Source organism: Eschscholzia californica, unplaced genomic scaffold, assembly GCF_041429995.1.
Source record: "Eschscholzia californica isolate CP2 unplaced genomic scaffold, dmEscCali1.0.p SCAF_3, whole genome shotgun sequence".
In the NCBI taxonomy this organism is placed as follows: domain Eukaryota; kingdom Viridiplantae; phylum Streptophyta; class Magnoliopsida; order Ranunculales; family Papaveraceae; genus Eschscholzia; species Eschscholzia californica.
The window spans coordinates 13,570,242-13,641,095 of NW_028238420.1; the positions used below are offsets into that span (position 1 = coordinate 13,570,242).

Below are 70,854 nucleotides of genomic sequence, written 5' to 3' on the forward strand. Positions count from 1 at the left end.
CAATAAACCCAAAACAGTAAAAAGTATGCTAGCTGCGGGACTCGAACCCTTGTCACTTGGATGGGAATAAACACCCCTAACCAGCTGAGCTGCTCCACGTTTGATGGCAGAAGAAACATGATATATTTTATTAATAGAAATCCAGGTCTCTGGGAAGTAGGCCCCTTGATGTGGTGGGCCCAGTGCGGGCTGGGCGTCCGCACTGGGTCAAACATGGGCCTGTCTAAAACCTTCAAAAAATCATGGATGTTGATTATCTTCTTCCTCTCTCTCTCTCTCTAAACTAATCTTCCTCTCTCTCTAATTTTTTTTTTGAAAATTCTTCCTCCCTCTCTCAAATAATCTTCCGAAGTTGATTATCTTCTTCCGCTCTCTCTTTCTAAAATTTTATCAACTTCTAATCTCTCTCTATACAAATATTCTGAAATCAATTATATTCTTTCCCTCTCTATCTTTTAGAAAGATTATCGACTTATGAAAATCTATCTTTTTCATTAAAAATCTTTATAAAAATTTACCAACATATAAGACGAGAATGTTTGAGAAAAGGAAAGTAGTAAGATTAGAGAGAGAAAATATGTTTAAACAGAAATAAAAAGAATAAAAATAGGAAATATGGGGAGAGAAAAATCTGGAGAGAAAATATGAAAAATGAATAAAATTTAGAGAGAGGGAAAATAGAAAAAATCTAGAGAGAAATTCGAAAAGTGTCTAGTGCATAACCAAATGACTAGTACATAAAACAATTCCCGGTACACAAAAAAAATCTTGGTACAAAAGTGTCTAGTACATAACAAAATGAATAGTATATAAAACCATTCCCGGTACACAAGAAAATTCCCAATACAAAAGTGTCTAGTACATAAAACAATTCCCGGTACACAAGAAAATTCCCAGTACAAAAGCGTCTAATACATAACTAAAGGTTTGTACATGAAACAATTCCCGATACACAAGAAAATTCCCAATACAAAAGTGCCTAGTAAATAACCAAATGGTCAGTATATACAAAAGTTCCGAGTACATAAGAAAATGGAATTTGTTAAATAAACAAATCTGGAAAGTTGGAGAGGAGAGAGGAAAATTCGATATTAGTTAAAAGTTAGAAAAAAAAAATGGAAATTGGTTTAAATTTATTTTGAAAATGATAAAAATAAAATTTGGTGTGATAATGAATTGTAATTTGGCGAGACTTTTAGATTTTTATCTTTGGGTTCAACAATTTAAAAACACCAAAAATTTTTGGTGAAGATTCCTTTCTGATGTTTTATTTTGTGTGCTAACCATTGGAGATGCTCTTAGAGAAAGCTAATTTCTTCCTCTATAAGATTAATTTCGATAAATAAGAGGGAGATCTTCATTTAGAAGATTTGCACGAAAGCGCTACCAGTCCGCGACAGAATAGGTAAGTATATCAGAAACAATTACAATAGCCCAAACTGCTCGGAACCATTGAACATGCACTATTACATTGCCCCTTCGCGAAAATTATTTGGTTTTACTTTAATATCATTTCGACTAACATTGACTCTGTAGTAGATTGGATTTTCTCTTGACAGGATCAAAATCAAAGCAGTTGCACTTCAAACGATATCCACTTTGTCACCATACTATGGCACATTTGGAAAACCAGATGCGACCACTACTTCCAGCACTCAATAAATAATACTAGATCGGTGATAAATATGATTATGGCATTCCCAACAACTAATATAGCTCCTGCAAAACATATCTTTGATAATACTGAGAAATGACAACCCCCTATCACTCCTTTCTCGAAGATTAATGTTGATGCATCTTTTATTAATATTAACACCAATATAGGTACTAGTCTCATTGTACACAATACTCAATCTAAATTTATGGAGGCTAAAGTAACTTCATCCCGCGCGCGAATACCTCGGGGTGTGAATCACTTAAACTATTTATTCCCCCTACCTTTTTTGGAATAGAAGAATAGGATTTTTTACTTTGGCCTTGCGAGCACCCCCTCAAAATAGGGAGGGCCCGAAGAGCTCCTACCTTATATTTGAGACAGATGAAATAACTATAGATCTGAACCTAAGTACTCCTCCCGAGGCGCAGCCGAAGCTGATAGTTTAGTCTACATTCCGGCATCCATAACCTCACGATTCATTACTTATTCTTGTAGCAATCCTCAACGGAATCAAATGGGCAGAGGAAAACAACCACAAATGTATAGTGTTATAAAGCGACAATATCAATCTCATAAAGCACTTGAAGAACCCGAGACACAAAATTCAACGGCAATCGAAGATCCACATCCAAAGAATCAAAGACATCAAAAAGAGCTTGGATAACGTCAAATTCAACCACACGAAAAGATCACTAAATGTTCAACCTGACAAACTAGCGAAATGGGCTCGCAAGAAGAACAGATCGAAAAGCTGAAAAAATGTTCCTTACTTTTTAGTACATATGTATTGTAATAATACTCTTGTTTCTTAATGCAACTTCACCTTTCAACAAAAAAAAAAAAGATAAATGAGAGGGAGATACTAGTTCTTTAAAAAAAAAAAAAAAAAAGGAGGAGATACTATTTTAAATGAAAATTTTAGTGGAAAAAATATACTCCTACATAAACAAAATCTAAGCAAATAATTAGGTTTTAAAAGACAAGGTGTTACAGGCTATTAAAAAAAATGTATGTTAATCTAGCCATTGTCTTAAATAACACACACACACCATGCAAGTAAACAACAAGGGCAATTACATTGAGAGAGAGAGAAAGAGAAGGAGATTTGAATAGTAAACTTATGATTATGGAATCCATGATGCAAGGAGGGAGTAGTAGTGGTGAGAAATTCCAGCTAAGTTTAATGTGGATATTCCTTTCTCCTAATATTTTATATCTTCATGTACTGAACGTGCTCCTTAAATTATTGGTTATACATCACCATGACTCCATGAGAAACATTTCATTGTGCATGGAGCGCCAAGGTGAAAATTATTGGAAGTTCTGATGAAAGAGATTTTAGCTATCCGAGTCAAAATAATATTCAGACCAAGCAAAACAAAACAACAAACATTTTATAATAATTATTAAAGTCATATATATATATATATATATATATATATATATATATGAAGATTTAATTATTCTTTTTGCATAACTAATTCCTTAATATTTTTTAGATTTTAAATACATATAATTTTTTTAATTAGATTTTGCAGATCTTACAAGCCATGTTAACAAAATGCAAATTCGATTTGCAGATCTTACAAACTCCATTTACAGAATGCGAACTTAGTTTGCAAATCTTGAACAAAAAAGACTAAATCTTTTTTCTTATTCAAATATGACGAAGTTTCTTCTTCTTAAAATCTGACGAACGTTCTTCTTCTTTGTGGCCCAACGCTAATGAACAGTGAAAACAAATCGAAATCTCATCCTGATCAAACATACCAACTCCTCATTCAAAAGAACAATGAAAATAAATCAAAGTAAATTTTTTTGAAACCCTAATATCATTTCATTCATAATCAAAATTCAATCAGATCTACAAACTTCAATGCAATATACAAGTTAGAGAGGGAGAGGAGAAGAAGATCGACGAAGCTTCGTTTTTCTAGGTTTTGATGGAGCTTCGTCTTCCTCTTTGTTTCAAAAATAGTTCCGACCTTCTTCATCCTCTTCTTAGCTAAAACTAATCTGATCTACAAACTTGATTTGAAGTAGATGAGAAGAAGACGACGAGTTAATGAAGAAAAAGATGAGAAGAGGATAGATTGGTTGAGTTTAGAGAGAACATGAGAGAATCGTGCCTGGTGATGATGGTGATCGGAGATGATGAGTTGGTGAGGAAGAAGATGAGAAGAAGATGATTGTAAGCGATTTTTGTTGAAGATTTGTTAAAGATCCATTTTTTTTGTAAGTGATATTTTTTCTCGACGTTATAGTTCTATTAAAAATTAATCTTTACACTAAAATTGGACAAGAAAGTGACGATTCTTTGGTGAAATACTAATTATGTGAGGATTTTGTGAAATTTCATGTGTGTTGATATATTAGAAGATATAAACTAAAATAAAGAACACAATAGTTTACGTGATTCGGTCGGAGGATCACGACCTACATCCACGGAGAAAGCCATTAGTGGTTGTATTATATTATCTCCACAATCGTGGAATTGATTGGTCACAACTCGATAGACTTGATGACTCAATATAATTCAATGATCTAAAATACATAGAGGTCACTTCTATTTATAGAGTGACTTGGGTATCTTAGTTTCCTAGGATTCTATGTAGGATAAATACAAGATAACTAAATAGTATATGCTAATTTCAACAAAAATATATATATATATATATATATATATATATATATATATATATATATATATATATATATATATATATATATATGCTAAATCTTCATATATCTTGGACGCTTGATATTTCATATCTTTGGATCTCGATCCTTATAGTCTAATACACCCCCTCAAATTGGAATGCGGAACTTGTGAAGTATCCAACTTGAATCTTGTACTTGTGAAGTATCCTTAAAGCTTGAACTTGAAATAACTTTTTAATGTCAAACAATTGGCAATGGTCGGGAATACTTTGTTTGCAACTCAACTATATATATAAGTAACTTTTTGGTAATTTGAAGAGGCTTGAAAACTGAAATTCTTCAACTGAAATCATCTTGATCAGTAATGCTTGATAATATATATATTTTTCTTCTTGCCTTCTTGTCTTTCTTTCTTCATATCCACAAAGATTAGAAAATAATGGAAGTGAATATTACGCATAAAAGTCGGTGATTGAGAAGATCAAACTCGTATGAATGTTGACGAATTGACCAGAGCCGGATGGTTACGGTTCGTTAGGATACATCTTTCTGACATTGTTAACACAAGCAGAAGCCACAAGAGAAGATTATGATACGAATAAGTAAGTATATACTGATGAAGATATTGAAGAGGCGGAAGTAACAAGTAAAGTTGATGATAAAACCCTAGAAACGTTAATCTCGATTTTGAGATGATGATAATCACAAGATAGCTTGGAAAAGTAAAAAAAAATGACAAAGCGATTTGATTGATGATTAAATCATAACGATTTAAGAGACTTTGGAAAAAAATAGAGTTTGCCGAAAAACGGTGGTGGATACGCCAGAGAATAGAGCATATATTCTTGTTTTGACAAGTCGGGCACCAACCGAGGAAACACCCACACGCGCCGGTGGTGGTGGTGGAGTTGTTTGAGAGAGACAACTCGATTGAAGGCAGAGGATGGAAAATGACTTGAAGATGAATATCCCAAATATGATATGAGTAACTGAAAATTACATATAACAAAATCAATACCTCTCAAATTAGAGATCGAATATTAGCTTGGTGCCTCTCAAATTCACATGATGACAAATACCCCTCTGTGATAATAATTGTTCTCGACATGATTAGATGAATGAATTGAATACTGTAGTAATAGTAATTAAGACCCAACTAATGATGAGTGCCTTTTTTTGTGAGAGAACTATTCGACGGATAGTTGACTGTGATGCTGTCAGTAAGGAAGTCATAACATGATTAGTATTTTGAAAAGAAAACAAATCCACGACAGTGATGATTGAATCACAATAATGAGGGGAAAAACGAAAGCTAAAACAACACAGGATTAACAAAAATGCGTCGCAACTAGAAACAATTGGATATGAGGGACAGTTAAATTATGTTGCAAAATAATTTTCCAACAGTAAGAAACTGTGGCAGAAAATTGCCACACAAAACTGTGACAAAAAGTCTGTCACAAATATTAATTTACAAATGTCCAGCAAAATCTAAGGTTTTCCAAAACAAGGGTTCTCAATCTCGATGATTGGTATAGTCCATGTGTGTTGATATATTAGAAGATATAAACTAAAATAAAGAACACAGTAGTTTACGTGGTTCGATCGAAGGATCACGACCTACATCCACGGAGATAGTCATTAATGGTTGTATTATATTATCTCCACAATCGTGGATTTGATTGGTTACAACTCGATAGACTCGATGACTCAATGTAACTCAATGATCTAAAATACATAGATGTCACTTCTATTTATAGAGTGACTTGGGTATCTTAGTTTCCTAGGGCTCTATAGAATAAATACAAGATAACTAAATAATATATGTTAAATATTCATATATCTTGAACACTTGATATATCAATTTTTCGGATCTCGATCCATCTCGATCCTTTTAGTCTAATAGATTTTCACTCATAATGTGTGGCAGGGGCGTGGGAGAAGACGAGAGGAATTGTAAATGTCTTTTATTGAAAATTATGCCTGTAAGTGATCTTTTCTCGTGGCATTATAGTTCCTTTAAAAATTGTTTTTCACCTGAAAATTGGATAAAAAATTGATGATTCTTTGGTGAGATACTAATAATGTGAGGATTTCCTCATCTCATAATAGTTTGTGACACTACAAAAGGGATGAACTTTGGATAGGCCTTTTTGTTACGGATTACGAAAATGGTAGCTATTAGTGACCATTTGCTATGGATAATTTTTTGTCATAGCAAATGATGACCAACTGCTACAACCTTTGTTGTATGTCGCTACACATGGGTCCGTGTTAAATGTGTCTTACTACCACTTTTTCTGAAAATTGAAAAAGTCTCTTTTGGCTAAGACCCTCTTTCCCCTCAAACAACGACAAAAAAAAATTGAAGAATAAAGGACCCCTTTAGATTTTAGGTATAATTGTTTGAAAGTCATTCTAAGAACTTGTTTGTAGCTTAGTTGGTAAATATCTTGTTTGACAAGATATACAGAGGTAATGAGTTCAATGCTCTCTCCTTTAGTATCTTTTTCTTCAAATAATCGATTAAGAGTATATACTTCTACGCTAATGCTTTACAGAATGTGGAATTACTTACTTTTCTCATTCTCTTTTTTTGGATATTAATTTCTAAATGTAAATATATAGAACTAGAATTTAATACTTTTGGTAGGGTTAGTCATGACTTTTTTAAGGCCGAAGCGGACTTAGTAAATGTGGTCCTGAATTTCTTTTTATTATAAAAGTATAATTTTCCAAACTCCGTACGCTATTTTTTTTTTCGAAAAAGAATCTATCAATTTTCCAAAAGGAATCTATCAATATGTAAGGTTGTGCAGGCTGTGCACATAATAAAGTTTGTGAAATCTCACACATATAATACAAGATTTAAACACATGTTAATTTGCACAACCTCAAAAAGCCTGACGCTTTATGGAAACAAAAAAAAATTCGGAGTACAAGATTGTGCATTTTGACAAATTTTTCAAGGTGCAAAATTTTAAAGGAAAATAGAGCATAAACTTCTTTTTTGTATCTCCTAGCACTAACTCCACCCACCACCACGATTAATTTTTGCCTTTCTTCTTCTTCTTTCCTTCCACCACTACCACCTCTATTTGTTTTTATTCTATCTCCCCCTCCTCACTGTCATCTTCCCTGTATCTCATCAATCCTCTATCTTTTCAATCGTCTATTTCCATCTAATTCGGATTTAATTAGCCCGAAAGTCGATCTGGTTGGGAAAAATCACCTAAACCAAATCGGTTGCTATAATATTATTTGCTATTTCACATGACTAATGGTTTAGACTATGTAATATTTTTTGTTATTAAAATGAGGGGATTTAATTGATAAGCTAATTTCTTGTTGTGATGGATTTTCACTATTCATACATAAAATATAGGTAATGAAAGTAACCCAATATCACTATTTGTTGAATTGAAGAGATATTGTTGTTGGTACTTACCAGAGTGCATTGTTGGTTGAAATTGAAAGAAGAAGATATTGTTGATATCCTTCAGGGTATGATCTTCCAAAACCTGAGTTAGTACATTTGTTCTCTGTTATCTCCCAAATGGGGCAGAAGAAAATAACGTCTCTTTAATTCAGTTTGGGGATCTGCCCATTAATACGAACAACCCCATAACTGATTGGTGGTTATAAAAGTAAATTACTAAACCACCCATTAGACTTTTTTTTTTTGATGAAAATAACTAGCATTAAAAACCAAACGTACATACAAAGTCTCTAATTTAAAGCAGAAACAAAAGAAGATACAACATTCCAAACTTGTCTCCGACCATTTCGTCTTCCCCATTTCGCGAGATCATCTGCTTGGACATTGCATTCCCTAGGAGCGTGAGTGAAGATAATGTTTGAGAATTTGTCTTTAAGAGCCATCGCTTGTTTCAAAATATTTTTGGACTGCCAGTGTACCCCATCATTTTTACCGTTGATGAATTGGATCAAAGCTTGATTATCGCTTTCTATGTGCACGTGACTTATGCTCAGTTGTATAGCCCATAACATACTAAAGTGGATCGCCATGCTTTCACATTCTTCTGCGTTTTGGCATCGAACTGAATCGGCTGCTGCTATGATAAAGTTAGCTTCGTCATCGTGAATGATACATCCGATTCTGGCTGGTTCTGTAAATTCGGTAAATGAAGCGTCAACATTAAACTTAAGGAATGGTGTCGATGGAGGTCTCCGTTGTTGTTTCTCTGATTTTGCCTTGCATTTGTTAGTAATAACAGACTCAATTTTAAGCGGAGAAGTTGTGGTATTGTTAATCCGAGAGATCATTTGTATTGGTGTTTGTTTCTTTGTCGTAAAGTAGTTTTCACACCTAGCTTTCCATATAAACCATAGTATTTTTGCATATAAATCGGTTGTGTCTTCATCTAACTTTTTCCATTGTTTTATCCAACGATGTACAATATAACATCACATGGAACCAGATCGCTTTCGCATATGTGCAATGTAACATCACATGGTTCAGAGTTTCATATTCATTACAGTTGATACAGGAGTACGAGTTACCGATAAATTTACCAATTTTGTCCTTGACTGGTAGACTGTTCGTACAACATTTTTATAAAAGTAATTTTATGTGAGGGATCGTATTCATATTCCAAATAAAGAACCAGTCATTTTGGTCATTCATTGGTTTCGTGTTCCCTGTTCTAAGAAAGTTATACATAGATTTAATAGAGAAGTTACCTGATTTTGTAAGAGTCCATTGGGGTCTATCTTCTTGGTCTGCCTGCAAATTAATTCTCGCTATTGAGCTAGAAATCTCATTGTTAAAACAATTATTTATAACATGCATATTCCAAGAATTATTTGTTATGAGTTGGACAACCCATTCAAGATTCGAGACACTGTGATTAATGAGAGGGGGAGGGTGATTGAGAATCGAGTAATCATGCCAGATATTGATTTTACTACCATTGTTAATATCCCAGAAGACTAAACCCTCGACCTGATTGAACTGTTTACTGATAGATTTCCACGGCTAGGAGTGGTTAGCTTTGGGAGGGGTAGGTTTGTTAGTTTTGGGGAAGTATTTCCCTCTAAGCACTTGAACCCAGATAGCCTGAGGGTTATGAAGTAAGCGCCAGTTTATCTTGTTAAGAAAAGCTTGGTTATCCAGAAGAGGGAGACGAAAACCTAATCCGCCTAATTTGCGGGGCTTGAAAATGGCTGACCAGTTTATAGTGTGGAAGGTTTTGGATTTTTCCCACCAGAAAGTCCTTTGGAGGGACTCAATGCTAGTGCAAATGCCTTTGGAGATGGCGAAACACTGCATTTGGTATCGGGGATCGACCGCTGCGATAGTCGACCGCCCATTAGACTTTAGTAATTACTTATACGAGCTTCTACACATTTAATATTACGACTTCACCACCACACACAAAAATATTTGAAATTTGTATCCCACCAAATTCAGGTCACTTTAGGGTATTAATTAAATATCTCATGTATACAATACTAATCATATAATGTCCCCCTAAAGAAAAAATTACTAACATGTTGAACTCAGAGAACTATTTTTAGAGATAGTTATCAATGGTCGTAAGCAGGGCCGGCCCTGAGCCCAAAGCAGGCAAAGCCTCGCTTTGGGCCACCACACAATAGGGGCCACATTTCAATAAATTTCTTTAAAAGCATCCCCAGATCTTATAACATGTTAGATAGAATTTGAGGGCCCCCAAAATTCTTAAAACAACTAATGGGCCACATTTTAAACACAACTCAAGCCCACATTTTTAAAACATAAACCTTACCTAGGCTGCCCATCCCCAAAATCATTTTCCCTCCCTTTCCATTTCTTCCCAAATTAATCACAACCCCTAAATTAACACAACCCACCACCCTCCACTTCAAGTATCACAATCAACAGTAACTCCACTCCACCGCGAGTTTCCACCAATCCCACATTCCCACTTTGGCACTTCATGGTTCAAAATTTTAATTTCAACAAGACAACAAGGCATTAAGACAACCACCATAACACCATTCCACCAACTAATTTGGGGTTTTGGACAAAATCACCAAGATATCAAGGTAATCTTTACTCTCTCTCTCTAACTAAATAACTAAGTAACTAAGTAACTAACCTATTAATGATTTTTATCATTATAATATTATATAATAAGGTTGTTTGACTATTTCTCTTTCTCTAATCATCTAACTAATCTATAATAGTTCAACAAAAAAAAAAATCTAACTAATCTATAAAACTATTAGTCTATTATTGATTTTATTATTATTATTATTATAGATTTCTTCATCATCAGGATTATTAAATTTCTAGTTTTGTGGTACCTCTTAGTTTTAGTCTCTTAGATTTCTAAATTATTAGTATTACCAGTTTTTTACCAAAATCTAGCTAGCTTTTCTAATCGATTCACATATTGATTATTGTTCTTATTATGCTTGCAATTATCATCTGATTAAATTTTTTTTATTGATTTTTAGAGATAGTTGGAGATTCCGTTATGCCTCCTAACAAAGTTCGAAAGCACGCATGCGGAGGTCTGAAAAGAAAAAAAAAAAAAAGAGAAGAGATGAAGAACTAGTTCAATCCCGAGTCGGTGCTCTCGATAGATTTATTAGACACAATAGAGACATAAACGATGAAAGTGCGGAAGACGGTACCCGTCACCGTTGCATCCGCCGAAAGAAGTTTCTCAAAGTTGAAGTTGATCAAATCTTATACTCGATCTACTATGTTACAAGAAAGACTAAATGGGTTAGCTATCTTGTCAATTGAGAGACAAATGACTGAAAATCTCGATTACTTGATAATTATTAATGATTTTGCATCTAAAAATGTAAGAATAACGAAATTTCAATGAATGTAATTATCAATATCTTTTTTGAATATAAATATAATGAAAATATGTATGTACATGTAATTTTTTTCTCATATAATTATGATTTGCGTATTGTATAGGGGCCACATTTTTCGGTTCTCGCTTCGGGCCACCAAAAAGTCAGGACCGGCCCTGGTCGTAAGTTTGTTGTTAGTGACTAATCAATATCTCATTTTCTCCTATGGGAGTTTGGGCTTCCCTCTTGAAACGAATTGTTTATTAAACTTTTTTTTAGAGAGAGATAGGGCTTTCATGGTAGAGGATCCGAAAACTGAACATATCTTCATCAACCCTTAGATGTAACATGCTCCACACGCACACATAAGAACCCAGAGGCAAAACAAACATGGTTTGGAAGATACCCAAACCAGTAGTCAATGTGGTTGGGGATTCCTCCAAACCAGATTTGTATTTCAGCGAAGGGGATCTTCCTCTTCACCGGCTTATATAGTGAGAAGAAAGAGGATAAGGAGGGGAGAGAAAAGGAAAATGGAGGTGGTGGTAGTGGAAGGAGAGAAGAAGATAAAAAAGAATATGAGAAAAATGGTGGCAGTGGTCGGGGTTGGTGGTAGGAGATGAGGAAGAAGAGGATACTTTGTTTCCCCTTAAAATTTTGCACTCTAGAGAATTTGTCAAAATTCTCCATTTCTCTTTAACTTTTTAGACCCTGAAATTTTTTCTTATTTCCTCAAAGAATCGGCTTTTCAAATATCGTTGCATGAGTTTCCACAAGGAGTTGAGGTCTAAAGAGTATTTACATGTACTTCTAACCAAGACAAACAAGAAATAGGGACATTTGCTGTTTGGACCCCCTTTCTTATAATTGACTTGCTGTTTGGACTCCCTTTTTCCAGTGTTGCACTTTGGACTCCCTTTTGACGGAATCAACCGGGAATATTCTTTTTCTAAAGTTATATTTAGAAAAATTCCCACTCTACCCTTACAATCCATATTGCAATTTGGATTTCTATATCCCTCTCTCATGTTTACTTTCTCTCTCTAAAATGACCATTCAATCATCCTCCAAGACGCACCATTTTCAATCCAAGCACCACTTATTGAGTTTGAAGAACCAATTGGGGTTAATTGATTATTGGGTACACCAATAATAACATGAATTTTAGAGTGAAAATGGGCTTTTTAAATATCAGGGATGGTATCACAGAGACTTAATGTGAGTAATTTTATGCAATTGAAGAAATGAAACTAGGTTAGTTGGAGATAAGAGATTAGAGACATGTGTTCCTACGTTGATTCCAACAAATGGTTGTTTTTCTTGGGTTGCTTATGCTATTCCTGTTAAAAAAAAATGGAAAGGAAAACAATGAAGTTACATAAACACATACACATATTCATACTTTCTCTCTCTGGATAAAATGTGTTTTTTTTTATGAAAGTAGATAAAAGGTGTTGAATTGATAAAGAGGTTGCTTATCTGAGGTAGAGAGAGAAAATAAGACAAGGATTGAAATAGAGGGCATGAGTTATTTGAAAACCGCCATGAACAAGAAGTTGAAGCTCTTGTTTTGCTTCAACTTGTTTTTTTTTCTAGAGGTTGAGTTAAAGATCTGTGCATGATAATGAAGCAAGAATAAAAAGTCTCTCCAAAATCCATCTATTCTCTAATTTCCTTTCTTTTTTTGTTCTCCAGCTTTGGAAATCTTCCCTCCTTGGGCAGCAGTAACAGAGGTAAGGTTGATATGAGTAGCCAATAAGAGATTTCTGTGGATAAGAAATCTAGTTCCACCACAAACTCTCGCCATTTCTATGGATGATTGAAAGGGCCGTCTTAGAGAGAGAAAGTAAACGGGAGAAAGGGAGATGGGGTTCCAAAAGGCAATACTTTTATATGTAAGGGTAGTGTGGGAATTTTTTAAATTATAATTTTAGAGAAGGAATATTCTCGATTGATTCCGTTAAAAGGGAGTCCAAAGTGCAACACTGGAAAAAGGGAGTCTAAACAGCAAGGAATATTCTCGATTGATTCCGTTAGGATAAAATTAATGCAAACTTATAAATATCTCAACCTTTTAGTCTCCACCCTTGAATCACAACTCTTAATCCCTGTCATCCAAACCCTATATTAAGTGTGTGGTTTTACTTTCCAATTCTTCTGCTTCCATCGTCTCTCATGTTCTATCTCACTTTTATTTTCTCTGTACATAAGTAATTCTACCATTAGTGTATGGATATCATCTATGCATAAGTACTGAATTTTTTGGGGAAAGTTCATTAGTTTCTCTCTTTGTTGGGGTCCCTCCTTATATAAAAAGAATTCCTGATTGAAATAGGATTTCCCTTATTCCTTATTTGGAGAAAAATAGAAGTTTCTATTTCAAGCCTAAAAAGGAATCCTAATCTAGTACAATACCTCCCTAATTATCATTATAAAAGGGAATGAAAGGGAAGAAATTATTCATACTTTCAGGTTAGAGAGTATCATACTTTCAGGTTAGAGAGTATCATACTTTCAGGCTAGAGAGTATCATACTTTCAGGCTAGAGAGTATCATACTTTCAAGTCAGAAGTATCCTCCTAGGTGGGAGAGTTACTAGTGAATCCTTCAGATCATATTCTCTCAGATTAGAGATTAGAGAAATGAGAACAGAAAGAGGTCAGAGAAAGAGAGATTTCTGAAGTGGTTCTTTCAAGAGAGATTGAAAGAAAAGAATATTGGTTTGAAGAAAAGAAGATTATTAATCTTGTGAACCAATTTAGTTTGTGGTTGTCTTCTTCAGCCTTTGGATCTAGGATTTGTTCAAATCCTAATGAGTAAGAAATCTTTTTATCCCTTTTCTTGTTTGGTTTATCCACCATTGGTTTGGTGATGAATTGGTTAATCCCCTATTTGTTTAGGGAAGAGTTGTTATCCAAGAGTGTTTCTACACATCTTGAAGAATTAGTTTATCCACCATAGGGTTGGTGAAGAATTGTGTAACCCATTATTTAATCATAGTGGAAGATTTCTGGACTAGGTCCCGTGGTTTTTTTACCTTCTATCTTGGAGGAATTTTTTGCCACGTTAAATAATCTTTGTGTCCCTGCTTTTACATTCACATCGTTTATCTTCATATTCCTGAACAAGTTAATTAGGTTATTTTTCCTAACAAGTGGTATCAGAGTCAAGGCTAGATTTATTGTTCAAAAATATGAACGGGAAACAGTAGTGTACTTTACACATGATTCAAGTGAATTTGTGAATAAAAGTTGAATGCAGTTGGAATGTGAAAATCAGTGGATCCAAGACGTCCTTGAAGAAGAAGGTGTTGTAGATACAAAAATCCATGTAAAAGATAGTACTTCAGATTTGTTGGCAAAACCATTGCCCAAAGGGAAACATGAGCTATATAGTAGTATTAATGGCTTTGGAATGGTGGGTCCTTTTCATAAGTCGGAAGGGGGAGTTTGTTGGGGTCCCTCCTTATATAAAAAGGATTCCTAATTGAAATAGGATTTCCCTTATTCCTTATTTGGAGAGAAATAGAAGTTTCTATTTCAAGTCTAAAAATGAATCCTATTTCTAGTACAATACCTCCCTAATTATCATTATAAAAGGGAATGAAAGGGAACAAATTATTCATACTTTCAGGTTAGGTAGTATCATACTTTCAGGTTAGAGAGTATCATACTTTCAGGAGTATTTAAGAGCGCTCCTAGTGACGTACTTTGCCCCCATACAGATGTTATTTTATCTAAAGCAATCAAGTAAATTGTAATGACTTATAGGAGTTCATCTCTATTCTGTTTTATCTCTTATCTTGATAAAGTAGCAAATTTTTCATCCGACGTTGACAAATTCATCTATTTTATGTACTCCCTCCGTCCCATTTTGTTTGGGTCTTATTCCTTTAAAGGAAGTCCAAAAATGTGTGTCCACTTACTTTAAATAAGACTCATTTATTACTATTTTATCGTGATTTCCCAATCTACCCTTACTTTTAATAAGGTTCCACGCTGCTTCCAATATACTATTTATTGTAATATTCTAAAGTAACTATGGATAAATTAGGAAAATAGATTTTGTTAGCAAGCAATAAATGAAAATCCATACTAAGTTGGATTTTCTAAAAGGTCAAACAAATTGGGACGGAGGGAGTACTAAATTTTGCAAACTCATGTGAACGTTTTTGTATATGACTTATACGAGTTCATCTCTATTCTAATTTATCTCTTATTTTGATAAAGTAGCAAATTTTTCATCCGACGTTGAGATACTCATCTATTTTATGTACTAAAATTTGCAAACACATGTGCAGGTTTATGCGCTTACTTCGATGTTGAAGAATGCATCTTAATCATTAAATGACATAGATACCACGAAACAAAAGCTATTTTGCGGGAGCTTATAAGTTGGCATATTGTTCCACTTCTCCAAATATATTGTGAAGTTTCCTATCATTTTGCTAACTTACCTCTTGCTTGTAGGGGTTTATACCTATCTATAGGGTTATGATACTACCTAATGTTGTAAGCGGGATCTAAATCATCATATGATTAACACTAGGTTGCCCAGGATCTATACATGAACATATCAATGAACTAGAATCGGAAAGATGCTACAAAAAATATTGTCATTAGGGACGGCTAAAAATCGTCCCAAAAACGTAAAAACCGTCCCCAATAGAGTATTGGGGACAGATTTTATCCGTCCCAGAAACTGGCGTCCCAAATATTATTAGGGACAGATATAGCGACAGATAGTTTCTGTCCCCAATATTATTTTGGGACGACTTTTATCTGTCCCTAAATAAAGAGTTATTAGGGACAGTCATTAACTGTCCCTATTTTTTTTTTCAAAATTACCTCTTTGTTTGGATTTGGGACCGTTAATATCTGTCCCCAAAAGTTTGATGGGAATGCCCTATAGCTTCTATTTGGGGCAGTCAAATTTCCTTCGAGATAAATATTTTTAGATAGAAGTTGTCCATGATCACATAAATTTGACAACTAAAATAATTTAAACATCGATAATCAAAATAATTTGTCCATACAATTAGATAATATCTTTCGCTTATAGCTATTATCAACCAAAGCCTCTACAAACTTGGGTATTTAACATCCACTGACAATTGTACCAAGGAAAAATATATAGAAAAAACGTTCAAGAGTGTGCCATTCGTTTAAATCTCGTCACTGAACTTTATCGACGCCTTTAACATAGAAAGGATGTCCTGAAACTGCAACGAAACAAAAAGATATCAACTAAGTACTAGAATATTCAATAAAGCTATACAACAAGTGACAACCAAAACTGAAAAGGTAAAAGAATTGGCAATCGGTCATGACAGTTCTTTTATGAATAACTAGTACTAAAAAAAAGAAGCTGAAAATTATAACTCTCATATTTGTAACGAATACAGAAACAAATTATAATATTTTAGCAAGATAATTTTAAAAAGATGAAAAAACAAAGTGAGAATCTAGTGTGACACTTCGAGTGTATTTTAAGCTTGGCGGTTCAATTGTTTTTTCTGGTCTAAACGAAAAATAGAGAAAGTCATCCGCATTTGCTTAACTAGGATGTCAACCTTATTTACAAGTAAAAACAGAGCTACTTCACAATAACCCCCTTCCGTAGACATGTCGCAGAGTTATCCATGATTGCAAGGGAAGTATAAATTGATCAAATTTCAAAGAGAAGCAAAATATGATGGCGGCCATCCACCTAGTCGGCCTCTCGGCCAAACTAATAGTGGGCCTAACGGTCAGGTTACTACATTAGCGTAGTTTCCAGAATTTAGTATTTAGGGTTTCCATGTTTAGAGTCATAGCAATCAAGGAAAGTATCTTTAATAGTTATCTTATGTCCTTATTTGTGTCTATCTAGGAAAGTCTAATCTCTATAAAAGAGAAGTCTGGTCTGTCTTGTTAGGTATTGAATTGAATTATCAAATACAAAATCTCCTTGATTGCATCTTCTTCTTTAATTATTTCAGTTGTTCTTCGTTTATTCATTGTTTAATCGTTATTTTATCATCTTTATTTCAATAGTTTAGTTTATAACAATGGTGGATTCCATTACTTTTACGCTTCCGCAACAATCTACATCAGCTGTTATTCAGAGCTTTAAGAATTTGGGAACAAATAATTTTTTTTTAAATACTTCTCATCTTGAATGTTGGAACAATCTTCCGCGTTTAGGTTGGGATCCTTTTAGAGATGCACAACAACTCTATGTTGATCGAAAAGATCAAAACAAAATTAATGTTGTTTCCAAAATTCCTATGTTTGATTATCAATATCATATAGATTTTTGGATTCAACAGATGGAGGATTGGTTTATAAACCAAGAAGTCCATGACGAAGATAAGGTTTTTGTCATCGAACAACACTTGTCTAAAAGAGTCTATGAAAAGTTCAACGAGATGCAATGGAGACTCATTGATCAAGGCACATCGTTCATAGATGATTGGAATCAAGTGAAAAGTATTTTTCGATATGTTTTTCTTCCTTTAGATGAATACTTCTCTTATGAAGAATCTCGAATCGAATCGAGAAAATTTTCTGAAACTCCTTCGCCCACCGTGTCCATTACGGTTAAAGGAAAGATTCTTGATAAAAAAGATATTAGTTTTTCAATGACTGGGGGAGAAAAATCAACAAAAGAAGAAGGAATTCAATTGAATAATACAAGTCCGAATTATTTATTTGATCCACGTATAATCCCGGGAGAAAAAATCGTGGTTTCGAATCATAAAATGTTCCCTAGTCCATCTTTATCTCCACCTCTAGAAGAGGTCAATGAAACTATGAGTTTTGTTACGTCATCTTTTGAAAACCAGATTAGTGCATCCACCAAGATCAGTTATGTTGATATATTGGCTTGGGAAGTAACTAGGTTACCAGTTATTCGTAGATCTTTGGTTAATAAACTCCACGAAGATGAACGTGGGAAGATATTTATAGCTATTTTTGAAAAAGTGACGAATTGGATGCAGAAATTCAAGGTTGATTTTTCCATAGAGAATTATGCGGTATTTGTGGTCTTCTTCGTCAAATTAAAAGATGATGGAAGATGTCGCAATTTATTAGACTTTTATTCACTACTACTGCTTTTGCGAGTATCTTGGCATCATACGATTCCGATTATATTTGGTCCTATGGTCAATATTTGTCTTCTTCAACTTTTCGGCAAATCACGAGCAAAGTGGGAACTAAGGATTGCCTTCAATGTCGCCGATATCTACCTTTTTTGTCTGGCAGAGCCAATTTACGAAGACACCAACTTGGGGACAAGTTGTTCCACAGCGGGGGAGTATGATGGCGGCCATCCACCTAGTCGGCCTCTCGGCCAGACTAATAGTGGGCCTAACGGTCAGGTTACTACATTAGCGTAGTTTCCAGAATTTAGTATTTAGGGTTTCCATGTTTAGAGTCATAGCAATCAAGGAAAGTATCTTTAATAGTTATCTTATGTCCTTATTTGTGTCTATCTAGGAAAGTCTAATCTCTATAAAAGAGAAGTCTGGTCTGTCTTGTTAGGTATTGGATTGAATTATCAAATACAAAATCTCCTTGATTGCATCTTCTTCTTTAATTATTTCAGTTGTTCTTCGTTTATTCATCGTTTAATCGTTATTTTATCATCTTTATTTCAATAGTTTAGTTTATAACAATGGTGGATTCCATTACTTTTACGCTTCCGCAACAATCTACATCAAATAGCATTTTCGATATTCAAAATTTGAAAGGTCATGTTATAGAGTCAATGAGGAAGCTAGCAGTGCAATAACAACTAGACTTGAAATAGGGAAAGAAGTCGAAAAACACTCACAATTATGGTACACAAAGTTGGTGCAAGTTAAATGTTAAACGTATCTTCCCGATTCTCCAAACGACACCCTGTAAAAGAACCCAATTATGTTACTTAACTTTCCAAATTTTAACCCAAATTAACTCTTGAACCATAAAATACGAAAAAACAACAAAAATAGAAACCGGAACAGAAAAACTGCTCAACTGCAAGATCCATTTAATCTTATCACTGGATTGATTTATTTTATTTAATCAATCACAGAACCATTAGTAACTCAGCAAACAATTTAATCATGACTTATTAATGGAAGAATTTACATAATAGAATGGGTATGTAGAAAAAAACATAAAGAAAGAATACAAGCAAGCTTTTGTTACTTACAGTTTGAAATCCGGAACATAAGGTTAACTGCTTCACACATTTCTTGCATAACCCCCAATCCTCGTAGCAGCCCAAACAACTATCAGCAAAGCACTAAACTGAAAAGCTCTACAATGTCCAACCACATTGGATTTGGATATTTAGTCATTGAGAAGAGATCAAGGAAGGCACCACTGAAACACATACTTGCTTCGAAGGATTTGTATTTTTTTTTCGCCTGGCCATATTCAAGATAGTCTAAAACCACTAAAAGAATCCATATGTAAAATTTTCCATCAGTACAAGAAGTAATAAAGTTTGAGTATTAACTTACTAAAACCCCACTAATGATGGGGTATGCTATAAGCCAAGTACAAATGGAGTTTGACTTTGAAATTTAGCTTACTTATTTCGCAGAGTTTCAATTATTTTTTAACGTAAGCGAAAAGAATATTTATCTATAAGTCTAAGTAGCTTCAGATCCATAAAGACCATTGGCTTTTGTTGCAAGTAAATAAATTTATTGAACCTCAAAATCTTGTTTACCACTAAAATTTGAATTTCCTATAACTACATATAAAATATGTAGGCTCGAGCTATGTAGAACCATAATCTGAGTTCCTTCGCGAAAGGAATTCGACCTGAAAATTTCAAACAAATAAAAAAATCTACAATTTTATATAATCAACTAACTGCCTATGAAATACACAATTTTCTGAATACTCTCTTGGTAATATTACCACGATACCTAAAGTTTTATCTGTTCGAAACGTCAAGGTTTAATATCTTGCACAAAAGTTAGAGATAGAGACTATACATATATGAATTAATAAGCTATCCTAAGCTACATCCTGGACTAGCTGAATACTTAACAAAATCTCTCTATGTTTTTCAACTTTTTCGTGCTAATTAGCTTGTTATTTCTTCTTAGTTCTGCGTGACCCTAAAATCTAGGATTAGTCGGGTTCTTAAACTAACAGATGTTATGTGACAAACCAATACATAGATGATAGCTTAACCTTGTTTTCTATGATTTCTTACCTTCCTCATCTCTACAAAGTTTGTAAGGGTACTAGACCAGATTCAAGACAACGACACATAGTTAAGGATAAGTAGACAAGAACAAATATAACACATACAAAAGAAAAGTTTCTTTGAGTCAAATGATCAAACATGTAAAGAGCAAATATTATAATGATAGAGAATGTACCAAAAACATCTAATTCTTTATGGTAGAGGATTAAAAAAGTGCAAAATTAGAAAAATAATAATGGAACTGAAATGAAACTAAACCGTTACCTTTTGATTGAGAAGAAACGATCCCAGAGATGAGCTTAAACTAGATGGAAAATAGTGGATCTCTTTGCAGCCGGTATTCGTGATTACTATGGTTTTCAGAAGAGATAAAGTGAGTTCACAATGCTGATTTTAGGTCGTAAACTCTACATTGCTTAATTTGAAGAAGAAGAAGAATATGAAGAAGAACAACAAACCTGGTTGTGGTTTTGCTGGAAAAATTTGGTTCGTGGAACAATCGAATATAAACTATTGAAAAATTTTGCTGCAAAAAGGAATTAAGGTTTCATGTTATAAATGTATTAATCGATTGATTTGTTTAACAAGAAGATGAAGAAGAAGAAGAGGAAGAACAAAACCTGGTGGTGAGGAGATGCCAACAGACCTCTGATGCCGCAAGAAAACCCTAAAAGAAGAAGATGAACAAATTGCAGAGGTTACAACTGCGATTTAAAGGAACAATAGAGAAGGAAATCGTGTTGTAGATGAAGAACAAAGAGGGAAATTGTGTTTTAGAGGAACCCTAGCTGAAATGAGAAGAAGAAAAGTAGAAATCGTGGGGAAAAGAGGAGAGAGAAAATAAGGAAAAAAAAAGAGGGAAAGGGGTGTATCTATTTGCGCCAATTTTTCTCCCAATGTTCCGCGCCCAATTATTTGGTCCCTAAAACAATTTGTTCGTCCCCATTGTAATCTTAGTAGGGACGCATATAAGAAAATGGTCCCTATTGTGTATATATTAGGGACATACGTAGAAATATCTGTCCCTATTGACCACTTTTTTTGTAGTTTATATATGATTACCTTAATTGCTTTCCCACGAGCTAAATTCCGATCAGTATTCGGAAGATCGGAGCTCCAAGTGTTGTTCCTCTACTTGAGACACCGAGTATATGACTTGAACTCCCTCCTTTGAGTCAACTAGAATGTTTTTGAAGGTTGAGATGAAGATCTCCTTCTTCTTTACTAGATAGTTGAGAGAAACTCCCTTTCTCTCTCGCAGACAACTCTCTCTCTCTCTCTCTCTCTCTCTCTCTCTCTCTCTCTCTCTTTCTGAGAAGATTACTCTGAATTCTCTCTGAATTGAGTTTCCTTAAGTTGGCTTTTAGGTTGGGTAACTTGGTCCTTATATGGAATCTTAATTATAAGAGTCTGACCCAAAATTGGATTTATAAAGACCTAATTAGAAGGTTTTTACCAAAACACCCTTTTAGGATTATTTCAGTGTGGCCGGCCACTATAGCCCTTTCATGGGCTTCCTTGCCCGGCCCACTTAAGGCCTAAACATCCATGAGATGGCCAGCCCCTTGCCTAGGTCGACCGTCGCATGGCCGACCCACCTAATGCCTTTCCGGGCCTCCCTCTCGGGCCCGGTCTTGTCTGTCTTTAATCCGGACTCCTCCGAATCGATTGGGCTTACTGATAATGGATCCAATCCATCTATTTTCTAATCTCCCACTAGTCAATTCTCTCCGTACTAATAATGGATCCTAATTCGACCGGACTAGATGATCTTCCGAGTAAGGTCATCAAGATCCTATTCGGCAAAGAGTGATGGTTTAATTTCAAAAAAGGTGAGATATTTATTAGAAGCATATGCTTCTAGGCTAATGCTTTATGAAATTTGGAATTAATTATTGTTTTCATTCTCTTTTTAATACATTGATTTCTAGGGGCCCCGAATAAAATTTCGCCTCGCGCCCCAGTGTGTTTATGATGTATTTCATGTATTGATGTAATGACTTTTGTTTGCATATTAGAAAAAACATGTTGGGCCTTAAGGGCTATATAGAGACCCTTAAGGGCATTCTAAGGACATGCAAACTCATCTACTCTTACCTCTACTTAATTTAAACTAAACTTAAATAAAGGTCGATGTTTTGGGAAAATAAGAAAAAAATTCGGAAAACAAAATATCAAAGAGTGAAAAATAAAAAATATTTCTCCAAATACACCCTCTATTTTATGTCGTTGGTGTAGTAGCCGGCCGGCGAAACTTGCCGGTATTTCATCTTCTCTGTTTGTTTTCTCTCTCTTTACTTTGCATCTGAAACCATATCGCGTCTGGAAATCAAAGCTCCGGCGAAGCGGCTCCTTCTCCTTCGCTGGAGAAGAAAGAGAAAAGAGAGAGAGAGAGAGAAGAAAGAAAGAGAGGATAAAAAAGAGGGAAGATGAGAGAGAAGTCGCCGGAGATGGTGGAGGTGTCGTCTGTATTTGTGGTGGAGGTCGGCGGAGTTGATGATAGTGGAAAAGAAAGAAGAGGTAAGAAGCTGAAAAGTGTAAGGGTTTAAGTGTTTGGAAGAAACATAAAGTTCAAAATTCTTTTTGTTACCACCCAAAATTTTGCACCTCAAATAATTTATTTATCTCTCCGTAACACCAACCTAAATAAATTATGTATTTCGACTTCACTTGGGACCTCCCTTATGCTGAATGGGTGCATAACAACTGCAGAAGTGGTTGTAGACTTAACCCAACTTAGGCCTCGTTTGGGAATGCTTAAAATAAGCTAAAAGCTGGATAAAGTAAGCTATAACTTTTTTTTAAGCACAAAAAAGCTCTTTTTTCCTTAAAAGCAAAAGCCATTTATTTTTGGCTTCTTTGCTTTTGGCTTTTTCGGGAAGCGAAACACCGTAATTTTGTAAGAAAAAAATTATTTTTTCTTGGCAACTCTTTCTTCTCCATTTTCTTCTTCTTTATCAAGTTAGGGTTTCGAAGGTTGTAGAGAAAGCTACAAATCAACATATTGTTCTTTCAACTCAACATCAATTTGGTTAGTATAATCATACTAGTTTTTACAAATTTTAATTTGTTCGTTTGATATGTTATTGAACTAAGCAAAATAATAGATTTGATTCATGAGTCTGCTGAATATGTGGATGTACAGTTGAATGTTCATCCTTCCTCTATCAACTCTTTCTTTCTCTACAAACCAGTGGTAAATATTATGTTGTTAACGCTGCATATCCAAACATGAACGCTTATTTGGCTCCATATCATGGCGTACGATACCATCTTGATTTTCGTCGCAGTGATCAAGCGAGAACACAAAAAGAAATATTTAATCATCGTCATTCGCCACTAAGGAGTGTTATAGTCTGGTGTTTCATTATATTAAAAGCAAGGTTTCCGATCCTTAAATGTATGCCACTGTATCCATATGCAACACAAGTATTAATTGTTATAGCATGCATGACGGTTCACAACTTTATACGCAACGAAACAACTACAAATTGGTTAATGCAAGAATGTGATAATGGTGGAACTGAATTTGATTATGATGATGAAGACGAACGTGAAGAAAGCTACGAAGAAACACAACCACAAACTGTCAATCAACAACAACAAGTGCAAATGGACATTATTCGGGATCAAATTGCTGACGTTATTGCTTATGTCAACCAGACGAATGATAGTGATGATTAAGTTATTATGTATTCATTCTTAACTTTAAAACATTTTTTTTTCCGTTTGTTTGAATTTAATAACGTCTCTATTTTACAACTAGTTTAGCAATATATGAAATGAACAACATATTTATAATTTATGAATATATATTATAAAACTACATTTAACTTATTTTTACCAAACGTCTTTGTAGTTTGGCCTCATCAATACTTAAATGCGAGACATGAACCTTTGGCGAAGTGGCTCCTTAAGAACATCCCCAACGGCCCTGGAGATCACCAAAATTTGGTGATCTCCAGGGCCTTTGTTACCCAACGGCACAAGAGATTAGCAAATATCCCATGTGGCGTGAACAGTAACTGCCCAAATCTTACTGTTCCCTCTCACTAAAATGGTGAGAGGTGGGCTAGGGGTATTAATCACTTAATATTTGGTCCTCTTTTTGCTTCTTATTTTATTTTTAGTCCCCCTTTATGTTTTTTTTCTATACCCTTTAAGTATTCTTTTTTGTGTTTGGTTCGATAAATTTTTTAATTACTTAATTAAATTACAATAAAATCGAAAATTAAACATTTAATCTAAATATTCGGGAAAAAAAAACTACCTTAACATTTTTATTTATACACTTAATAACACATAATCGAACTATTATGATTTTCATCTCCACCGTTATCGATTTTGTGTAGTTCCGGTTTTCGGAGACATTACGATACTATTAGTCTTAAGTGAACAACTTATTGAAGAATCAATAATGTTCGTCATTGCCTTTTTTCCCATAGATGATCAATCAGAGCACCTCGTAATTCAAAATGACCATTTTTATCTTTAATTTGCTTGTGCATTTCTAAGAATCGTGCGAAAACTTCGGCTTCATTTTCAACAATTTCTACCGTTGAAATCTCAGAGAAAATATTGGGTATCGTACGATCGCCATATTCATCCTCTACAACCATGTTATGCATTATAATGGAAGCAAACATTATATCATTGAGGACATTTTTATCCCAAAAACGCGCTGGATCCTTAATAACTTTAAATCGAGCTTGAAGAACTCCTAATGTACGTTCAACATCTTTGCAACATGCTTCTTGCATCATTGCAAAATGTTGTTTCTTCAAACCCTGAGGCCGAGAGATAGTTTGAACAAGAGTCGACCATTTCGGATATATACCATCAGCAAGATATTATCCTGTATCATATTCTTTTCCCATGATATTATATTTTACCGGAGGGGTTTTACCTTCTGCTAAATTTGCGAATAAATTAGAAGACTGTAGTACATTAATGTCATTGTTAGAACCCGTTATTCCAAAGTATGCATGCCATATCCAGAGGTCGTAAGAGGCAACTGCCTTTAAAATTATAGTTGGATGTCCACTACGTCCAGTGTATTGTCCTGCCCAAGCCGCAAGAAAATTTTTCCAAACCCAGTGCATGCAATCAAGACCCCCAAGATGGCAGGAAAACCTATTTCTTCTCCTTTTTGGAAGACCCCCAAAATGCCTCATCTGAATCTCTTAACTCGGGCTAGTTAGTGTATTTCGAGCAATTACTCTGATGAATTGTGTATTTCTCTTTCGTAGGTGTCTTTTACGGAGTTAAGTGTGAAAACCAGATAAAATCGAGAGAAAGACGTGTTGGGAGTATTTTGGTCATTTGGAGATTCTGGTATTTTGGCCAATATTAATGATCGGGTTAAAAGTAGAGTCCAAGACGAGCCCGTGTGTGAAAACGGAAGTCGAATTGGAGTCTAGATGAACAAACTAGAATCGGTCAAAGTTTTAAGTCAAAATCAAGTGTCCAGGTCAACATATACCAACTCAGCAACATGTGGCGGTAATCTGACGGCGAAATAAATATTTGGTACGCAGTTGGGCATTGCTAGCATGAAAGACTGGACGAACCTTGTTACATGCGGGACGGTATCGGGCGTGAAAGAATGGCGCTTGGGATTTTCCCAAGAACTTGATTCGGTATTAACAAGTACCCAAGCTTCGGTACCCCTCCTTGCATATCTAACAAACTTGGTAAGTCCCATTCTGATCTGACGGCTACTCTTATTGGACGCCTGGTAACTCCAATAGTCCCTGCTCCACTGAATCAACTTCAAATAAATCTCAACTATCGATCAGCTTCCCGTGAAGTTATTCTCTTATCTTCACTAACTGATTAGGAAACAATTAGTGGGAGCTTGGGATTTGATTGGAAATGGACCAAGTCTGTACGATTATTTTCTATATCCCTAGTATCTTCTTATATTATTTTGGAAAGATAATTTTGGAGAGAGAGAGAGCTAAAAATCGAAACAGAAAGAGGAAGGGATAGAGAGAGATTTTCTGAGTCGGTTTGGAGGAGATTCGATTTGTTTTCTTTTGGGTCTATAAAACAGGAGGAGAAGCAGAGAAAAAGAAGACGGTTTTTGGGAGAGGACGGTTTAGAACAGAGAACAACAGAGAGAGAGAGAGAGAGAGAAAGGGATTATCATTACTCGTTTTCTTTCTTTCTTGATTGCTTTTCTTTTTCCATTTTTGTTTTTGTTTCTTAGTGAGAGAGAAAGAGATTACAGAGGAAGAGAGAGAGATTGTAGAGAGAAGGATATTACAGAGTTAGAGAGAGAGAGACAGAGAGATTCGGTTTTTTTGAAAATAAATTATTATCTTCATTTTGTTTCCGATTTTCCTTTTATGTTCTGTTTTCTTGGTGAGAAAGAGCTAAAATACATAAAGAGAAAGAGATTACAGAGAGTTATAGTGGAAAGAGAGAGAGAGAGAAACAGAGAACTTAGAAAGAAAATACAGTGGGAAAATAATTTTCTCACAGAGAATTCAATTCCGAGAAGATGAGAAAATCGTTTTCCCTTAAGGCGCGTTTGGCGGATTTTCGGGAAAATCAGAAGGAAATCATTTCCAACAAGAATAAAAGTTCTGTTTTTTCCCCTCTTTACTTCTTACTTTATTTTCTGATTTTTGTCATAATTTCTGTGAATAACTAACTCTTCTATCTAGGGATTTAGATGAAGTTCATCGTAATTAATTCTAACGATACGATTTAGTACTAAGTTTTATTTTTAATAATAAAATCATCCGGGTTTTTAGACCATTCATGGACTGAAATCTGAGTTATACAAAGAGTTTTGTTAATTAATCCAAGTAAATCGTCGTGAGAATTGTTAGGAGGACGGATTCAAAAATCTTAGGTTCTCCCATTGCCTGATTTTTAAGTTAATCGTTTAAGTTTATTTGTTATTTTTATTTGAATCAAATTACCATCACTTCACTTTTAAAAATCACAATAGTTTTAAGATTAAAGTTTGAGTTTGACTTAGTCTCTGAGGAACGAATCGGTCTTACCGGAATTTTACAACTTGACACCCGTGCACTTGCGGGTGTATACCTATGTAGGAAACTTTTTAGGCCCATCAGCTGCTATTCCATATGCTAACATCCGCATAGAGGCTGTCATTTTCTTTAAAGAAGATAATCCAAGTTTCTTTGCTGCATCACTTGATTGAACAAATTTTGGGTCATGCGCTTCGATCGCAGACTTTATCCGTAGTAATAGATTCCTTCTCATTCTAAAACGTCTACGAAACTGGCCCTCATTGAGAGATGGAGTTTCTGAGAAATAGTCATTCTAGATTTACTTGTGACCTTTTTCTCTTTCACGATTAATCGTTATATGTCCAGAAACTGAACCCATATAATGCGGTTCATCATCTTCATTTGATAAATGATGGTTTATCCTGTCGTTATTGATGAGCATAAATGCAGCCATATTTTGTTGGTTATCCAATTCTTCAAGTTCATCAGAATCCGAGCTATGGTAACTTGATGAGCATGGGTAAGTATACATTGTTTTACTGCAAATAAAGTGTTGAAGAAGTATGTGATTTACTCCACAAGTTAGAATGGATTTTAAAGACATAAAATTACAGTCTTCAAGAAAAACGTCTCCCAATGTCTTACAATTTGACAGATTCCTTACCCACTTACACACTTTATCTCCATTCAACACATAAAATTACAGTCTTCAAGAAAAACGTCTCCCTATGTCTTACATTCTGACAGATTCCTTACCCACTTACACACTTTATCTCCATTCAACACATAAAATTACAGTCTTCAAGAAAAACGTCTCCCAATGTCTTACATTCTGACAGATTCCTTACCCACTTAAACACTTTATCTCCATTCAATATATAAAATTACTGTTTTCATAATGTATTACAAAATATTCAGCTTCATACTCTTCAATACTTCTATCTTTGCATCTCAATACTCAGAAAGATATGGCAAAAAACAACAACGTAACTCGCAAACAAGTTTTCTCAGCTAATGATGATATAGTCTTATGTACGACGTTTCTTGGGACATCTGAAGATTCAATAGTGGGTATGAATCAAACTTAAGATCAAATATGGTTTCGTATTGCTAAAAGTTATAATGAAGAGATGGAAAAATCTGGTGGAGTGTGTAGATCAGATAGGTCTCTGGAGTTTCGCTTTCAAACGATCTCTACTGCTGTTTCAAAATTTCGAGGATGTGTCCGACAAATTGAGAGTCGAAATCAGAGTGGTACCAATGAGATAGACACTGTAAGTATATATCATATAATATTACAAATAAATTGAAAAAAATATACTTAATACATTTAATTTGATTTCTTTCAACCTTGTAGCTCCAAAGTGCGAGAACCTTGTACCTTCAAGAAGACACAAAACAAAAAGGATTCCCGTTTAATCATGTATGGCATATCCCAAAAGATTGTGAAAAATATGTCGTGGCAGTCCAAAAAGAATAAATTTAATGAATTCGTTTAATGAGACGCAAATAGGGTCTCCTTAATCTGGTTCTCCTGGGTTACCTTTCTCTGTTAATCTTGATGAAGATGATAATCAAACTACACCAGAGTCCTCTAATCGACCAACTGGAAGAAAGAAAGCAAAGATGAGGAAGAGGGTAGACGAGAAAAAAATAATGACGTTGCTCGATTTCACAATCGAGGCGATGAAGCACTCGAGATAATGAGAAGGACTGAAACAACTAGAATCGAAAGGAATGCTAGGAGAGATAAGCAAAGGGACGCTATTAACGAACGAAATGATAAGGAACGTGAACTTGAGATGGCGAAAGTTATTTATGAACGAAAAAAGATGGAGTATAGCGTTATGCATATGAACGTCAATACAATTATAGATCCTATACGACAAGCATACTTTCGAAGAGAACAACAACAAATACATTTTGGAAAACAAAGTGGTAGCTCGTTTGGAGGTCCGTATGGAGGAGGAGATGGAGGTGAAGGTGGAGATGGAGGTGGCTATAACGGTGGATGCGGAAGTGACTACCGAGATGATGATTTACCCCCGCATTAACGAAGTAATTTCAATTCGTAATTTTAGTAAAATGTCGTATTAGTTTCAATTTGTAGGTTTAGTAAACTGTCGTATTAGTTTCCGTTTATAGTTTTAGTGAAATGTCGTATTAGTTTAATTTGTAGGTTAAGTCTTGTATTTTCAACTAGTTAAATTTATTTTATTAAAAATTAGTGTTAAAAATGGTATAAATAAAATTAAGTGCTATGAATAATGATTTGGTGGGACTTTTAGCGTCTTGCCTTTAGGTTCTAACAATTTCAAAACACCAAAAAATTTGGTGAAGATTCATTTTTTGTGCCAACAACTGGAGATGCTCTAATAAGACGCGAGGGGTGTCCCAAAAACCACTTAAACCCCAGTCTCCGTCTGTAAAGAAAAAAAGTAGAGCAAACCAAAGAATCATGGCGGAGGACGGAATAGTGCAAGAACTAGGGTTACTGAAAGAGGAAGGAACAGAGGAAACTCCTGTAACAATGCCTCCATGGGAACAACACTCAGCTGTGATAAGTATCCCTCGTTTCAATTACAACGCACCTTCTTCTCTTCTCAACTCTAATCATTCTGGATTCCTCATCACCTGCTCCATTAGTAAGCTCTTTTTTTCTTCATTAGCATTTTGTTGTCTTTTCCATTTAATTTGGGGTTTCTGGAGTAACTCAGTAGAATCATTTTGCTACTTGAATATTGTAATTTCCTGTACTTTGGATATCTATGTGGGAAGTAATATTCTGAATATGGTGGTCAGTTCTGATGAAAGTCATGCTTTTAATCAAACAGCAAGGAATTAAATTTCGAAATGACAAGATATATTTCCATGCCTACTGAAATTTCCATCAAAACCCTAAACTTAACTAAGTTTCTCTTAACAATGCCTTGTGAAGGAAATAAATTTCGAAATATTTCGGTCAAAATTTCAATTTCCATGCCTACCAAAATTTCCACCGAAACTGAAACTTCATTCCCTGCTTAAACTATGTTTATGATATCTTAGGGAACGATTACATATATCATTCGTACCCCATGGTTTCTTACACACGCTTATTACACTGAACTATCACATATTCATATTTTAGATGGATTCTTGAAGTAATTACAAGCACATCTATATGTGGGTGCAAGAAACTCGTAGATCCATGAACTATATGTGAGCACAAGAAACTCGTTATTCGGGACAGACCCTCACATTTTGTTAGACAACTCTACAAATACTTTTCTAATCTTTCTGTAATGAACAAGCTTCTAGAATCCGAAACAAAGTCATCTGGGAAAGTGACAGTAACTCGAGAAAACTTTTGAAAAAGTGAGCTCAAATGTACTACCTCAACAGGAATTCTGATGAAGCGAGCGATACATAATCTGTTTTTTTCTTCTTGAAACTTTGAATTAAAATTTATTGAGAAAAGAAATCTAGTTTAGCAAAATAAAGCATACTGTTAATGGCATTTTGGTTAGATCACTCTCACTTAACAATCAATGCCCTCCTTTGAAAGCCTCATGATCAAATTGCACATTGTTTATTTTACTAAATTTGATCAGTATTTGTATCCTGATATTACCTCCATTTTACTCAAGAGCAACTTAATGTCTATGTAATATAATATGGTTACTGCGTATTCGTGTTACTAGAGGGGTAACGGGTGATGTGATATCTCAATATTCTTGTTAATTGAGGAGCATACTCTTTATATTGCAGTAAATAAACTGCGCCATTGTCATGTTAATTAGACAATTTAGACTTTGTTTTCACTGTTTCTATATTTTTCTTGTCAGCCAAGATCACAAGTTCACAACTTAATTGTTGAATGGTCTGACACGATTGTGTACAAGAAATACATTCAAAATCTCCCATTGTACCCATTGAAGTAGTTACGAATACAGTAGTGTTAGTGAATCTTAAATGATTATTATCAACAAAGTAATGCAAAACAATATCAGTGTTAGATTGATGTAGTTCCTAGGTTGCCATGAAATGTCCATGAATATTTTTCTGATTCCACTTGGTAATGGCATTTTGAAATTTTTGTTCTTGGCAGAGCGGGAGAAAAGCGCCACAAAAGAAGCCATTACTCTTCTTGCAAAGGTTTTCACTTAATTGTTTTTTTTTCTTTCGCTACTCTTTGACCTTCAGTTCTTCCTAGATATCTATTCTTTTCGCCCTTAGGATCCTAGAAACAAGTGTGAAAGAATGTAACATCGCTGAAAAGTTATTATGATAAATTACTACAAAAGCTTTATGATGTAAACCAAGAACCTTTAGAGGCACTTCGCTAAGGGTTGTTAGTAAAATTAAGAGTTCCGCAAGAATTAGTTAGTAAATTAAGAAATTTTTTTATATAAAGTTGGGACTTGGGAGTCTTTGTTACTATTGGATTTACTTTTATTTTATTCAGTGATCCGCAAATTTCATTTTTATATAGTTTACTTATTCTCCTATAACTACGCAAGGCTTTAGCTGTTGACTGGACCAAGTGCATTTTCCTTTCAGAGATAGGGAATTATGGAAGATTTACTCCACAATCTTTTGTAATATCTAGACTTCTAGAAACAAAGCCGATTTCAAGAATTAGAGGACCTGTGTTCAGTAAATCATTCTTTTGGTTTAAAGGACTCTTTTTTGCTTGGAGTAGGGGAAAGGACTGGGCCAAATCCTTTACGATCATGGACTTTAAAAGTTGCTTGGGAGCTTCTATATCATACAATATAATTTTTGGGTCTTGTTTTGTTATCAGTGTGGTTGCTTGATACCCACTGATTTTCCTTTCTTTTTAGGTATTTTCAGCTTTGTGTGAGCTTCACGACTCTCTTTTAGTTGCCTTTGTAACTGTCATTCTTCTCCATTTATTCGATTAGTCCGAAGTGTCAAAATAAAATCTTGTTATTGATTAAACTTATGTTTGCTAACTGGTAACAAAAGCATTCAAGAGCCATAGGTGTACTATTGACGAGTGTTGTTCATGGATACTATTAACTCTTGGTGGATAAGTCCAAGAGTCCCAATAGGAGGAGTCCCCTAAGCAACCAGCTAAGCTAACTTTACTTTCTATTTTGTTGCTTTAGAGGATCCTAGAATTTTGTTAATTGTCTAGACTGAAGCTTCTACGCTTAACAACGTTCCGTAGTTAACGGGCTTACCTGTCTTAAAGAATGGTTAAGTCTTTAGACAGTTTCGGAGGTCGATATATCATAGTTATAGTTTTCCATTAGATTTTCATCAGGTGGTTGTGGGACCGTAAGTAGTTGTAAAAGGATCATAGATCGGCGATATATCAAAAACCTGTAAATGTCCGCTACGCTATTTGTATGGTTTGATACGGGGCTTTTGGATTCAATTGCCGATATTGGCTGATAGGCTGATTCGATGTCCTTAATATGCGAGATGCAGTATTGCTGATACAAATGGTTTGGAGACGAACATCTAAAATTTCTTCGCCATGTTTTGTACCATATATCACCACTCAGCAAGCAACAATGACACAAATTTCTTCTCTTGTGCAAACTATGGTGGGCTTAGAAAATAAAGCTTTGTTTACTGCACTAGCTAATTTGGGTGAAAATCTTCTAGGTTCTCGAAAGGCTATATTTTGTACCTTTTTCATTTCCTATGTGGTAGTTGATGTTAGGTGCTTGAGCTTTGTAATAATACGAGTATTGTTCTAATCTTTTTTATATATTCTAATGGGATAAAATTATGCAGTATGTTGCATCTTTGAGTAAACGTAGTCCTGAAAATCCAGAAGCCCCAGATGCGATTCTGGATGTGAAGAAAAGGAAAACTTGCTCCGAGGAACTAAGCCATGGTATTGGTGCAGAGAGCAAAGGAACTACTGATGGAAGTGGTAATTTTGTAGATAAAGAGGTTTTATATTTGTTACTTGTTTTATGTGTAAAAGATCTACTGGATGCTCAGGTTCTGGTTTAATTTCTCTAAAGCAGTTGAAACTTCAAAGGAAGCTAATTCAGCATCTATTAAGATGGACGCTGTCGAGGAAAGTGGAGTTTTATCATTGGTCAAGTTGACAAGAAGTGGGTTGCTTCTCTTTACCTTTCCAAGTAACAACTCCCCTGACACTGTTGATATCGTGTCAGATATAATTCGAACTTTAGAGTCTGGAAATCTAAAGCCACTATCGTAAGTTGTTTGCTTAATTATTGCTATACACTTATTTATTTTAGCCTTTTGACTGGCTTTAACAAACACAACCCTATTCCTAAGTCTATTTCTCTGTAATTCTAAAAATGTACATCCATTGAAAATTCATGCATGCCCATGTTAGAAAACATTTAAAATAATTCTTGTCGGGGCTACATCATAAGACCAGCCTTTGTCTAGCCAGTAGTTCAGTTGCAACACATTGTGAGTATTAGGTGGGTTCGTTGTAATGAATTTCAACATATTTGCACCTAAATGCGCAAAATATTCTCATTTCAGACTCATCAATGATGAAAATATGGTTGCAGTTTTCTTTTGTAATCAGCAACTGCCTTTTCCCCATTGAATAAATAGTTGCACTGGGAAACACTTAAAACTAAAATCTGGAAAACACGTGGATAAGTCATAAGAAAGCAATAGAGGCATAAACAATAAAATTATGATAAAAGTTTGTAATCAGCAACTGGCTTTTTCCTATTGAATAAATAATGCTCAATACAGATGACTGCTCCTATGGGCTCGATTCATCATAGAGGACCATTAAAAGTCATAACTCCCCTTGAATTCTCTCTCAAGGTCTCTATACGCGAGTTTATACCACAGAAATGGATAATTAGATAAAAATAACAAGAATTATCTTCTACATATTTGCTAATTTAGTAAAAACAAAGATCACCCCAAGTACCCTCTACAATACCCTAGGTCTTCGTCGTCAATCAAGAAGGCGGCAGCTACTCAGCTGCCTTGTAGAACGAGAGATTCTCATGCATTACTTGACATCTTATTTCTTTTATTTCAATATGTAGTCCTACTTCGACTACGAATACTTGAAACAATTTTACAGCTCTAACAAGCAGAGTCTTAAAAAGAACCCAAGTAACGACCTGTGTGATTGAATGGTTAAAATGTTGGTGTCATCGTATTTTTCCTATTTGCAGTTGGTGTCATCGTATTTTTCCCATTTTGCAGTTGGTGTCATCGTATTTTTCCTATCCAAGCAACTTGCGTACTGAAAGAGGACGTTCTGCGGAAAGTGGTGTCAGATCTTGTCCAAAAATTCTTGAACTGTAAAGAAAACAAAGTTGAAACACCTATGAAGGTACAATTCCAGTATTATGTCCCACTCGCTGTGGACCAATTATTTTTGTTCATTATCGTCTTAATCTTGGTCATTTTACTAGACCATCTTCTAGTTGTTTGCGGTTTATTTATTTTGCTCACTTCTTTCTTTTTGATTAATGCAATTGTACTTCGCTCGTATTTTTCTGAGATTATTACACTAAGACTGAACATACATAACATACCATCATGGTGGTTATGTTCCACTTTGGTCTCAAGCAGCAGCTTCTTTGTAATTTGGTGTTAGACTGGTAGGATGAACAAAGTTGGAGCAGAAATTCTAAAGGGAAAAGCCTTTATCTTTTTGATCCTGCAAAGAAGTAAACTTATTTCCTCTAAGCAATTTAAATGTCATATCAGAACCAAAGATCTTACTACTTGAAAAGTGGAGATGCTGACAACAACTGTTTGGCCAGTTGGTTGTGCATCGACTCGGGAAATCTAAAGGTCACAGGTTCGGTTCACGATGGAGGACGAATCCATCATTTATTGACTTGTGCTTAAAGGGCGTATATAAAGCACAAGTGGGAATGGGCTTTCACGCCCCTAGGATGGCCTTAAGGGTCTTTATATGACCTCTAGGGCCCAAGATGTCTTTAATGATGGTAGTTATCGGGATTATTCAATTCATCTATTTATTCAATTCATCTATTTATTCATGATGTATCCATATTCCATACCGTATTGAATGGAATGACTCTTGGAGTCCATATCAAACAAAAGGGAAAATGCTTGGAAAAGATACACATTCTACAAATAGTATTACCAATACAAATGAAAATTCTCTCCCCTTCATCAACACTTACACGAATACGAAATCTTTATATCCCACTCAGAATTGGGATCTTTAACTCTAATACCAATTAAGTAGGTGAGAACTTTAACAATAGTCTTGAGACTTGAATAGATTGATCCCTTGAAGTGATTCTTAACACAGCGGGTAAACTTTTGATTCTGAGCAGGTTCAAGGAAACAGTTGAAATTACACTTTTGTGTTGAGGCATGTATACAATCGTGTGTTCGATCAGAACTGACAAAAAATACTCTTTTTAGACATTATAGGAGCTCCTACCACTTGATGATAAAGAATAGCACAGTCGTGCGTAAACAGTATTTCAGTCCCTACATCATAGAATGTTTTTTACAAGGGGGATACATTCAAAATGAATATTTCTCGGCCCCTTTTCCTTCCTACTGTTTTGGAGTATCTGAAAAACAACTTCATTATTTGAATGTGTAGTTTGCAGTTGGATATAATAGAAGAGGGATCGAAGAGACAGAGTTGAAGATTCACAAAACTAATCCAAAACACTCTGATGTATTGGAATTATTAGACCGAAATAAGTGCTTCGGAATTGTTGCAGGTGCAGTTAAAGACATAAGAGCAGATTCAGTTGTCGACCTTAAATCCCCAGAGGTGAGACCTACTCATGAATAACTTTGTTCGATGTTTATGTTTTATTTTATATGTTTTACTTTTTTTTATAGTTTCTATTTCATTAATTGTACTAATACCTTTTTAATCTTCCCTTCATTTTTTGTCCCCGGAGTTTAGGAACTTCAGATATTATCTATCTGTTCATATTTCTCAGTTTTATGTTAACTAACTAGATATAAATTCTTCAGGTAGCCATCTTTGTTGAGTTGTTACCTGTTTCTGGGATGCCAAACGGATCACTCGTAGTTGCTGTTTCAGTTCTTCCTCAAAACCTTATCACTACAAAACCACGGCTCTCCGTTAAGGCATTGATCTGCGATATGAAACCCACTAAGAAATAACATTGCCTGGCTGCATATTTGGATACCTTAATACACTTTTCGCATATGGAGTTGAAAGGTAACAATCATTTCCTGCTTATATACAAGTGAAAGCTCAAAGTTCCCGTCTTCATCTTATTCCAGCTGCTTAAAGATAAGTTCGAGATGGGTAGAGAACAAGCATGATGGTACAAATGATCTTGCTTGCTTTAATACAATTATAATCTTGTTTGGTGGTATAATCTTGTGCTTCAGGATGATATTCTGATCTCTTGTTCTTCCATGAGAAAAATAAAAGTATTTTAGTTACTTGATAGTTTTGTTTAGTGGGTGATGTAGTCAGACCTCATTGTTTTTGGATGAGAAATGTTCAAACTGACCAGTTGTTCCAACATGGTGATGTGGCAGCTTACGTGGTAAGTAATTTATTTATCCAACATCGCTCGATTGTGCTACTTTTGCAATTATGTTACTGCTTGGCGTACAGTCGAGAGATTATTTTTGTGATGTTTGTTAGTTTTTCTATGTAGTTGTCTATATAGAGCTCTTGGTACAAATTTTAAATTAGATAATCTTTTGTCTAAAAAAAGTCTTATTGGTCGTTCTAGGTATCTTGGGTAGTAGCCGTTTTAGTATGCTTGGGGTTGTTTTTGTGGAGTTGTATATGTAAGCTCCTGGTACCAATTTTAGATTCAGTGAAGATATGTTTTATTTAAGTTTATGAAAAATGTGTTAGTTTAACTATGAATTTTGTTATTTCTAGTTACGTATTATATTTATTTTCAAAGATCAGAAACTTCTATGGCTCTGCTTGCCCCAAAGGGCCGAGGAGGCACAAAAGACCATCGCGGGACAGTCCCAGCCGACACGCCGTGCGTGAAAACTCCATACAACTAGCTTGCAACACATTTCGTGCTACTTTGAACTTGCACACGTCGTGTCCGTCGGGTGCTGCCCTTTCAACTCCCACAATGTGCGCTCGCCATCTTGCTGCACCAAGGAGGCTTCCTATGTGCTGCACTTCCACTTCGGCTTCTACCAACATTTAAATGGTATTAGGGCCTAGAACGGTTTCTCTTAAGCAGTGGTGTATGATGAGAAATTTTCATACCTTAAGAAGACCTTCCATACATGAATTATAAAATGATACCTTGTCTTACGTATTGCCGAAGTCTTTTGTGTTGGTTTGATGTCTAGAGTGGCCAGAAGAACCTTGTACCGTGTAGAGTTGTGCCAGTGGATTTAGATTGTGCTTAAATCACGGACAATATTGAAATAGGTGTTACATCATCTTATGGTAGGCTAATCTGGTTGGGTGTTGCTATTTTGGTAATACCAACAGTCGGATGTTTTCGTATCTTCTTATATATATTTATCAGTGACGGTTCATACAAAAGTTTGCCGATATCAGTGATGGTTCCTCTGTAAAAAAAAAAGTGTCTCCTGCGATACCAGAGTTCGAAAGATTCTCCCGGATGAATGGCCGAACTACCTCAAAGTGCAGGTATATTTATCCGGGGTACCAAAAATTGGGTTTTTTCAACGAAGAGATTGGGTTGAAAAAATTCCATGTCCCTGAATGCAACTGTTCCGCAACCTTAATTTGGATGAAGCCTAGACATGAAAGATTCACGACAAATTCTTACTACAGAAGTGTTTTAACTGAATCGCCCGTCTCTCGCACAAATCGGTATTCTGGTACTATCAAACATTGTTGTTTCATATCATCATTGAAAGGTGCTAAACCTAGTTTGGTCACCTTGTTTGGTCAGATATTCATTGACATTGACATTCTCAACTCATCGATATCCACTCAGTCGACATCCAGTGTCAGTGTGTCAAGTGTGTCACCCAGCGAGTACGTACCATATGAATACCACCATCTAATAATCAAATAAAAATCAATGTGGACGTGAAGTTATCCACACAAGGATCTTCTTGTGCAGGAGTTGCTAGAAAAAGAGGGTCCATACTTGCAATCACTTCTAAACTTCTGTATGAACTCTCAAGCAAGACGGCTAAAACCCAAGCATTTTTAATTGGTCTCGTTCCAGGTCCAGCCATATTGGACGCACAGTATGACATAGATAGCCATTACATGAAGAGGTTTCAAAATCCTGACAGATTTAAAGCCTCAGAGAATGTGAAACCTAATCAGCAAATCCACGCTACAAGCTATCATTTGAAGACTTACATATGCCACAAGAAGCGAACAGTCCAGACTGAATTATAGTTCAATTAATAATTTCCCTCGAAAAAGACGCTTGTTATTTCACAAGCCTCGAAAGTTTGTGTTGATGGGTTTGTTTACTTATTCCAACTGATGAAACTACGAAGTCGGTAAAAGCAAAAGATTAACAGAAGAAACATTGTCATTCAAAATGAATGCTAAGCGTTTAGAATTCCCTGATTTTAGGGTTGATGGGTTTGTTTACTTATTCCAACTGATGAAACTACGAAGTCGGTAAAAGCAAAAGATTAACAGAAGAAACATTGTCATTCAATATGAATGCTAAGCGTTTAGAATTCCCTGATTTTAGGTCGCAACTAAACATGGGAAGGTCCGAAAATTTCAGCTGTACATCCAGTTTCCTGTTAAGAAAAGAATAATATTTTGTTAGCATACACATACCAATTAGTGGTGGAAAAGCAACTTTCAGCATTTTTTAATCATGAAATAGCCAATTTCGTATTGAAAAAAATGTTCAGTTCTTATCAGTATCCGCTACGTGCATGAGGAATGTGCTAAAACATCATAAGAAATCAAAGAAGTCTATAATTAGAATTATCCATCATGCAAATATGGATGACCTCGACCACAGGGCCTCTATTTGTATATTTATGTACACGCTATGCACTTTTAAGACTCGTCTGTTGGAAACTCAATCTCAAATTTTCTTTTCGTTCAAAATTTATAAACACAAAAAACACATGATAAAGAATCTTGTGCCCTGTTCCAACAACTAAATTATTGATAAAGCTCGGTAAGGTAACCTTTCCCCTATTCCAAATACTTCCAATATTTTCTGCTGTAAGAACATGATGTGCCCACACCAAGAATGCAAGGTGCTCGGTGCTCCCCCTTGGGTATTGACAAAGATTATAGTAAAAGCATACTAGGTTTAACAAATAGAAAACATGGTAAAGGTCAGTAAGCTTAAAAAGAGCAAAAAAATGATAAAGAAAAACTATTAAAAAAAAAACTTAGCTTTTTCATTAATCAAGGATGCATAATGTGCATCAAAATAAGCCCTAATGAGCAGCTCGAAATTCCCTTTTAAGAATCCTAATTCACCCCAACTCTATTTAGAACATAATATTATAACCTAACTTGCTTAGCAAGTTCATCCCGGCCCAAATAAGTAAATTACATGTAAATACTAACAAGATAACTCCAAATCGCTAGCTGATTTCTTGAAGGCCTAAACTTCTAAAATTCTACCTATAATTTCCGTAGGGCCATCCGATATCCCCTTGAAGGAAGCCCTTTCGCTGCCCAACGATGTCCCTACACCAGCCTCTCATTCTTTCAGGAAAGGAGTTGTCCAGAGTCTTTGTTTGATCAAATAAAGCCTTCCCCAAGTTGGGTATGAGAATGACCAAGTATGGTAGAGAAGGAGTTCGGCAATTGACTTGAAGGAACATTTATCTGAACTTGAAAGTCGAAACATGTCGACTTTTCTGTCATTTTTGCCTCCAACGTGACTTCATTGCTGAAACAGCTTTCCTATCACACGAGTGCGGCTGCAACAAACTATTTTTGACGTGTCTTGGCCATGTTTTCACTTTTTTCGTGTTCATGAGCTTGTGTTCTTTTGCTTTAGAAACCAACTGGTTGATGCACAAGTTTTTATTGAATCCCCCTCTCATTTAGACTAATATACCAGCCATACGGTCGTCATGAGGATGAAAGAGAACCAATAAGAGGTCCTTCAAGTGTGGTCCAATCACCTATGCAGGTTTTACTTTGGTTCATTCCCCTGCATAGACTTGTACTTTCATACTAATTTTTTTGAAAATGTACTTTCGGAGTTTTACTACCCAACGTTAGTCAACATAAGCTCTTCACAAATGCCTGACTCTTCGTGAAGCTTGCTATGTGATGAACCCAAAAATCCAATATGGAGTTAACCTTCAATGACAGAAATTTAAGACAGTTATTGCATGTTTCTTCATCTTCTAAATCAACATCAAGCCTATGTGCATTGTGTATAGGGTCACATCATAAGGTGGTAAAATCCTTCAAAATTTTGATTGTTAAACTCAACCACTGACATGCCTATTCACTTTCGGAAGACTAAGATTATACTAAAATTTTACAAGGTTCAACAACTAGAGAAAATTATTTGCTAATCATTGTTATTATGTTATACTAGAAACATAAAATTCCTTGAAGCTTTAAGATGCTATAAAACCTTGATTTTCTAGTACTACCATGTAGACAACGAGTTGGCATGTGTCTTCAGTATAACCTTTTAAGTTATCTCAATTAGACTTTTCAATCAATATTAAACCACACTTAAATTGGACTACTTCGTAATACTATAATATCTAAGTTTCCATGTCCACATTTGACCGCTACGACTAACTATACTCAACCACTTAGGTTGGAAACTATGCTTTAAAAAGCGGCGCCTAGCCGGCGACTAGGCGCCGCTTACACGGTAATCGGCAAGCTGCCGATCGACTAGGACTTGGATTCCTAGTCGTTTTCAGGAGCCGAGTTAGCCGGCGCCTGGAAGCCGACTAGGGCCGAGTCGGCTAGGCGCCGACTAAATCGGCCAGAACAGCAGGCTCGTTTTTTTTTTTTTTTTTGCCAAATCCTTGAACTTTTTCTTGCCAGAACAGCCGCCCCCCTCTCTCTCTACTATTTCTTGCCAAATCCTTGAACTTTTACAAAGATTTGAAACTCCAAACCTCCATTCAATCCATCCAAGTAAGTTTCTCTCTCTAAAACTAGTTTTTCTTCTTTTTTCTCTCTCTAAAACTAGTTTTTCTTCTTTTTTCTCTCTCTAAACAGATGTGGATAGATCTTTTAGGGTTTTTTGGTTACCATTTGTGCGAATCCATTTTTAGTTAGGGTTTCTTTGTTATCTTCATCAATCTTCTTGATGGTAGAGTGATAAACAAGAAGTTGTAGCAGCAATTTTAGAGAGAGAATCAGATGAAAAAAGTTGCAGCAGCAACCATTGAAGATAAAAGAAGAAACGTTAGAGAGAGAACTAGAGGAGAAGAGTAAGAAGTTCAGCAACAGTCTTCGTCACCTTCGATTTCCGATTTCCTTCTCAATCCTTTCATCTCTTTTTTTCCTTGTACACAGATTTATTTCTCTCTCTATCTTTCTCTCCTGTTTAGTGTTTACTACCTTACCTGCCTCATCTTTCTCTCTCTATGTGTTTCAAAACTAGATGAAGAGATACCACCTGCCTCCTCTGCCTCCTCTTTCTCTCTCTATGTTCCACCCTTAAAAAACCTATATATTATATAGTATATATATATATATATATATATATATATATATATATATAAAACCGATTAAATCCGACTGGTCCCGTTGTAGTCCCGACTAGTAGCTAGGCCCGGGTCTGCCGACTAGTCCCGATTTCCGATTTTTCGAGCTTAGGTTGGAAATGCCCTAACCCAAAACCAAGCGTCCTGTTTAACCAACTACATGTCTATTCCATCCGTTATGAGGTGGTACTGAACTATATTTCTTCTCTCATACTTGATCATTCAAAAATTTATATCTCATTACTTCAGTAAGAACATTTCTAGTTGAGTAAATGTACATGAACTCTAAGCAAACAAAAATTCGATTACATTTAGTTCTTTGTAGCTATGGAGTATCACATACAGATACTTTGATGACTGAATGACATATATCATACATGTACATATCTCTTAGTACTTGTCCCTAGTTCATTGACTACCCTCAGACTATGAGATTATCGACATAGGTGAAATATCCTACTTGAAGAAGGTTACAGAGGACTATGATATTATGTTGAATGCTTGATTGACGAATTGATCTTGAACTTTGAGTGGTTGAGCTTGAAGGATTCCAACCTTCCCAACTGGTAAGATGGGTATATTTCGTTAATCTAATTTGAGTCCCCCTTCTGGTATAGAAATTTTCATTGAATTAGTCAAGGTAGTTCATGATCAATATTTTGATTGATGCAAACACACTTCGTTACCACTAGGCGATTATGCACCATGGAGACACACCCGATACTAAACCTTTTCATGTGTGGCTGAATCAATTTTAGAGGCCAAAATAATTCATGGGGAACCAATAAAATGCAAGATTTTATGAATTTTACTTTTGCTTGATGTCCCTAGTCATGATAAAATAGAACTAATTCAAATCATTTAGGCATATGGAATTATGGAGCACAAAGTTGAAAAATGATACACAAAGACCTAAAAACTGACCAAAAATCGGAACTTGTAATATGACAAATAACAAGAATCTAAACAGGCAATAATCAGATCAAACCCAGTAATACAAAGAAGCAAACCCTAAAACAACATAAATGATGGAGAATTAAGTGGGACGGACCTTATCATCATCATCATCGATCAAGCGTTAGCGGTATTAGGAATTAGAGGAATTCCTTGTTTCTGCTGCTCTTGTTGTTCACGGATCTTCTTCATCTTCAGTAGCCTTTCCATGACAAGTTCGTACTCGCACTTCTCGTAAACGTGACGCTCGTTTTCACATTTCCATGGGAGGTAAAATTCAGATTGTCTGCATTTGTTGAGTGGGATGAGAAGATGAGCGCATTGGTCCCTGTAAGGAATGGGAACCCTAGCTTCCACCATCTCTTCCTGTGTTGCTATCATCTTCTTCGATGATCCTTCTACCTCCATATCTCTTCTCTCTTGTTTCTTCCTCGCTCCAATAGAATAGAACAAATGGTTTATCACGGAAGGGCAAGATCTAGGAAGAGTATCTGAACGGACCAAGTAGTCCGTCTGGGATTCGGTTGGGATATTGGCTGGTCATTGAATCACGGTCGTGATAGACTTCCCGGCAAGGAACCCGGCCGAATGATGTGTCGGGACGTGATTTAGAGAGAGAAATTTTCTCTTTCTAAGTCACGTCCTGACACCACATCCGGCCGGGTTCGTGCCGGGAAGAGAATCATTTCAATGAAAAGATTCTATCACTCTCGGCATTTAAGCTCATTCTCTCCCTCCCCAGCCATCTTTTGTGTTCTCTCTTTTCTGAGTTTGTAAGAACTCAATTACTTGTTGTCAAAATTATGTTTGTTAGTTTATAAATTTGATGAAACTAATCGAGCTAACGTACTTTTCCCAAATAATCCAAAAATTGAAGAGGCCAACAGATATATGGTAAGATGTGCAAGTTTGTATCCATAAATATTGACTTGTGGCGATTAAAGTCGCATTGAGGCACATTTCGCAAGAAGACACATTTTTGGGTCTAAACATGATTAAAGTCGCATAGAGGCAAGAAGACGCGTTTTGGGGGCTAAACATGAAATAATGAAGAGTTTTCGGTTTGAAATTCAAATTATTTAAAATGGTATCAAAATTGTAGGTTCACATACCATTACCTGGTTTGTTTTGCATGATGGTTGATTTAGTATTATATATTTTCTCTGTTAAAGTTATAGACAGAGAAGGGGTTATTGGTCGTGGTACGAGATGGTGTAGTGCTCGCTGCCGCAGACCATTTTTAGAAGCACCAACCAGCAGCTTAGATGGTCCGGGACAGCAGCTTATTGGCACCAAAACGCAGCCCAAACAGCAAGCTTGGACCGGCTGCCTTGGACATAGGTGAGGGTTCCATGTCCCATCTTTGTTGGCCCAGCCCAAAAGAGTTCCCTAGAACTATTTGGAGATATTTCCGAAGGAACAATGTAGAGTATGATGGAGCCAAGAGATATCTAGAGATTTTCTTAGAAATCTCTACATTGTTCCAAGCCATTGGATGTTAGGCACATGGCTTAATCTTGACCATTGATTTTGTAAGGCAACTAGTATAACCCTTCATTTGTAATCAACCAAATTAGGAATCAAGCAATAGAGTGTAGAGTATTTTTTTTGGTGAAGATAGAGTACAGAGTTAGAGTGACTTGGGAAGTGTATCCACATTTGTAAACTTCGACTTCATAAGCAGTAAAGCTTAAAGTTTTCTTAAGTTTTCTTGCGTTCTTAGAGATCACCTTTCTTGGAAAACTCTTAGCGTTGGAACTTGCCTATTAGTCAAAGGTACAAATTCATGACTTGTGTTAGTTTGGGGTTAGAGCAAGTGCTGCACGGTGTTATAGCGAGGAACTTTATCCTGTGACGTTGTGTTCGAGGACTTGGTACAGGATGAGACGAGCGAGAGGGGTCTTGAGCGAGGAAAGAGGGTTTGCAGGACGTGTAGGTACACCAAAAAAGAGACCAATACACCTCATGTTTCAAATTTGAATGGAGGGATAAGGCAAAATACAGACTCGGTTGTACTACACAATTTTGCTGATAATGCAATGAGGGCTATGTGGGCAGAAGTACAACTGAAAAATCTAGCACCTGCCACACAAGAATTGTAGCCCCGAACAATTTGCAGTGCCAAACAAATTTCAGATTTTTTTAGATACAAACTACAATGGTCATTGCAAGACATCGATACATCATCAAAATATGATAAGTACGATTACCGCCTACTTTAAGCTCTTAAAGACCAACCTAAGGGGCCTAAACCCCAATTAACTTACTTTATTTAAACCCAAATTCAGTAACGCTTGGATTCGCACTTCTACTGGATCGAATTTAGGGCTTACGTGTTAGAGTTAGTGTCCGTCCACTAGGCCAAGAGACGGCGGAGGGAATCCTAAACAAACCTGATGTTCCCACAAAGGTACATTGTCCTTGAGACACCCTAGTTAAAATTGCCATACAAAACTATCTCATGTATTGAACTCTATACCAACAAAAGCAAAAGGGCATAGTCAGTAAACCTGAATACTTGCCAAGAAGGTATGTAACTGATAATTTTATTCAACACCAAGCTACAAAGAAGATACATGCTCAAATTACTCTAGTTGTTGTATAAAATCATGATACCAACCTTAGAACTATCCAAAGGCCAATTTCTACTATCGAACGAACAGCATTACAGCTGCATTGAGCTACCGAGTCGAACGCAAAAATCCTTGAATATTTGCCAACAAATGTTCAGATTTATGGAACTAACTTGCAGGATCTAAAACTACGTAAATGAACAGGTTTTCCACATACTGTAAACCAGTAAAATATTGTTTTCGACCAAGAGTCAATAAAACACACCTTAGTAAAATTAACAAACCCAATAGTCATATAAATAGTATAAATAATCACATCAAAACACTTCCCCCCTCTTCAGCAAACTATTGTAGTAGTTCTGTTGGCTGGACTAGTTATTACCACGAAGAGATTTTTAGGTCACAGTATAATTTAAAAGAGTCTTACTTGGAAGTTCAAAATATTCAACCACAGATGATAGATGTGTTTTAAGTCAAAACGGAGGGCATTCTCACATTCTAGCAGTAGAACATGACCCTCTTCACATTCTCCTTCAGAGCAGGGAGTGGTCTTACTGCTGAACCTGCTGTACTCGGGCCTCCTCTTGGGCCACGACCCCCTCCAAAACTACTGCCACCACCACGACCTGCTGCTGCACTTATCATGGATCCACTATCCGACGTCTCTGGCTCCATGTAGAAGCGTGCACGGAATGCAGCAAGATGTGCGTAATATGCTGGGGGTACTGCAAAAACACATCAATGATATAGTACATGTTTATTATGATACAAAAAGTAGCTCCTGCTTTATACATAAATATAGTGTAGATGCGAAATTAAGATACTAATATATATATATATATATATATATATATATATATATATATATATATATTATATAAGTGAGCTAACCGATAGAGACGGATCGAGTGCATCTAGCATATCTGCAAAAAGAAAAAATAAATAAATATAAATACCGTAAAAAAAAATTGATTTAATTTAAGTTATTAACCAAATAAATAATAAAAATATAAGTAATTACGTGTAACAGAGGTTGTTCGTCAGTGACTGGAGACCATCAGCTGTGAACTTGTTTTCATCCCACAACACATGGTAATGTGCTGGCCGACTTGTCCCCTACAATATTTGATAACCCAGCTTTCACTTGTGTTACAAAAAAAAAAATCCAAAGTAACCTAAAGTAAAAAAGGAAACCCTCAGCTATACCTGAATACCAGCATGACTGCAGAGATAGAAGTCAAACTCCGTTGGATGACAAATTTTGGAATCTACTACAGTTCCTGCAAGTTTAAAGAATACCAAACTTCTTCAGAATCAGACCCAAAGAAGACTTCTTTGACACCACATGATTAAAAGAAACTTACCAGGCAATATGTTTCCACTCCTATCAACTGATCGACGGTCATTGTGGTTATTGGCAAACAACCTAGTGTGGTGACGCTTTTGAACCACAACAAAGGTTACAGGAGGCTGATAATTTGGTTCTAGAGAAGCACATGCCTGAAATGGATGAAGAGATCCAGGAAAGGAAGAAATTTTCAAAAACAAAAAAGTAAGACTTCGGCAAACAAACAAAAGAAATTGCTGTGACTCCGGCGACACAGGAAGGCATATGGTGAACTTATCCTGTAATGATACTCCACCAACCACTAAAAGCTAACAGGGAGTATACTTTTAGGTAAACAACAACATTATTCTCGTACACAAGAATGGGCTAGAAGATGAAAACAATGAAACTGAGGAAGCATGTAGGGATCCTCATCGTGGATATTAATTAAATTTACAATGATATTACCTTACGAATAGCATCAAGCTCGTAGAGCAAGACTTGATAAAACTGCCCCTCACTAACACCATCCCTGAAAGACGGAAAAAGGAATACTCAGTCTCAAATAGAAGAATTATCAGTTGTGCATTTCGGAAAACAGTACCTGTAGAATATGATACGCTGAGGCTTCTGGCCAGTTGCTCTACGGAAAGATATCAAAAGCTCCCTGCCAACATGAAAAATGATTCAAAATCTAAGAGACCGCCGACAAAATAGTGTTTTCTCAAACCGATAATGTAATAATTCCATATATGGTTTAACCCTACACATAAATGAGGGCAAGTTGTTTATTATCACACTCTGACAACCCCAAAAATGAAGAAATTAAGTGACATACTTAATCATGCCTCCAGATACTGTTCCTCTCACAGGATCCTGCCATACTTTAAAGAGGTCTTGGATCAGCTCCTGACGATGTGCTTGGGCACAAACCAAGCCAGCATATTTTGTAACTTCAGGCCAGTCTTGTGAAGCCACAACCTAATAATTGGATAAGAAACAGACAAAGATTGCAAGTTTAGCCGAAATCCAGTTAATTACCCCAGTTAACTGGACTAGAGAAGTTGTACTTTTGGGTTTGAATGAATAAGCGAATTTTCAAATTGGGAAGAATAAGGAAATCTTACAGCTGCAATAGACGGGCTGGAGTCTTCACCAGGATGGGGATGTGTCACATCCGCACCAAAGATGATGGTAGGTCTGTCACTGACCAGTGGTATGCGTCTTGATAATGCATCAACCAGCACTGTGTTCCTTCCTCCAACCTTCACATTTATCTTAAGAGCAACATTTGCCATATATTGTTTGCTCATCTTAAAGACATGCTTGGTTAAGCAACACTGGGAAACAACACCAAGTTCTGTCTCACATATGCGCTTCAAGTCCCCTGACAAAAATTTGCAGTGTTATACACAACAAAAAAAGGATGAAAGTAGATCTTAATTCTCAAAGATCACTTTAACAAGATCGAATTTGTATTTCACTTATACAATTTGTGGATTAACCAAAAACTCCGTACCATATAGTGAACCATTGTTGTCAGGCAAGATTACAATCAGCAAGTCGAGTTCCTTGCGCTGGGGCTGGAGTTTAGTCATTGCCTCATGGAAACGAGTCTTCAACGCTCTCTCAACATGATCAGGCCGAGCACTGTAAGGTGGAAGGATTGGCTCAGGAGCAAATGCCTACGAATACACCAAACAGCATAGTTATGTAGAGCATGGATATCACAAAGCGAAAATTACACAACGATTCTGAGCCAAAAAGCACACTTCCATGTGCTTGATAGAGTACAGGATGCCTATCATCCAACTATTTTATTGAGAAATTTTACAAATTCACAAAGAGACATGGAACTCAATATACCATGCCAGAAATTTGGCACATTTGAGCAAGCTCATGACAGAATCCACGAGCCACACTTTCTTGGACATTGCGAGAAAAGTTTATACAACACCAGTAATTAACAGTCCCACCATTAACCATTTTCTGCATTCAAAAGAGAAGGAAAGCATTAAACAAAGGCTTATTCATGTGAGACCCACACAGTGTGATAGCATGTGATACCACACATGACAAATAACCCGATTAATTCTACACCAAAATCGGTATAGTAAGATGGACTGTAGAACCAAGAGTTCAGGACCTTATTCATCATGTTCCACTGGCCAACTTGAGGTAAGCAGTCTTTCTCTCTTCCTGTATCATGGTATTTAAGCTGCATTGGCAATAACCAACCACACCCACCAGTAAGAAACAAACTATTCGGTGAACAGAAAGGTGGTAAAGAGAGCACTACATCAGAATCGAAATGTGTACGAGTTCACTAACCCATGGAGCAGGGAGAATGCGGGCTTCGACAGAAGCAAGTTTGGTACTGATTTTAATACCAAATTCCTTGGCATAAGGATCTTCATGATAAGCATTTTGGCCAACTGTCTGAGAGAAAAAAAAAAGATAGTTCAGGAAATAATGCATGCCAACTAAGTTAAAGGATTATGTAAGTATAGTTATAACTATTATCTTCATCTCGGGCAATTTATGTTCACACTCGTGTTTGGGGACTAAGGCCTCGTTTGAGGACACAGATAGCTTATTTCAACATCTTCTTCACCGCTTAAACATAAGTACTTTATAATAATCTAGTTGATTGTTTGGTATGTCATGATAAAGACGCTTATTTTCCCTTAAAAGCTATACCATGAGGTTGGATAAAAATAAGCCAATAGCATTTTTTTTAGTATATTTATGTTCATGTAGGGATATATCAAATTTATCTATCATACTACGATACTAAAGCACAAAGGTAGATAAAGAAACATTTGTAGACAAAGTAATTAGCGGTTGTGCTTCATCTTAGCCTTCTTCGTGTACTTTTACATGCTTGGCTTCATTAGCGTTATCAAACTCGAAGGCATCATTATCATTCATACACAAAACGATTCCATTACCCTAACAAAATATGATGAAAACTTATGATTGTTTATACGTAATAAAGAAGAAATATAAAAAGAAGATATCTCGGAGAAGAGATGAAGTGTTTAACTGAACAGGCAGTCCAAGTTCATTAAGTGGTCAATTAGGTTGTTATGTATTTAACAGGGAGCATAGAGAAAGTCTGTATGGGGTTTAGAGAGGGAGACTACCCAGGAAAGAACGAAAGTGCCTTAATGAAGGATATATCAAAGCATTTAAGCACAACACAGAAAAACTAAGTGAATCTTGAAGTCACCAATTCACCATAATAACACAGACAAAACAGAAGTGTTCATTGAATACATCGAATCACCAAAAACCAGTGTTCCCAAGATCGGAAATATAATAAGCTTAATTGAGCTTGCCAAATCAATGGTTGCTTCGACAGACTAGTGAAGTCTAAATTGATTACAACCTTCTCCCGGACACCCTTTATTTGTTGAAGAAGAAGATGAAAACCATGATCTAGTGCGTCAAAGGGTATTTTTTCTGAAAATTATGAAGTCCCAAAGATGGCCTCCTCGACAAAACCTAAGCAGGCAAAAAAATCTGACTTCTGCTTCCTAATGAAAATTGACTTATTGTGTTTAATTAAGTCACTGTCTTTTTTTCCCTGACGCGCACAATTTTCAATCAGCACTTGAAATAAGCTAAAAGCTTGATCTTAGTGTATGTTAAGCTAAACCAAACGAGGCCTTACTGCATAACTAGACTTCAAACTGCAGAGTTAGGCCCTTAAACTGGAACATAAAATGTCTAGCCGCCGAATTGTCGATGTGTAATAGGCAAAGTTTGCCTTTTTGTCTTTCTAAAGTGCAGACTCTGTGAAACCTCCAATCTTTAGTAACCAACTAAGACCGCATAACGTTGCACTTGGAGTTCAATATCATTCTTGAAATGAAATTTAAGCAGAAGAAATAAAACTAAAGTTCCAACTACCATGTCTGACACAGATGAACTATTATTCCATCAAATTGAAGTCGTACAAAATCCCCAAACTGCCATAAACTGCATAACATTAACTGTAATATAGCATATGCAGATTAAAATGTTGAACATGCACGACAAATTATACCTGTAAAATATCAAGCTCACGATCATCTGGACGCTGACAGGTCACCTTCAGCAAAGCAGTTATCTGACGCTCATTCAATCTCTTAGAGTACCTCTGGCCTTCCACAATTTTGCATACCTATATTGGAGATTTATTTAAGAACCAATCAAATCGAAAAATTTACACTAGTAAGAGAGATATTAAGTGTTTAACCTCCATGGGCAGATAATTTGGTCTCTGCTGATTCCCAACTTGCAGACAAGGCCAGTGAGTGTGTTGAATGACAAACCCATATGTCTCTTGGAAATATTGGACAACAGATTTCATCGTACCACTTTCATCTACAGGGAAACTATAAATACCAACCCAAGAAAAAGTAACAGGTTAGTCCCAACGATACTATGAAACCTAAGCGCAGCAAGAAACTGAACATTTCAAACTACAAAAAGGATGTAAATAAAAGAAACAACATCACCATACGAGTTAGAATTAATACAACATTAACGAAAAATGATTGCCTTACGTCAGCTCTCTAGTCGCCTGTGATGTTAAACCAAATATACGGTATTTCCTCCGCATATTCCCGCGATGAGTTACTTCAACTTTCACACCTCTTAGGGCCTTCTTGATCTGCAGACATCAAAGAAATATAATTAACCACAGGTAATATTAAAAACAAAAGAAAATAATTTTTTAGCCACCAAAGTTATTGTCCACATAGAATCACTGTGTTTCGGTGATCAAGTCACTTCTCTCTCTCGAGAACTGACAAGCACCAAAAAAAAAACAATAAATACATACCTTCACGCGATCAGCATCAGATAAAGGTCTGGCTAAGGCATCCCGGTTCAAGAGTTGGCATACAAATTCAGTGACAGGCAATGGCTCAATAAAAGCCGTGGAAGACATGTCTGCAGCATCACGTATTAGTATCGAAAATTTACTCCATAACATTCTGAACGAACAAATAGGATTTCATCCGAAGTGAGTTAAATATTTGACAAAGGTGGAAACCGAAATACTGAACTTACCAATATTCAGTGACAGACCCATCTGAGTTGGACGAATACTCTGGTAGAAACCACGCCAACTTTCTAACCCCTCACCAAGCGACTGCCTTCTCCCTAAGTCCGGTGAATAGAACGATCGACCAACAGGAGAATATCTAATTACAAGCAATTACAGTCATAATCTTGTGACTATACAATCAGGAACAGCCTTACGAAGAACCTATAAATAGAAGAAGAAAAAATCACCTTGCAGTAGGAAGCTCACGCAGAACAATGTCAAGAACCTGAAGCGCTTCTTGAGGGGCATCTGCCTGTTTACCCTGTAAAAACATTCCCAGGTGATGTAGATCAGCGCGAGCTGCATATTTGATGACAACTCTGAATTGCCTCTCTCTCCTGAATCACAAAATAGATCATTATAATTACACTCTGAAGCAGGATAAATATTCAGCTGTATAGAGAGAAGACTACTGTCGCAGCAAGTACCTTGGGGCACCGGTGCCATCATCTTCATCGACCAAAGTAATTGAGAATTCTTTCGAAGAAAAGGGTAATGGTCCGGCAGTATAAAGACTTTTTCTGCCGTCATAAGCAGGCAGACGTTTCCCAAGATGCGACTCTTTGTACAATTTTACAAGTTGATCCATTACTGCCCTGTTAACGCCTCGTGAAGTACCTTCAGGCGTAATGGAAACCTGATAGAAAAAACCCAATGAGCAATCAAATTGATAAACAATATGTGAAATACTTGAAAAGAAACACTTACATCATATTGGTGAAGATCTTTGTCTGGTAGCTCAGCAAAAAAATGGTTTGCCTTGACTAAACATCTGATTCCAGTGCTACCCATGCCAGGTCGAAGAGGAAATCTCGTAGATTTACTAGACACAGGTTGAATCTCCTGACTGGGAGTGACCTCTTGCTGGAGGGTGAGTCCTTGAGCAAGTTGCGTTACTTCTTCGACGCTAGACTCTGGTTGTGACTGAGACGAAGAACCAACTTGAAATGATGATTCAGCTGAAGTTGGTGTGGCTTGATATGGGACCTGGATAGCTTGATGCAGATCGGGAGCTACACTCGAAGGGCCACCATAAGTAGCTCCACCACGGCCACCACGACCACCACTTCCAACACCGTCGCGGCGCCTACCACCAGATTCGTAAGCAGTACCACCTTGATGTTGTTGAGATTGCGGACCTCGTGCCTGCTGCCCACGTCCTGAAAAATCCTGTGAGGGGCCACCACGTTGCTGAGAAGTCATACCACGAGATGGTTGTCCACCACGCCCCTGGTGTTGAGAATATCCCCCTGCACCACCATAACCTCCACGTCCTCCTCCTTGCTGAGACTGTTGTTGAACCCCACCTCTTCCTCCTTGGTGTGATCCATTTCCACCCTGCTGCTGAGATGGTGGTGGGGCTCTTTCAGTTTGGCGCTGTGATCCACGACCAGCACCTGCATTAACCTCCTGGGGGGGTTCTGAACTTTCACTGCCTCCAGGGCCTTCAGTTCTTCTCTTCCTTGCCATGATCAAACCTGAGCATAACATGCAATGAGGAAATGTAAGATCCTGTCTCTTCTACATGCACAATGTTCCACAAAGAGAAATTAACTGTATACCACAAAATCTCTAGACTGGCACCAAAAAATCTTACTCGCAAATGATAAAGAACAAAATGGCACTTCACTGAAGGTAAAACCCTAATCAAAACCCAAATGAAAGGCAAAATTGCAATTTCTCCAGTGAAACCCTAATCTATGAAAAAAAAAATAACAAACTGAAAAGAAAAACACAAAGTCAAATACAAACCAGTTGAAAAAGAAGTTTCGAAACCCTAGCTGATTAACGCATCCCTAAAAAACTAAAAAAAGAATAACAAAAACCAGTGATACTGAAGAACCCTAAATGATATAACGAAGAACCGACCGGATTAAGAAGATCAGACTGTGGATCACACCATAAAACAAATCTGGAAACCAACTATGCATACCTGAATACCTCTCCGCTTAGGTCGAGAAAAAGATCTGTATTCTGCTGCCTCTACGAAACTTGGGAATTTGGAGAGAAAAACCTTTTCCCAAACCGTCAAACAGCTTTTATGATTTCTTTATGGTCATGTTTTATAGGTGAAGACGACAAAAACACTCTGTCTCGGTCACTCTCTAACACTATGTCTAAAAGGCCGGGCAGACTCCCGGGTCGGGACTCAACCCGGGTTGGCTATACATGGCCCATCCTGGGGCCGGGTCTATACACAGTCCTGGCCGGGCCGGATCGACCCGTTTTTTGGGCATTTAAAAAAAAAAAAATCAGTTATATGTTGTAAAGCAATCCCACATTGGTGGGAGCCAGGAGTGTGGTGTTCCTCTTAAGAGGTTAAGCACCCTTCCCTAGTGAGATATTTTAAAACCGTGAGACCCAGGTGTGTCAAAGCGGACAGTATCACTAGCAGCCCGGAAAGATGGTCTGCACCATCCTATAACACGTTATCAGCACGATTCCTCGAAAGGCTGGTCCGCACCATCCTATAACAGTATATTGTTTATTCTGAAATATATAAATCAATAGTTTATGAACAATATTTCTTCTCTAACATAAAATTACCTAATTTTTTTTACATTCTTTAACTTAAAAAGAAAAGATTTTCTAAACTTACATAAGATATAAATATTTAGTAAGAATCTAGATATTTCTTCTCTAACTTAAAATTACCTAAATTTTTTACATTCTTTAACATAAAAAAGAAAAGATTTTCTAAACTTACATAAAATATAGTAAATCTTTAGTACAAATCTAGATATTTATTCTGTAACTTAAAACTTACCTAAACTTTTTTATATTCTCTAACTTAAAAAGAAAAGATTTTCTAAATTTACATAAGATATAAATCTTTATTAAGAAACTAGATACTGTATTTCTTCTGTAACTTAGAACTTACCAAAATTTATTGTTAGATAAGATTTTGAATTTTGTAAAGCTAACCAAAATTTCTTCTTGAACTTAAGTTATTTTATATTTTCTATAAATAAGATATAAATACTTAATATGAGTATAAATGTTTAAAGCAATGAAGGAAAAAAGAAAAGAAAATAAAATAAAACGAAAAGAAAAAAAAATCAGTCGGGCCGAAGCCGGGCCCGGAATAGAACCCGGGTTGACCTGCCTGGCATGTTTTCCGTACGGAACGGGTCGGGGCCGGGCTCAACCTGGGCCAACCCGGCCTTTATAACAACACTACTCTCTATACGTACAAATATACGTATTCCTTCTCACCCTCCGGGTGATGCCGAGTTGTGTACCTACATTTGTGGAGTTAGCTAGGTTTGTTTTTCTACGTATGCCCGAACTGGATTAGCTGAATCTGAATCGGTTGAATTATATTTATAAATTAAATGTTTATTTTCTAAATCTAAATCGTTAGGTTTGTATTAAAATTTTGGCATTTATAAACACTCATTCTCTCTCTTCTTTATATACTCTTTCTCTCCTTCATGTGGATGTTGAGTTGTGTAGCTACATGTTGTATTTGCTTATATGGCATTAAGGGGGTGTGAGGTTGGTTGTCGACTAAGGTTATGTTTGTTCCTCTACGTAGGTCTGGACTGAATCAACTGGATCTGAATCGACTGAATTATTTTACAAATTAGATGTAACTAGAATCACTAGAAATTGATATAAAAAAAAATTTCTAGGCTCCGTGCGTAGAAATAGAAACTGTCAAATTGATCACCAAGCCCAATCGTTCGAGTCTTCGTTTGGTTCTGAAAGACACAAAAAAAAGAATTCAAAGTGACTTTACTTTAGAGGGATTTGATAATTTGAGAAATAGAGATGATATTAAAACTGTGAGGGGATGAAATCGCGGGTCAAGAAGTCAGTAGGACCGGGTTGTTGACCGGAAATCAGACTTCAACCTGTTAATATTTCTATGCGCGCCGACGGCGTCTTTGGGGTAAACCAGTGACAAGAAACGAAACACATGTGACCGTAAGATCTTCGAGGGACACCGAAATGGTGTCGACCAAAGGGACTCCGACTGTCAAGTTAGTTTGCAAGAGAAGTAACAGACACGTAAAGGATTTCCCTAGAATGTTAACGTCGAGGGGGATGGTCGAAGTATGTCACGACTCGTAGAATGGTCGGAGCTCGACCTCTACAGGTTAGACTGACTTACTTAAAGAGGGGATATGACAGTTTATAAGATGTGACGCGGAATAAGGCATCTCTGATGAGGTATGTCTCGTTCAAGAGTATGTACCATAAATAAAGTGGACAGCTTTAGGCCATGTTTAGCGCGCGGGAATGGAATGTGATTCCTGGGAATCAGATTACTTAGTTTAATGTTTTGTTCGACCAGGAATATGAATTATATTCCTGATGAAATCCTAACTTGGTGTTTGGTTTATATAGGAATGGGAATGTAAACTTTAGTAAAAGTTCACTTTACCCTTACTTAAACTACATAAAATACACATTAACTTTGATATATATTAAAATCAGTATTATTTATTCAAATTTGTAAATATGAAATAATAACACGATACACGAAAGGGTTAGAATTTAAAGATAATAAATAAAGGTCTTAATAAAATTTTATTTCAAATAAAATTCTGCTCATAAACCTAAATAAAAAAAATTGTTCATAAACCTATCTAGTACTTATTAATACCAAATCCCACACAAAAAAATTAGACTGAATATTTTTTTATATCTAGGGCCTATTTTCCCAAGTAGCCTAAGAACCCAATATAGACGACATTCAGGTGGCAGTGCAAAGAAAATAGCTGCTTTCGGAGAGTCACTATTGAGGATATCTGCTGCTTCTAGCATTTGATTGTAATCCAATCCTTCGTGTAACTTGGATAATTCGGCTACCACTTTGGTTGCAGTTTCATTTTCTTGGTTATGAGTAAGAGCTACAACCATCTTATCCATATATTCCTTTGTTCCTTCAACAATTTTTTCAATCAAACTAGCAATGTTTCCCAAACTCGTTACGAATTCATTTGATTTTCGGAAACGTTTCATCTTATTAACGTTTGAGGTTTTTGTTGTTGGAGCTGGACTAAGGTTAGGGGTTTCTCCCTCGTTAGCAAACGATGCTTAAGAATCACATTCCCTATTGATTTCATCATCAAACCCATCAACACCATCAACGAAGGAATCATTTTCATTTGCATCAATTTGTTCCTCCTCGTCAGCTGGTGCTCCTGCATCCTAAGAAGAATATCTCAGATAAGAAAGAAGAAAGCGAGGAGAGAGAGAGGCGTAGAGAGAGTGAGGCGGAGAGAGGGAGAGGCGGAGGGAGAGTGAGGCTGAGAGAGGGCGATAGGGTTTCTGTTTGGGGAGGTTTTATAAGAGATTAAGGGGCAAGTCTTTTAGGGTTAGCCTTTTAATCGGGCACTCTCCCGGGCTCGGGTAGCGGGCAGACTCCTTCAGGCGGGTAACGGACGGGCTTTTCGGGACTGGACTCGGATTGAGGGCCTGTCCGAAATCCCGCCCCTATAAGCCCGAACCATCAAGACGGGTATGCCCGACTCGGGTAGCAGCCGATCAACGGGTTTAAACGGTCCGGGCGGATCGGGTCGGGTCCCGGGTTCCCGGAATGTTTTTTCCACCCCTAGTTGGGGGGGTCTTGGAGGTATGGTGATGGCGGTTGAAAGACCTAAATCTACTATAATAAAACAACTCAGTAGTTATTCACAATATAGTCTGGTCGTCCATTCTTTGTGTGGATTTTGTATCTGGCGGATGAAAATATCCCAAAATTTATTCCTTTTAAATGTTTTATTACACACCTCATTGTAGGCTAAATTAGTCATTTAACCATTTTTCTCCCACGATCTCTTATTCCGACTTCAACATCTCGGAAACCACCTTCTCCAAACTTCCCCCGCCAATTTCTATTTTGTCGAAGCGATCATCCCCCAATTTCGACACTTCTCAACTACTTTAAAAAAGATCTTGAAGCCACCTTCTACATCTCCGGAAGATCTCTCAAAAATCTCTGGAAAGTCTCTAAGATTTAAATTTAAATCTACTATACTCTGACCTAAAAGGCTATAAATCTGATCAAACTAGAGGTTTCAATTTGATTAAACTTTTGCTCAGGCGAAATCTTCTTCTCCTTTCTTAGTTGTTTGATTTCGATCAAAGATGTACTCTAGGAATGTTTGATTTTGATTTGCCTTGAAGTTCTAAATTGATTTTGATTTTGATTTTATCTTTTTTCCTTTTTGGTTCTGTGATTACTTTTGTGTTTTTGGTTCTATGATTACTTTTGTGTGGGTTATATTTTGGTGATGTGTTTAAAGAAATGTTTCACTGAAATTCACAATTTTGGTCATGTTTAAGGTTTTTTCTTTAAACAACATTTTTGGAGGCAATAAACTGATGTTGTGTCTTGATGTTTAGTTGCTCCTTTTAAACATTGTGTAGTTGCTCAATGAAACATTTATGTTTCACGTTTTTTTTTTTTTTTTTTTTTCTGTTTAAGCAAAATTGTTTCATAAGAATAATTTTGAACACATTTCATTTACTAACGAATGATTAGACTATTAAGAGAATGACTTTAAAAAATTGTGTGAATCTAGTAGGTCATGTATAATATAGCATATTCCAGGCATTTCTTTCCCAAGTATGTCTATTATATAGGTGTATAATATAATGGGTGGAGTTTATGTAGTTATTCAGGGTATAAGTCTGGTTGTCCATTCTTTGTGTGGATTTTGTATCTGACGGATGAAAATATCCCAAAATGTATTCCTTCTAAATGTTTTATTACATACCTTATTGTAGGCTAAATTAGTCATTTAACCATTTTTCTCCCACAATCTCTCCTTCCGATTTCAACATCTTAGAAACCACCTTCTCCAAACCAATTTCTATTTTGTCGAAGCGATCATCCCCCAATTTCTAAACTTCTCAACTGATTTCAAAAAAATCTCGAAGCCACCTTCTACATCTCCGGAAGATCTCTTAAAAATCTCTGGAAAGTCTCTCAGATTTAAATTTAAATCTACTCTACTGTGACCTAAAAGGGCAATCGGCCATATCGTTTAGTTTTAGGAAAGTCCCAGTTTTAGTATGATCGTATTGAATCCAAACTTAGAAAGTTGCATTATTTCAGTATTTCCATTAATTAGGAAAGTCCAGTCTATCCATTTAGGAAGTTGCAGTATTTCAGTATTTCCATTATTTAGGAAAGTCCAGTTTGAGTCTATTTAGGAAAGTCTAATACCTATAAAAGGAGGTCCAGCCTGTCTTTAGCATTCATGTTGAAGAGAAAAACCAATCAACCTTAATAAAGTTTTCAGTTATTTAGAGTTATTTGATCGTTATTTTATCGTTCTTCGTTTACTTTTATCTTATTCTTTTAATTCTGCTGCGACTACATCAAGTGGTATTTAGAGCCATATTTTTTTTAAATTCGTTCCAATTGTTAACACTACTGTTCCTGCTACTCCTACCAAAGAGAAGACACCAAATTTCGCTTCCGAATGAGACAACATCAACAAAAGATTGTCTTTGCTTATAAAGTTGGAGGAAGTTTTCGACAAATACAAAAAAGAAAATATCGAAAAATTTGACCGTATCAACCATTGGTTCGATCAAATCAATGATTCGCTCAAAGAACTATCCATCCAGATTGAAGGTATGCGTAAAAAACAATCTCCTTCCCCAACAACAAATCCACCAACTACGATCATTCATCACCCATCTTCACAACAACCTACACAACCATTCATCACTACACCTTTCGGTTCTCCGATCGAGACACATGCAACCCCCCTTTTCGGTCACACCCTCTCTAACCCTTGTCCGGTCACACCACCAACACCCCACATCGCATACACAAGCCAAATACCAACCTATGCTACACACCAATACAACAAAAACTACCCGCCACCCGTACAACATCACCACCACTACCCATCCGGCAACCACACCCTTCATCTTCACCGATTCGGTAAACCCCACCCTCGGCGGTAACTAACGACAAACTGACCTCTACTACCCCAACCAACCACACCGTTACTCGGTTTTAACCGAACCCAATCCCGATACGTCCATCGGTTTCCAAACCATTCTCTCTAACCGACCCTATGAAAACACCTTTAAGACCTAGCAGTTCGAGTCGACGAGGACATTCCCCACATCAACCCGTGAACCTAAACCGATTTCCAGACACCACCCAACAACCGGAGTCGTCCCTTGGTCGAGCCCAATTCCAACAGGAACCGAACCCTTCATACCAACCCTATTCAACCTATCCAACCCAACCACCACGAGAACAAGCCAACCTCTCCAACCGTCAACCCGAGAACCACCCATTCCCCCGAACCAGTGAGACAGAACCCTTGGTTAACCCCCACACCCGACCACTCGAGAACCAGACCTTCCCAAGCAACCGAGAAACCGAACCCCATCGTCGCCACCTACAACCCATCGTCCACCACCGTACCAGGTAACCGTGAAACCGACCAACCCTATAGCCGAACCAATACCCGACAACAGAGCACCCTATCATCCACCATAATTCCCTACCAACGACCCAAAACCGAACATCATCCTTCATCCGCAGAGTTCGGTCTTACACAATCCGGTTCTTCTTATCATATTCGAATGAACGTCCCTTCTTATGACGACAGATCCATCAATATTGAGGATTTCTTGGATTACGTCTCCCGTCTAAAGATTTTCTTCGATGTTATGCAGGTTGAGGGTCCTGAACAGGTACGTTGTGTAACTGGTTATTTATCGAAAACAACTCTTACTTGGTGGAAACATATATCCGAACGTCGGCGTTTATTACAACTACCACCAATTTCTTTTTTGTTGGAACTTAAACCTCTAATGTTAGCAAGATTCCTTCCTCCGGATTATGAGAATGGATTATTTCTTGAAATGATACTCGTAAAACGGATAACCTTAACAATAACACTTACTATGCCACTATTTTATGGTTTATTTGGAAGGCGCGTTGTGGCCGATGCTTCCAACAACAGATACTCTCTCCCACGCAGGTTATAAATTAAATTATGGCTTTTCCAATTTTCAAGAACGTCAATATTACTTATAAGTTCAAGCAAAAAATAATCAAATGCTCACCTCCTATTAACCCCTTGTGTCAAGATTAACACATATGCCTCTTGTATGAATATTAATGAGCGGGGTCGGAATCAGTTGCATCGTTCATGCATAATCATATAACTCAATTCATGGCAGCTAATATTTTTACACTCAGAGCCGGAAACACAGAGGAAAGCGAAGTATTAGCCATTTTAATGGGTATCAAATGGGCAGCTAATAACAATAAAAAAATCATTCACATGGAAAGTGACAACCTAGACATTATTATCAAGCATCTTTAAAACTCGAGCATACCGATTCAATGACAATCCAAGTTCCACAATGACAGTTTAGCTAAATTGGCTTGAACTCATAATTGTAATAGAATTTGGACAATAGTCTCTGTTTTCTCCTTCATTTGTATTGTAATAACTCCTTTATTCATTTATATTACCAATGTGTGCAACAAAAAACAAAATTTAGCATCCATGTGGTGTTACTAATTTTGACGCTTTTTTAATATTTTTTGAAAGAAGTTACGGGTTAATAATTTATCTTAAAGATTTAATGCCCGGGTGCCGCAAAAAATGGCTGGTTAGCTCATAAATTTGTAGATTAATTGGAGTTTCAGTTAAAATATTTAAAAAATCATAATTAACGTGAGGTTCTCCTACAAACATTTATACCCTTCTCTCTCGTAAATCATGCGAAATCTCGTATTTCCTCACAACTCATTATGATTTGCATATTTTCAAGAATTTATGAGCATATAGACCAAAAAACGCCCCCTAATAGCAATTTTAATCCTCCCTAATCCCATAAAGGGTTTAAAAACCAAAATATTAATCTTAATGGACATCTAGTCCATTTGGATTAATCTAGAGAGAAAACACAAATCCCTAAGAATATATAATAAATTTTAATACCTAAACTAACCTTCCTTAAATATAAAAACATATTTATCTTCTAATTCACCAAATATCTTTTCCATTTTTATCTCCCAATTTCTCTCTCCAATCACGACAAAGAAACCGTGATCTTCATTATAAATCTGTAACCGAAACCAAAATAATGGTTTTCTTTCTCTCTCTACATCTTAATCTTCTGGAAATCGTCCATTAAATCAGAAACATTGTTTCATATTCATTAGAGCTGCTGAAATCATCTTCTTCATCGTTTCATATTCATTAGAGTTGCTGAAATCATCTTCTTCATAAAAAAATCAAGCTGCTGAAATCATCTTCTTCATCGTTATTCAGGTAAAACACATTATTGAAGTCAATTTTCGTCTGTTTTATAAGTTTTTATATTCTGTTTTAGTTTATTATAACAGATTCTTTCTCTCTAAAGTTGATCATATATGATTTTGAGTAAAATTTTCAAAGATTTGTTTACTAATTCATTATTTTTCGAATGTTTGATGTTTATTTTCTTTCATGAATCCTTCAAATCGAGTATGTTATTATTGCAATCAATCATCATATCTTATATCTTTATATTGTTGTTTAAGCTTAATGATATTCACATTTGTTCTTCAGATCTACATTACATGTAGTTTCTGATAAATTCCCATAATTTATAGTAAATTACTCAAACATCTTCCGTACGATGTTTTTATAACAAAAAAAATAATATATGTATTTTGTAAAAAATTATCCATACTTTATCAGGAATATCAAAAACATTATATTAATGTTCATAAATTATGGGTAATTTATTGAAAATTACTCGCACTTTAACCCCAAAACAGTACTCATTTCATTAGTAGAACAACTTCGCTTCACTACCAAATCTCATGTACTTTGAAATAAGTGCACATAAATTAAGTATTATTTATTTACCATTACGCGTACTTTTCACCCAAAACAGTAGCCTTGTTAAGCTTACCAAACCACTCAAACCCTTCAAATATTGTTAAAATTTGACAAACATTATACATAATTTACGAAACTGTACATGTAATTTATAATACAATATATGATTTTTTGTTTAACGTATTTGTATTTATGTGTGTAGATTTGATATAACAGATGAAATTTCAAACAAAATCATCAAATCAAAGTAAGTCAACAAAAATAAAATCGGATGGCTGGGATAAAATATTTTTTGAAGTTGGTCAGTTTTTTCTTGGTGATGCAAAATCATTTGGACTAGCTCTTCGACATATAGTGTAACTGTTGTGTGTCCTGCTCAAGACTACAAATGGAGATTACATGGATGGGCACCATTTTTGAATCAGAGAAGATTTTGTATTTTTTTTTTGTAACAGAATGTAAACGATGTGTAATGTAAAAGAAATTATTTGTAATTTATTGAACATGACCCACATACGTTTGATAAATTACGTTGTAGACAAGAATAATGATGGTTTCCTCGTCATAAATAACACATAATTTACGTATTTGTTCCATAATTTGTATTCGATGTGTATTTATGTATGAGTAAAAACTAAAACAAATGCTGCTGTAATGTTCACAAAAAAATTCACTATTTATAAATCTGAAAGTTAAGTGAGAGAAAGTGATACATACATTTTGTATATTAATCCCCAAATCACGCTTAATTGATTCAAGAAAATATTCTATTTCCAAATCTGAAAGTTAAGTGAGAGAAAATTGATTTGAATCGAAAAAAAATTACATAGTAAGAGAGAGAAAATTGATTTGGTTCCCAAATATGTAAAGAGAGAGAAAACTGATTTGGTTAAGATTTTTATTTTGAATCTATTTGGAACGGTTAGAAGAGAGAGAAAAACCAATTTCGGATTTATACGTTAGCTGCTTTAAATCTCCCAAATCACCCACATTAGATGTAGTTTCCAAATTCACCTTGGAAAATTAAAAATCTCGCGATTTTTGTAGTAGGGACATGGACGGTAGTTATTTCATAAAGAATGGGTTATTATGTCCATAATGTAAAATGACTAAATATCCATATTTTGGGAAGATTTGATCATAAACATTTTTTGAACATTATTTTGGTCTATATACCCACGGACCCTATTTTCAACACCTTATTTGGTGATTATTCATAACCTATTATGAACTACCACTACGGCAAACCCCTATTTTTTTGAATTTGCAAAACCCTATTTTGCTCTTCATCTTCGAACATACAATTGTTTTCTTCCTAAACCAAACTTCTTCTATCAAGAATGACTTTGTTTTTCGTTGATAGTACGTTATGACACGAATACTATACAATGCACTTATCCATAATACGTTATAAAGACAACAAGAGAGGACATTGCGCATCATCTAAAAAGGCAAGGGGCAGATACACCATGTCGCGGTTATTGAACAACCTCCATCTTACTTTTGGCCGTGTCTGGACCATACGTCCATTTCCCTGCCCAAGATGGATTATCGGCCCATCCTCGTAGAAATTATCCATCAGATAAACATTCTATAGTCCACTTTATATATTTTTGGACGCTGTTGTATTTTGAGATTCTTAATGTTGTGGGGTTTAAAGACTTGTTGTTTCACATGCCAAGTGCAACTGAGATCCCTCCCAAAGTAATTAAATTTCAATTCCTATTTTGCTTGAGAACTAGCAAAATATAATTAACCTGAGCAATCAAGAAACAGATTTCTAGAACAAATTTTAACTTAGCAGCTGATGCTAGAACCAGCATATGTGCAAGATTTTGTTAATAAATTTACACTTGTAAATTCAATTCCTAGACAAAATTCAATTAGTTTATAACCGAATACTAAGCTGAAAAGACAAAAATTAAGGAACAACTACCAATGATCTAGTCGGACGAAGAAGAAAAAAACAGTAGTATTAGATTTCCGGATGTTCACAGAGAGTTTTCGTGAGACAAATGAACTTGTTAGTATCCCCATAACAAAGTGAAGTTGAAGAGAACTCCCGACTTTTAATCGAAATTCAACTACATGTTTAATGGATAGTAACTAGTTTACTTGTTCTTTGGCAGAATTATCAGCGTAGAGAACATCGTCGACCCAAGCAACAATGTTGAATGCTAGACCTTCCAAGACTCTTGAGTAACTCTCTAGGATTGCTTGCCCAACATCCTACAATATCAAAATTATATCTAGTAAGGTTCTGTTCCATAAAAAGAGAACATATTCGTAGAAATTATAATCAAAAGTTACCTTGTTATCCTGAATCTTGCTTGTATCCAAGGTGGTTTGTGATAATCCTGGGTGCCTTTGTTTCAGGTACATTAACAAACTTTCAGCTCTACTAGCAAGTAGATTTTTATCAACCTTCTCGAAATCAATCTTCAAATCCATAACATTCCATGACGATTTTGAACTTATCATGCCTACAGCTTTACGTCTCCATATGTATATTGAAGCTTCAATTTTATCTGCAACTTCAAGTGCCTCGTGCTCAGACTTTATATCAATGCAATCAAGAACATATTCCGGTGAGAATTTATCTGTCGTTGATATATATCGATAGACCGTATCACCTAGACTTGTTCTTCCTGTCTATAAGCATAAACATTTCAAAATCAGTTAACAAAATTGGAATAATGAAACTTATTGTTGATTCAATTCAAGGCTGATTGATCTCACCTTAGGGAGATTTGTCATATATGTATCGGGAACTTGCATTTCAGCAAGAATACAATTGTTTATGGCCATGGCTGCTTTATGAATTTGATTAGCACAATCGCGTTTATGTTGAAGATGCTTTCTTGCCTTGTCCGAGATACCACCGGGAGGGACACACGGTACGGGTAACCACCATTTCTCCTCTTTTCGTTGAGTTATCTTCCTAAAAGAATCCGATTTACTACCTATGTTTGTTGCTACATTTGCATTTGACGAGAAACTTCCACGCTCCGCATACCAAAATTCTGTGTCTCTAAAGCTCTCTAATATTTCCTGCTAATTATATCGTAATTTTATTAATTTTTGATAGATTTGGATTCAAATCCAAGTTAGAAATAGGTTAAAATTTACTTACAAGAAGCATATTATCAAGCTTTCTTAGGGCAGGTAAATTCATGTAAATGTCTGATCTTAGTTTGCTGGTCATCATCTAAACAAAAACAAACTATTTTAGTACTACAAAATATGAACACAAGAATCAAAGGAAATGGCAAATGAAAGAAACCTGAGTTTAAGATAGGATGAGGCCAAACCTCTAAACTTGTACCGTCTTCAAGATTCTCAAAAGCGGGGGAGAATTCAACAATGTAATCACACACAGATAAAAGGTAATCCATTTCTCTTTTCCACATGGATTTCTTTTCAGGAGGTAATGGTTCTAACCTCAAATTTTGACCGAAAACAGTTGCTTCATAAAACAAGTACAAGTATTATGAAATTTAGATGACCAAAACAAGCAAAAAAAATTTCGCTTCTTTGTGAAGTTATTTGGTGTTAAGAACTTACCATAGAGGTTTGTTATAGAATTTGAAATTGCAACAGCAGAGCACACACTATTTCCGCTTCCCGACATGTCTTCACCCAACAATAGTTTCGAAAACTTATCCTTCATCATCTCAAGTTCTGAAAAGTAATATACCCATCTTCAAAAACTTGGGTATGTATAGCTTTGAGTTGGAAAAAAATGCAATAAGAAAAGTACTTCTTTTAAGATACTAATTAAGTTTACTAACCTATATCAATATCTTCTTCATCATCTTCGTTGGCGGCAACATGGCTGTGTTGTTTCATTCCTAATCTGCTAAGAGTAGCTGGCTGATTTTTCGTCGGAGTTTTGACTAGTGACCGACCCAAAGGAGACGATGACTTGTCCGTAGACCCATTTTCGTTTGCAGTGTATGAGAATGCTAATGAGGGATGTGAGCCAGTTCGAAAATGTGCAAATGAATCATCTTTACTAGTATCAAACTTTTGATAACCAAAATCAAAACTTTCATAAGCTCTTGAGTTTTCCATCTCAATTTTCTTATGAACTTAAATTGAAGAAAAACCAAAGAGCCTTAATAATCAATAAACCTTTCATTGGAGTTGAGTTCTTGAACAAGTACTATTTTAGTGTCTAGAATACGACTATGTTAGCACGTTCATCGATATTGTTATTGTATTTATAGATTGATCTTTGGAGAGGAAAAAAGAAAACAAAGGCAGAATTTTGGGATTTAATCAAAGCTAAAAACGGGAACAAGTACGTGAATTCCACCACTGTGTATGATAAGTCAGAATATACAAAAAGTAAGATGACTTGATCTTTGGGTGGTTGTAGACATTAAATATTAATGTGATTGGATGAAGGAACCATGAATCTACTCATTCATGAGTCCAAAAATTAATTAATTAATTTTTTTTTTTGGTAACTATAAGAATTTTGGGATTTATAATTTATAGGGTTATTTCCCTAATGGCCCCCTACTTTGTGACCAGCTTCCTGCCTAGCCCCCTACTTTACGAGAAATGCCCATATGGCCCCCTCCCGTTATAACACCGTTACTCTCTCTCTTCCATTTCTTTTCTCTCTCCTCCAACATGTTTTCTCTCTCTGCCACCTCGTTAAAACCTGCCAACTCATCATCTTCTCCGGGAAGGTCGCCGGCCGGCGACCTTTAAACCCGGCGACCTTTAAACCTAAAAAAAAAAAAAAAAAATTTTTTTTTTTCATCTCTCCTCTCTCTCTCTCTAAAAAAAAAATATTTTTTTTTTCACCTCCCTCTCTCTCTCTAAACTCCGGCGAAGGGGGTTACCCTTCGCCGGAGGACCTTAAAGGTCTGCTCGAGCAGACCTTCCAGATCTGCTCGAGCAGATCAAGGTCTGTCGGAACAGACATTCATGGTCTGTTCCGGCAGACCTTAAAGGTCCTCCGGCGAAGGGTAACCCCCTTCGCCGGAGTTTAGAGAGAGAGGGAGGTGAAATTTTTTATTTTTTTTTTTCTTAGAGAGAGAGAGAGAGGAGAGATGAAAAAAAAAATTTTTTTTAGGTTTAAAGGTCGCCGGCCGGAAATTGGTCGGCCGGCGACCTTCCCGGAGAAGATGATGAGTTGGCAGGTTTTAACGAGGTGGCAGAGAGAGAAAACATGTTGGAGGAGAGAGAAAATAAATGGAAGAGAGAGAGTAACGGTGTTATAACGGGAGGGGGCCATATGGACATTTCTTGTAAAGTAGGGGGCTAGGCAGGAAGCTGGTCACAAAGTAGGGGGCCATTAGGGAAACAACCCTAATTTATAATTATCTTTTTTAACAAATTTTGACAATAAAGTTTTTGTTTTTACGAAAACTGTTTTTTCAGAGATGTTTTTTTCGAAAACTACATTTTTTTAGAAATTGATCCCGAAAAAGCATTTCTTTTTTAAATTATCGTTTTTACGAAAATAGTTTTTGAAAAAGAAGTTTTCGGAGAAAAAAATGTTATTGAAAAAAACGTTTTCAATAAAACAGGTTCATCAAAAAAAAAAGAAAGGTTTTCGAAAGAACAATTACAAAAGACAAATTTCGGAACAAAAAATGCTTTCGGAATAAAAAAAAAAGCTTTCAACAAAAATGCATTTCGGAAAAAACTTTTTTGAAAAAATGTTTTGGGGAAAAGTAGTTCTTGAAAATAATTATTTTCCGCAAAAATTAAAGAGATATTTTTTGAGTTTTCTGGCAAATTTTAGAGGTCTTGTGTGATTTTGGGTCCAACACAAATTTAGGAATCCCTAAGATTGAAGATGCCTAGGATCCAAAACAGACGAAAAAATACTTGATCCTACCAAATCTAATATTTTTTTTTTTTGTAAGAATCAAGCTTAGAAATCCTACATCTAAACACAAATCTCAATCTATCTTACAAGACGGAAAGAAAATAACTTAAATAAACTACTTTTTGCTCCTTTATGAAGAATGCTTAGGAACTGTTTGATTGGGAAGGGTCTTTATTTTATTTTGTACCTCCTTGGCTCCTTGTAAGGGCATCTCCAATGCAAGACTCAAGAAATACTCTAAAAATCCTATGTGTAAGTGTGAAAAATGGATATCTAAGTGACCTCTTTCCTATTTAGTCATTTAGAGACACTCTATTGCAAAACCTTCTCCAATACAATACTCAAGAGAAACTCTAAAAACCTATATTTTGGTTTAAAACTTATAGATTTGCATTGGAGATGAATTTTAAAGAAAAAACTCTAAAAAATCCTATGTGACACTCTAAGATTTAGAGTTCCAGTGTTGCATTAGAGATGCTCTAAGATCTTCTCGTTGTAGTGTAGAGAGTGCCTCACTCAGGCAGATATTGCTCATTTAATGTTTGTTCAAGGATTTCAAGTCTTTGCTCTGACTGTCCCTCCGTAAATGTAGATTGGTGTTTTAATACCATCTCCCTGAATAACAAATATAAATTTTATTCACATATTTGGAGAGCTAACAAACTAAAGTAGATATAAATTAAGTATAATCGCGTTGTAAGCAATCAATCAACCTTAGGAAATTTTATGGTCGGATATTGTTGGATGTGTTGGATTCTGGTCTTCTTTAGGGTGTGACACACAACAACTACTACAAATACCCTTCTTAAATTCCCCACTCCAATCAATCCACTTTGACCTTTTTTGCTTGTTCAGAATATAGTGATCTAATTATCTCGATATCGAAGTATGATCTCCTTCTGGATATTAAAATAGAAACCACAATAGTAATAAAATTTAGACTATAGTCTCATCTTTTCTGTATTGGAATAACAATTTTATTTGGTAACAGATGTAATCATCGCGTTTCAACAAAAAAAAAAAAAACCAGATGTAACCATCGCAAAAAAAAAAAAAAAAAAAGTCAAGTATGGTCTTCGACTCTCTCCATAATCTTTCACTTCAGCCGTCCTTTTCTTCCTAGATCTCATGGGTGGTGTAGGGAATGACTGAACAAATTCAAATTACCTCATCACCTTTTTTGGGTGATATACCTCAACGGTTTTTATCATTCGGTCTCTCTTGTTACTAATATAAAACAAGTCTTTTTCTCAAATTCAGACTTATTTGAAAGCTGAAAACATATGCATTGAGCATAGACTTGTTTTAAGATCTCAAGAGCATTCAAAACAACTAAATTTATATATGCAATTATTTCAGATCAGATCCACGAAAAAACAAACCACGCCTTAGCAAAGAAAACTTCAAACCAACAAATAAACACCTCACTATAGTGAAGTGTCTGAAACCTTTCAGCTGAAACTATAGTGAAGTTGAACAAAGCTTAATGAAGAGAATTTGAATTTCAAAGGCAGCTCTATCCCCATTTTTAACTAAAAACAGTAAAGTTTAGAGCAGCTAAAGTATTACAACATTGTGAGTTCGTATTTTCTGTTCAACCATTGAAATAGTTTAGTTTATGGTTACAGATTTTCACCTGGAATAAACGTTTGAGCGGCAGAAGGATATGTACACTGCCTCAATGTCGTGAAAGCTATCGAAGATCCTTGTCCTTCTCCACATGTAACATTTTAAGAAACCTTCTTGCTTTTGTATCTTTTAGAAGAAAATACATAAAACAGCAGATTGACAAAACTAAGAGCAGCTAAGAGCCAGAAGAAGTAATCAAGATGTCCTTTGTTCAGATTATCGGGTATCCACCCAGGTTGCCCACCTCGGGTCGTTAAGGATGTAACGATTGTTAAAATCAGAGAACTTAAGTAATTTCCCAATGCAGTAGTAAGTAGAGATAATGCACTACAGAGACTTCTCATGGCATCGGGAGACTGGTCATAGAAGAATTCAAGTTGCCCAATGAAGGTAAAAACTTCAGAAGCTCCCACCAAGAAATACTGAGGTATTTGCCACAAAATACTAACGGGTACTGCAACTTTACTATCTACCAAATCAAGGGATTTTGCAACTTCTAACCTTTTAATCTCAACTAGAGCAGCTGCTGCCATTGATAGTATAGATATGAAAAGACCGATTCCCATTCGTTGCAATTCTGAGAAGCCTCTCTCTTTTCCTGTGAATCTCCTAGCAGCAGGGACAAGGAACCTGTCGTAGAGTGGAACCCACACGATGACACTGATTACGTCAAAACTTGA

The 70,854-nt window shown here is 36.0% G+C and overlaps 7 protein-coding genes and 3 long non-coding RNA genes across 13 annotated transcripts in view; 2 read left to right on the top strand and 8 right to left on the bottom strand.

Annotated features, from left to right (window-relative positions):
- Positions 1-8,047: 8,047 nt before the first annotated feature.
- LOC147548543 (uncharacterized) lies at positions 8,048-8,605 on the bottom strand. The gene has a single exon (XM_086668071.1). It carries the CDS (start codon positions 8,603-8,605, stop codon positions 8,048-8,050), a length of 558 nt encoding a protein of 185 aa, XP_086524197.1.
- Positions 8,606-18,883: 10,278 nt separating this feature from the next.
- On the bottom strand, positions 18,884-21,166 carry LOC147548544 (uncharacterized). Its single transcript, XR_015238317.1, has 5 exons — positions 20,953-21,166; positions 20,791-20,858; positions 20,597-20,682; positions 19,319-19,426; positions 18,884-19,023 (listed from the first exon to the last, which is right to left on the bottom strand). It is a non-coding gene; the product is annotated as an uncharacterized LOC147548544 (long non-coding RNA).
- Positions 21,167-24,756: 3,590 nt separating this feature from the next.
- On the bottom strand, positions 24,757-25,092 carry LOC147548545 (uncharacterized). Its single transcript, XM_086668072.1, has one exon. It carries the CDS (start codon positions 25,090-25,092, stop codon positions 24,757-24,759), a length of 336 nt encoding a protein of 111 aa, XP_086524198.1.
- A 4,503-nt stretch (positions 25,093-29,595) lies between these two features.
- LOC147548546 (uncharacterized) lies at positions 29,596-36,857 on the top strand. 2 transcript variants are annotated; one of them, XM_086672698.1, is made up of 7 exons: positions 29,596-29,963; positions 31,409-31,455; positions 33,070-33,211; positions 33,306-33,504; positions 34,495-34,624; positions 35,885-36,061; positions 36,271-36,857. In XM_086672698.1, exons 1-7 carry the CDS (start codon positions 29,777-29,779, stop codon positions 36,421-36,423), a joined length of 1,035 nt encoding a protein of 344 aa, XP_086528824.1. In that variant the 5' UTR covers positions 29,596-29,776; the 3' UTR covers positions 36,424-36,857. The 2 variants fall into 2 exon arrangements, with proteins under 2 accessions (XP_086528824.1, XP_086528825.1); XM_086672699.1 differs by having other exon boundaries at positions 29,608-29,963; positions 33,309-33,504.
- On the bottom strand, positions 35,279-36,357 carry LOC147548547 (uncharacterized). Its single transcript, XR_015239003.1, has 2 exons — positions 36,296-36,357; positions 35,279-35,852 (listed from the first exon to the last, which is right to left on the bottom strand). It is a non-coding gene; the product is annotated as an uncharacterized LOC147548547 (long non-coding RNA).
- A 1,765-nt stretch (positions 36,858-38,622) lies between the features above and the next one.
- Positions 38,623-43,403, bottom strand: LOC147548548 (NADH-ubiquinone oxidoreductase B18 subunit). 2 transcript variants are annotated; one of them, XR_015239002.1, is made up of 3 exons: positions 42,965-43,362; positions 38,838-38,994; positions 38,623-38,712 (listed from the first exon to the last, which is right to left on the bottom strand). XR_015239002.1 is itself a non-coding variant. In XM_086672700.1 (2 exons), exon 1 carries the CDS (start codon positions 43,273-43,275, stop codon positions 42,985-42,987), a length of 291 nt encoding a protein of 96 aa, XP_086528826.1. In that variant the 5' UTR covers positions 43,276-43,403; the 3' UTR covers positions 38,623-38,994; positions 42,965-42,984. The 2 variants fall into 2 exon arrangements, 1 of the variants encoding a protein (XP_086528826.1); XM_086672700.1 differs by having other exon boundaries at positions 38,623-38,994; positions 42,965-43,403.
- LOC147548549 (uncharacterized) lies at positions 38,781-43,321 on the top strand. Its single transcript, XR_015239004.1, has 2 exons — positions 38,781-41,008; positions 42,026-43,321. It is a non-coding gene; the product is annotated as an uncharacterized LOC147548549 (long non-coding RNA).
- Positions 43,404-45,634: 2,231 nt separating the features above from the next.
- On the bottom strand, positions 45,635-53,897 carry LOC147548550 (protein argonaute 1-like). Its single transcript, XM_086672701.1, has 22 exons — positions 53,799-53,897; positions 52,574-53,343; positions 52,294-52,502; positions 52,054-52,203; positions 51,829-51,962; positions 51,599-51,708; positions 51,321-51,427; positions 51,011-51,149; positions 50,819-50,935; positions 49,099-49,206; positions 48,914-48,985; positions 48,634-48,756; positions 48,287-48,452; positions 47,895-48,154; positions 47,606-47,748; positions 47,372-47,434; positions 47,236-47,299; positions 46,805-46,940; positions 46,647-46,720; positions 46,462-46,556; positions 46,332-46,363; positions 45,635-46,165 (listed from the first exon to the last, which is right to left on the bottom strand). Exons 2-22 carry the CDS (start codon positions 53,333-53,335, stop codon positions 45,939-45,941), a joined length of 3,291 nt encoding a protein of 1,096 aa, XP_086528827.1. The 5' UTR covers positions 53,336-53,343; positions 53,799-53,897; the 3' UTR covers positions 45,635-45,938.
- Positions 53,898-64,644: 10,747 nt separating this feature from the next.
- On the bottom strand, positions 64,645-66,958 carry LOC147548551 (rop guanine nucleotide exchange factor 3-like). Of its 2 annotated transcripts, none has more exons than XM_086672705.1 (7): positions 66,486-66,958; positions 66,259-66,375; positions 66,006-66,160; positions 65,828-65,902; positions 65,434-65,745; positions 65,005-65,346; positions 64,645-64,923 (listed from the first exon to the last, which is right to left on the bottom strand). In XM_086672705.1, exons 1-7 carry the CDS (start codon positions 66,766-66,768, stop codon positions 64,801-64,803), a joined length of 1,407 nt encoding a protein of 468 aa, XP_086528831.1. In that variant the 5' UTR covers positions 66,769-66,958; the 3' UTR covers positions 64,645-64,800. The 2 variants fall into 2 exon arrangements, with proteins under 2 accessions (XP_086528831.1, XP_086528830.1); XM_086672704.1 differs by having other exon boundaries at positions 65,434-65,748.
- A 3,083-nt stretch (positions 66,959-70,041) lies between these two features.
- LOC147548552 (protein NRT1/ PTR FAMILY 8.3-like) overlaps positions 70,042-70,854 on the bottom strand; it is a 3,754-nt gene continuing 2,941 nt past the window's right edge. The window contains exon 5 of the mRNA XM_086672702.1: positions 70,042-70,854. This exon is cut by the window's right edge and continues 244 nt beyond it. Coding sequence (XP_086528828.1) covers positions 70,276-70,854 — 579 coding nt within the window. The 3' untranslated portion in view covers positions 70,042-70,275.

Bases quoted from the DNA above. Each gene is read 5' to 3' on its own strand.
- LOC147548543 (XM_086668071.1), bottom strand. From the start codon at position 8,605: ATGATCTCTCGGATTAACAATACCACAACTTCTCCGCTTAAAATTGAG.
- LOC147548545 (XM_086668072.1), bottom strand. From the start codon at position 25,092: ATGCAAGAAGCATGTTGCAAAGATGTTGAACGTACATTAGGAGTTCTT.
- LOC147548546 (XM_086672698.1), top strand. From the start codon at position 29,777: ATGGCGGAGGACGGAATAGTGCAAGAACTAGGGTTACTGAAAGAGGAA. The intron at 33,212-33,305 runs GTAATTTTGTAG...ATTTCTCTAAAG, and splicing joins AGGAACTACTGATGGAAGTG to CAGTTGAAACTTCAAAGGAA. The intron at 33,505-34,494 runs GTAAGTTGTTTG...CCCATTTTGCAG, and splicing joins GGAAATCTAAAGCCACTATC to TTGGTGTCATCGTATTTTTC.
- LOC147548548 (XM_086672700.1), bottom strand. From the start codon at position 43,275: ATGGAGGTAGAAGGATCATCGAAGAAGATGATAGCAACACAGGAAGAG.
- LOC147548550 (XM_086672701.1), bottom strand. From the start codon at position 53,335: ATGGCAAGGAAGAGAAGAACTGAAGGCCCTGGAGGCAGTGAAAGTTCA. The intron at 46,557-46,646 runs GTATAGCTGAGG...CAAATATTGTAG, and splicing joins GCAGTCATGCTGGTATTCAG to GGGACAAGTCGGCCAGCACA. The intron at 46,364-46,461 runs GTAATTACTTAT...TTCTTTTTGCAG, and splicing joins ACGAACAACCTCTGTTACAC to ATATGCTAGATGCACTCGAT.
- LOC147548551 (XM_086672704.1), bottom strand. From the start codon at position 66,768: ATGGAAAACTCAAGAGCTTATGAAAGTTTTGATTTTGGTTATCAAAAG. The intron at 65,749-65,827 runs GTAAGTAAATTT...CGATATAATTAG, and splicing joins AGCTTGATAATATGCTTCTT to CAGGAAATATTAGAGAGCTT. The intron at 65,347-65,433 runs GTGAGATCAATC...TTATGCTTATAG, and splicing joins ATATGACAAATCTCCCTAAG to ACAGGAAGAACAAGTCTAGG.